Genomic DNA, 72,089 nt, shown 5'->3' on the forward strand with positions numbered 1-72,089 from the left:
ATGATGAGCTGGGGGATGTATTTGATGAGGGAAGTGGGTGGGGAGAGCTCAGAGGAGTGGCGTGCTTGTAATCTTTTTTTTTCCTAACTATATGTATGCAAATTTCAGCTAGCCAATCAGGGCACAGTGTCCAGACAATTTTAATGTTGTTGTACTGAGAGCTGTAAGATGAACAATTTGAAAAAGTGACTTGTACCTGAGAAGGATTTTGGATATTTTATTCTCTTCTTGTAGTAGCATATTGCAAGATATGTTTAAGCTATCCCTGCAGTCATATTTAATTTTATTGTTTTTATATCCTATATCCAATAGTGTGTTTCTAATGATGCAAATTTCATAAAGGAAACTTTCCTCACTTGAGCATACCCTTCTTACACTCATGAATTCACCTCTGGGAATGGCATGGATGGTGTGCCTGGGATGTGAGCTGGACGACAATAGGATTGTGTTACCTGAATTGGTTTTCTTGTATAAGGAGGTATCCACTTTATGTGTAAAGGCCCCGTCACACATAACGAGATCGCTAGCGAGATTGTTATTACGTCACGGTTTTGGGATCGCTGGAGAGTTGTTTCGTGATCGCTGGGGAGCTGTCAAACATGCAGAACTTCCCAACAATTTTGGCCGCTCCAGCGATCTAACTAACGATCTCGGCGGTCATTGGGACGCTTTCACACAGCAGCTATTTCAACGATCCACATCTTGATAGGGACTGTACTGTGTCACAAAGGCGTGCATAAAATTACGCAAAATCAGGACTCAGTCGAATGAACGGATATCAACAGCCCGGAGAATTCTGCTAGGATCTGCAATCCAGCACGAGGTCAGAAACAAAGGATGGAATCGCTATTCTGTTGCCTTCTTTATGCACGGCGGAAAATGAGAACGCTGTAGCGACCACCAATCGAGGACGAGGGGCACGGAAAAGTCCAATTTATGCACGCCTACGTGTCTCAGTTCTGAATCGCTAACGAGGTCATTGATAAGGTGTCAAATACAGCGATGCACACTGCCTAGCGGGAGCGCAACGACCCAGGAATGGTCCAGGAAGCTTTGTAACGATCAGCGATCTCACAGCAGGGGGTTAATCGTTGCTACCTGTCAGACATAACGAGATCGCTAGCAAGATCGCTATTGCGTCACAAAAAATGTGACGTATCAATGATCTCGCTAGCGATCTCGTTATGTGTGACGGGGCCTTTACATTATTGCCGCTTAATAGCACATCCAAAAATGGGACCTGCGCAGTTGGAATGCGGCATCTGAAACGCAGATTACAATTGTTGTTATTAATGAAGAGTGCAAAATCAGAGAAATAGGTCATATCCCCTTCCCAGATTAAGAGTATGTCGTGCACATACAGTATCTCCTATTCCAAACTAGGTATGGAGTGAATGGATTCTTGTCTGAAAAACCATAAATCTCCTCCCACCATGACATAAGAAGGATGGCTAAGGATGGGGAGAATTTTGAGCCCATCGGAGCACCCAGAGTCTGCAGAAAAAAAATATTTTGAAACATAAAAAATTATGATTGAGTAAGTAATACAGTGATGACAGAATAAATTGTTTTAATGGTGCAAAATAGCTACTGTTACTATCAAGGTGATATTTGATAGCTGTCATGGCTAGAGTATGAGGGATGCATGAATATAGATTTACGACATCGCACGTCACAAGAGCAACATTTTCTTGTCAACAAAATTTATCAAAGACTTTCAATACTGTAGTCATATCCTTCAAATATCCTGGGGCCTGGGAATTAAGGGCAGTAAATACTCATCAATTAGATGGCTGAGGTTCTCCTTGAGGGAATTCATTCTCGAGACTATTGGTCGTAGGGAAGGTGGGAAAGTATCTTTGTGAATATTGGGGAGATCATGGAAAATGGGGGTGACTGGAAAGTAAGGTAGTAACCATTTGTAGATCTTATTGCTGAAAACTCCTAATCTCAAACCCTCTTTTTAAACCATGGTCATGTCATGTCTGAAAGATAGAGTAGGATCAGATCTTAAAGGAATGTAGGTATTAGTGTCCCATATAATAGACCATATTAATTTACAATATAAGGTAGTGTCGACAATAACAATGCAGTCTCCTTTGTCAGACTGACATATTGTAAGGTCATGATTTGACCATATGTCTCTGATAGCCTGTAAGTGATCACAATCTAAATTGTGGCGGTGGATTGTGGATTGTATCTCCTCGTGCAATTTCTTCAAATCCGGCTCCACTAAAGTTTAAAAGAGATCTAGGCATGTAAACCTTGATTGAGAGGGTAGTATGTGGGGTTTGATGGAATCGCAAGTATGTCCTTGTCTCCAAATTTATCACTGCTGTCATGGCTATTTTAGAGAGTGTTTAAAGTAAGTAATGCACACTGTTCCATAAGGGAATAAGACGCATCGTTTTCAGTTATAAAGTGAGCTGGGTTCACTGATGTAGAATCAGTGATATTGCAGTTATCTAGCAAAAAAATGTCTCTTGTCTGTTTTAGTCTTTAATGGTGTTAAATAACTCAAAATTACTGGTGGGAACATAGTTCAATCCTTTGGCTAGCGTCTTGAGTACAGTATGTGTTAAAATGACAGGAGTTAGAATAATGACACACTGAAGGCTGTGATCTAAAGGTAATATCTGCGTCTCTTTTCTCTCACGGGATACTTTCTCCATTCTTCTTCTTCTGACCCTTCTGCTCTCCCTCTTCTTACTGCGTTTTTGACATGCTGATGGTACGAATATGTCTGTCGTCAGATCCAGAAAGGGAAGTGTCAGTGTCATAATCTGATGGATTACATTCCGATGAAGAAAAAGACACAGATTTATTGTATGCATGATCACGATGATGCCAGTGAGACCCATTTTTCAGTATAGGTTTTAGTGTTTCATTCATGCTCTTGTTGTTTCAAGAGTAGACTTTGTCATTTTTGTAGTTAAATCTCTGTTGAATTTAGATTTCTTGTTTCTAGAATAATGTTCTCCATCACGTTTAACTGATCAGTCATTCTTTTGGAGAATTTATTATAATCCGGTGAGTCAACATATCTGGCAAGATAATTGTTGATTTTATCAATGTCTTCTTTGCGTTGGTTCAGCCTAGTTTCTTCATGTGAAATGATTAGATTCATGATGTTTATTGAATATTGTGAAAGGATCGTATTCCATTCTGATGAAAACGTGTCAGAAAAAATATAGGTAGGAGATTTTTTCATACGTAAACCCCTCGGGATCATTTATTTCCACATATTTTTTAAGGGTATTGTGGTCCCACCAAATGCAAATTTTTTGGTTGGATAATTTCTACAATTTTACAAAAAGATTTTTCAGATCATTAGATGCTGTGACTGTATGTATGGCATCATCAAAAACCTGGGGCAATTTGGCCATACTCGAGTCCATGATTGTGAAGAGATCAGGGTTATGGTTGCACAATATATGAGAAATGTATTGGTATGCATATACACTGCTCAAAAAAATAAAGGGAACACTTAAACAACAGAATATAACTCCAAGTCAATAACACTTGTCCAGTTATGAAGCAACACTGATTGTGAATCAATTTCTCCTCCTGTTGTGCAAATGGAACAGACAACTGGTAGAAATGATAGGCAATTAGCAAGATACCCCCTATAAAGGAGTGGTTCTGTAGGTGGTGACCAAAGACCATATCTCTGTTCTCATCTTTTTTGGCTGTTCTTTTGGTCACTTTTTCATTTTGCCATTGCTCTCACCCTTAGAGGTACAGTAGCATGAGGCGGTGTCTACAGTACAACCCACAGAAGTTGCTCAGGTAGGGCAGTTCATCCAGGAGGGCACATCAGTGCGAGCTGTGGCAAGAAGGGTAGCTGTGTCTGTCAGCACAGTGTCCAGAGCATGGAGCAGATACCAGGAGATGTGGAGGGAGTCATAGGAGGGCAACAACCCAGCAGCAGGACCGTTACCTCTTCCTTTCTGCAAGGAGGAACAGGAGGAGCACTGCCAGAGCCCTGCAAAATTACCTCCAGCAGGCCACAAATGTGCATGTGTCTGCACAAACGGTTAGAAACCAACTCCATGAGGGTGGTATGAGGGCCCAACGTCCACAGATTGGGGTTGTGCTCACAGCCCAACACCGTGCAGGATGCTTGGCATTTGCCACAGAACACCAGGATTGGCAAAGTCGCCACTGGCGCCCTGTGCTCTTCACAGATGAAAGCATTTTCACACTGAGCACATGTGAGAGACCTGACAGAGTCTGGAGATGCCGTGGATGGCGATCTGCTGCCTGCAACATCCTTCAGCATGACCGATTTGGCAGTGGGTCAGTAATTGTGTGGGGTGGCATTTCTTTGGAGGGCCGCACAGCCCTCCATGTGCTCGCCAGAGGTAGCCTGACTGCCATTAGGTACTGAGATGAGATCGTCAGACCCCTTGTGAGACCATATGCTGGTGCGGTTGGCCCTGGGTTCCTCCTAATGCAGGACAATGCCAGACCTCATGTGGCTGGAGTGTGTCAGCAGTTCTTGCAAGATGAAGGCATTGAAGCTATGGACTGGCCCGCCTGTCCCCCAGACCTGAATGCGATTGAGCACATCTGGGACATCATGTCTCGCTCCACCAACGTCACGTTGCACCACAGATTGTCCAGGTGTTGGCGGATGCTTTAGTTCAGGGAGGAGATCCCACAGGAGACCATCCACAACCTCATCAGGAGCATGCCCGGGCGTTGTAGGGAGGTCATACAGGCACGTGGAGGCCACACACAAAACTGAGCCTCATTTTGACTTGATTTAAGGACATTACATCAAAGTTGGATTAGCCTGTAGTGTGTTTTTCCACTTTAATTTTCGGGGTGACTCCAAATCCAGGCCTCCATTGGTTAATAAATTTGATTTCCATTGATGATTTTTGTGTGATTTTGTTGTCAGCACGTTCAACTTTGTACAGAACAAAGTATTCAATGAGAATATTTCATTCATTCACATCTAGGATGTGTTATTTGAGTGTTCCCTTTATTTTTTTGAGCAGTGTACGTACATATACACATTGAATTGCACTTGCACAAATCCTGCTGTGTTCTCCAATTTGCAACTGGAAAATTAACAAAATATTCATGAAAAATGTTAACCGTCGTAGTGGAGTTTTAAAAATGCCAGTGGAGCTCACAAATCACAGTAGCAAATAGAGAGGAGGGGGTGGAGGTTGAAGCTGATCACTCCGAAAGCATGTGTGAAACTTCAATGCAGTCATAATACAGCTGGTGGGTGCTGTACCTGCTGGTGATTACAGCCAATGTAGAGAAGATGAAGAGGTGATTCCAGCAAAACCATCCAGGTGGTATATAATGCTTTCTTTATTCGAACATGGTTAAAACAGAGTAAAGATCTAATGCGTTTCTGGAGTACTTGGACGCCCTTATTCAAAGGATGTCATGCAGAGCTCCAAAGAAGGAAAAGTAGGAAAGATCTTTATATGTGATGTTGCACATTTTGCACACTATATGCAATATACTGTACAGCATGATCAGAGTCACAATTAATAAAATAATTTATTTGGTTTGTGATGTTGTGACTAGAGATGAGCGAACATGTTCGGAAAACGTTATTTTTTTTTATATCTTTATCACTTTTCCTTCTTTGGAGTTGAAAGGGATACCTATTCAGTGAGGGGTGGCAATTGGAAAAAACAGTTAGCACTCCTGGAGTCATTCTGAATCCTGACTAGAGATGAGCAAATATTTCAATATTCAGTTCGGATTATGAGCGTCAAATTTGCAACATTCACTGATTTATTCATCGAATATTCGCCAGACATAGCTGAACGCCATTGGGTTCAATGGGGAGCAAAACCAAACAGTAAAAACAGTTAGCACTCCGGGAGGCGTTCTGGATCCTGACTTTGGATATGAAGTATCCACATGGCATGAATTTCAGGAATGACCTTTTTTATATATACTAGTTTTGTCAGATTTCATGGTTTATATTAATTGCTGATGTACAAACTTTGCATTTATAAATTATATTATTATGTAGCATATATCTGTAGAGCTCCATTGCACAAACACAGCTGATGTTTTTTAATGTGGTTTCTCCTTTCGTGATGATTGGTTCCTCAGTGTTATATATACCTACCTATTTGTTCTGCATGACATCCTATGAATAAGGGCATCCAAGTATGCCAGAAACGCGTCAGGGGTTTTCTCTGTTTTTATGAACTTTTAACCATGTTCGAATAAAGAAAGCCTTTTGTCCTACCTGGATGGTTGTGCTGGAATCACCCCTTCATCTTCTCTACATTGATCATTGATAGACTCAGGACAATCACTTAGCATCAAAAATACATATAGTCATATGGCTGTGATGTATACGTGTATAAATAAACTCTACCTAGTTGTGTTACCCATTTACATTCAAAAGTCATATTCTGCAGAAAACCCACATTTTACTTGTTAATATTTGCAAATAAAGGAATACCACATTAGATTGCAGGAAGAATAATTTAATCTTGAAGAAGACAAATGTGCACAAATATCAAAGTATGTTGAATTAAAATGTCTTTCTATTAGTAATAGTTGTATTATATATCAGAAAGGTAAAATCTAGGTAAACCTAGATCTCTATATTGCTTTTAAGTTGCCAAGAATTATCATTATATTTATTCAATAGGTATTATTTAAGCCCTAAATAAAGTGCAATTTCATATGTTCTCTGTTAATTATTCATTAATTTTCTTATGGTGTAATTTCAAACACTTTGCAGAACCTGTTATTATAACAAACTTTACTTCACTTTACTATTATAATATATCATGTTGTATCATTATATATTACATTATCATATTAGCGATAGAAGAGGAGAACGGCTGACTCAATTATTTCTTTGCTGCTACTCCATCCGATATGTGTTCCATACCCATCACAGGCCATGGCAGCAAAATCTCCGCACTGTATGGGATTTGCTTCTGGGATAAAACCTCCTCCACCAATGCAGTGCTAGAAATATAAGAAGCAGAAATGAAAACCAAAATATATCTACTGGGTTATATGTGAAGTAAAATTATATGGTTGTTCCAGACAAGGTCACTTCAGCTTCGGGATTTGATGCCCTACCAACAGGTTCTGCAAGAACACATGAACTGTCGGCAGTGTATGGCCTAATGAATAGGACGATGAACAATACCTGCCTGTTGTGCACATGTTTTAGTAGATACCTGTCAGGAGTATGTCATCAATGCCTCTTCAACAAAAGGGTGGGCCATTAATATGGATACACCTAAGTTAAATGGGAATGGTTGGTGATATCAACTTCCTGTTTGTGGCACATTAGTATATGGGAGGGGGAAAACTTTTCCAGATGGGAGGTGACCATGGTGGCCATTTTGAAGTCGGCCATTTTGGATCCAACTTTATTTTTTTCAATGGGAAGAGGGTCATGTGACACATCAAACTTATTGAAAATTTCATAAGAAAAACAATGGTGTGCTTGGTTTTAACATAACTTTATTCTTTCATGAGTTTTTTTAACAAGTTTATGATCACTTATAAAATGTGTTCAAAGTGCTGCCTATTGTGTTGGATTGTCAATGCAACCCTCTTCTCCGACTCTTGACACACTGATAGCAACACCACAGAAGAAACGCTAGTACAGGCTTCCAGTATCCGTTGTTTCAGATGCTGCACATCTCGTATCTTGATGGTATGGTGTGGTATATGGGGTACAAAGATAGTGGGGGCATTCTTCATCAGTGGAAACCTCAATGCCACTGGATATCTGAAATTGCTACATGATGATGTGTTGCCCTCTTTATGCACTGAATATGGCACATTCCCTGAGTTTTTCCAACAAGATGGTGCACCACCACATTATGGGTGTCAGGTCCGAGCATTTCTACATGAACAGTTTCCTGGAAAGTGGATTGGTCATCGTGGGCGAGTTGAATGGCCACCAAGGTCTCCCGATCTGACCCCCTTAGACTTTTATCTTTGAGGTCATCTGAAGGCAATTGTCTATGCTGTAAAGATACGAGATGTGCAGCATCTGAAACAATGGATACTGGAAGCCTGTGCTAGCATTTCTTCTGCGGTGTTGCTATCAGTGTGTCAAGAGTGGAAGAAGAGGGTTGCATTGACAATCCAACACAATTTGCAGCACTTTGAACACATTTTATAAGTGGTCATAAACTTGTAAAAAACTCATGAAAGAATAAAGTTACGTTAAAACCAAGCACACCATTGTTTTTCTTATGAAATTCTCAATAAGTTTGATGTGTCACATGACCCTCTTCCCATTTAAAAAAATAAAGTTAGATTCAAAATGGCCAACTTCAAAATGCCCGCTATGGTCACCACCCATCTGGAAAAGTTTTCCCCCTCCTATATACTAATGTGCCACAAACAGGAAGTTGATATTACCAACCATTCCCATTTAATTTAGGTGTATACATATAAATGGCCCACCCTGTATATAATAAAGTAGAGAATTTTTTCGAAATAAAAGAAAAATTAAGCTCACAGTCATATTTCACTGTAGTTTGGAGCATGGACAGCATCTGTGCCTGGATGCAATGTAGACAAAACAAGGAGGAGATAACCCAGCTCCACGAAAGTGCAAACTTTTTTATTGGTAGGTAAGTACAAATTGGTGCCACACACCTGAAATGCGTAGATGTCTCTAGCCATGTTATAAACATGAAATGTTAACATTTATCATCCAATTTCTACTTACCTACGAATAAATAAGTTTTGCACCTTCGTGCAGACAGATTATCTCTTCCTTGTTTAGAGTATTTTTTCTACCTTAAATTCTAACCTAATGGCCAGCAAATTGGTAGGGTGAAGTGTTGATAGTTGCTTGCCTTAAATATTACCCATATTAGAAAGGTTAATATTGTATGTATTATATTTGGATTATTATACTCACAACTTCTGAATTGCACCCTGTCACCTTCACTCCTGGACATAAAGCCAGGGCAGCTTTTTCATAATTAAAAGCCCGGAACTGGACAAAGCCAGGAACAAGCTCTTCTGCAATCAGAAAAATAATTACTAGTTTTGTTCTTGAATTCATGTAGACTGCAATCATCTTACTGCACATTAAAAATGACCTTACTTTGTCCATTTGGTGAATAATATGCTTTCGTCTTTTCTGCACTTCCAAAATCATATACAACGGGAATGGCAGGTCCATTATTTTCTGGGCAGGTTCCACCATTGTACACCACTGGATATTTCTACGAGAGAATTATATAAACATTTGAGAGGTTAAAACATAGTTTAAAAGGGGTTGTCCAGTATGTTAATATTGATGGCCTATCCTTACAATAGGTCATCAATACCAGATCACATGGGGAGTAATACCCTGCACCCCCATGATCATCTGTTCAGGCCTCCTCTTAATCGCCTTCTCTCTGTTGTCACATTACAGAACTCATCTGACCTTGCAGAATGAGGCTAGAGAGGAGATGATGGAACTACACATACCTGCCAGGGAATGGGAAGTGTCTACAAGAGCTTGCCAAGAAGAGAAGTTAGAGCACCTCGCAGTGGAGGGAAAAGGGAGACGACAAAAGTGGCATTGGCCCATCTGGAATTTGCAACAATTGCCATATAGAGAGTACAGCCCTGGTTATAGATCTATTGATAAACTGTTTTCCCATGGCTGAAAGTCATTACTTTTTTAGTGATAGTGGTCTCTATTTCCTAAAATGTTATATTCTGTATTTATAGACATATGGTCTCCACATATTCTAAAAACAAATGTCCAGAATTATCCAACAGTGAAAATGCCATAGAAATGTTAAATGATAAACCCAATATAGGTCATAGCGACCAGGCTGATTACTTACATTATACAGATGGAAGAGGTTTCCACCCTCTTGGGTAAAGAAACCATTGTCTGTGCGATATCTTAGGATAGCGTCTTTTCTCCACTTAAACAAGGGTGTCTTGTTGGGTACATGCCATAAACTCAAGTCCTTAGAGACAATATCATAATATCCTGGATTCTAGAAACAAATTGGGATATAACATACATACATATTGATTCTTCCTTGAGACCACATTTAACAGGATTTGCATACAAAGTTATTATTTTTTTTACAACGTATTCAACATATGATGGTAACAAAAATATCTAGTTCCCGATAAAGTACTGGGATGTATTTCTACTGCGCCCCTTATTCATTGGGTAAAGTACAAAGTCTTTACGTGTCAATAATATTACATGCAAAGGCTTTCAAAAGCCCTTTAAAAATTAAAAAAATAAAAATCTATTTTTTATTAGCCCTTTTTTTCATTAACATAGGTGATTTAGGGCTTACACTTGCAGAATAAGTTATAGTTTTCAAAATCACCCTTAACATTGGGATTTATTATGCTGAAACATGGAAAATAAAATCTTTTTCGTGTGGAATTAACAAAAAAAAATCACTATTGTTGCATGGGCTTTGTTTTTATGGTGTTATGTGAAAAATGATTTTAGCATTTATTCTACAGGTCAGTAGAATTAATGCTTTACCAAATGTATATAATTTTCTTTACAATTTACTATTTAAAAAAAATAATAATAATGTTTTGTTTCACGGTGTTCTGAGACTTTTTTATTCTTCTGTTTAATAGGTTATGTTGGGGCTTGCTTTTGCAGGGCAAATTGTAGCTTTTGATTAGATCTATTTTGGGGTAACACATCTTTTTGATCACTTTTTATTCCATTTTTGGGGGGCAGCTGAATGCCATGCAGAATAGATTAGTCTTTTATGGACACCACAAGACTAAATATATTTATTTTTTAGATTTTTTGTTATTTTAATAATAGGAATTAGAGAGTATGTTATAGTTTTTTCCATGTAATTATTTTTGTTATATTAAATCTTTTGTCTTCCAGGAAACTGGAAACTTCAATCGCTTGATCACAGGTACGATACACATAAAAACCTCTACATTGCTGTGTATTGTAAATTTAGCAATGTCTTATGTTCCAGCCCATTTGTGTCTGATGACTTAGATACTACTTAACTTCTGACTACAGCATCAAAGAAGTTATCTCGCCATGTATGGAGCAGGCTCAGCTCTTGATCCAACTCCATGCTTCCTTAATGGCCACATGATGTATATGGACTTCTTTGGTCAGTAAGAAATGAATGGCTATATAGTGGGAGAGAATCACTCTGAAACTTTACATGGTCTTACAAAATGTAAATTCAATACAATTATGGTTGTCTACGTATTTAAAATAAGAACCTTATAATCATCACTTGTAGCTCCTTCAGGTTGTCCAAATGTGGCGTAGTTAGCCCAGTTGTCATCTCCCTTTGGGTTGTTGGCATTGTTTCCTGATTGGCTGGACCACCGATCTCCCACTGTACATTTACCATTCATATTATTTTCATGGACACTGGCCACCAATGTCCAACCTCCACCATTTGTAGTCATGTCACAGTAGGTCTGATACGATGTCCCAGCTTCAGTGGTTAGTGTGTATATTCCATCTAAATAATAGTTTAACTGGGTCATATACTTGAATGGCTTACAGAAACAGCAAATACATTTACACCAATCTGTTCTGATGTTAAAAACACCAACACCTGTGTGATGCTTGAACAGCTCTGACTCTTTGAAGTATGCAAGATATCTGATGCTAAGACATTAGCAACACATCTTTCCTGTAAGGCGGCTCCATGGATCAGTCTTATTTGCCCTGAAAATCTCACAATGATCAATTAGATTTAAATCAGGGGTAATTTGGAGGCAAGAATTCATGTTTCTTTGTCAAGTCCCTTAAACTATTCTTGAACATATTTTCAGTGTGAATCATTGTGCAATATCTTGTTAAAAAGTTATTATAATTACGGAGTACAGTTACTGTGGTCTAGTTCTGATGCCCAAATGACCAATGTAGAAACTTCTAGGGGTGGAAAGTGGTGAACATGGCACTATGACATATCTCTAGGTAAGCAGCTCCATTGGCAGCAAGCTGTGATGTCTTGTGTGTTATGAAACATTTTTATTAAGCCAGCGTTAACATTTTCAGTCATTTTTACTGCAATACATTTTCTGATAGGTCAGACAAGATCTCACATTCATCAATGCTCTATGCGCATCCATAACTAATTTTGCCAGGTACAATTCACTACATACCAGGAACACCCCACAAGAACTGCCAATACAGAAGTTAGAAACAGTTGTTCAGTCATCATAATTTGGTCTATGTCAAAGTCATTCAGATCCTTACACTTGCCCATTGTTTCTGCTTCCAACCCATCACCATTAAGGACTGACTCTTCACTTGCTGCCAAATATAGATAATTCTTTGATAGGTGTCAGAGCATTGTCACAAGTAATTTATGGTACTCACTTCACCTGTCAGTGGTTTTTATTCTATGATCGCTTATAAAAGGCTCAGTATCAGAAGTGGGCAATGGAAGAGTGGAAGAAGGTGGTCTGGTCTGACAACCTGCTTGGAAGCCTACTATACAGCTAAACATTATCATTGGAGACCTACAGTTCAAGGCAACTTTATGCTCTAATGGCAATGGACCCTGAGTTATTATGTGCTTTGCTACATTACAAAATTTTGTTCAGGTTTGATTTCTGTATTTGTGAGATGTGCTGAAAAAAAATAAGACCATGGACGCCTCACCTTACAACTTACAAATACCACAGAACACCTTCAAAGTTCATTATTGGATTGGTTAAAGGTATACTTGTGGCACAAGAGGGGAACCCAACAGATGACAGGTGTTTTTAGTATATGGCTGAATGAGTGCATAAGTAAGCAAATAGATTCATGAATAATGTTCTATTATAAGGTAGTGTGATGGATAGATCGAAGTTTGGTAGATATTAGAAAATACTCTCTACATAGTGTCCACTGTAACATTTGGTGGATAAAGGCCTATGATTTTGGATTGTCAGAATTTGGATCCTTATTTTTAGTGAAGTATAATGTTATTGCTGCAACATACAAAAGGAGGAATGTATTTCACCTCCTTTGTGGCCAATAGCTTAATGGTCGCTTTTTCCTATTCCAGTATGACGGAGCAAGGTTCTTAAAGGAAATCTGTCAGTAGGCTCAACCCTCCTAAACTGTTAAGGAAGCTGAATAAAATGATACCTTGATATCTGCAATCTGATGTCTTATTCCAGAGAAATAAATCCACATTTTTCTTATATGTAAATGAGCTTTTTGGGACTATGGGCCGGCCCATGATCTGCATGAGAATCTGCCCCCAGAGATTATTTTATATAAAAGGTGGAGTTACTAGTGTGAGACAAGTAACTAACACAGTACAGGAGAAATGAACTTTGTCTATTTACAAACACATTTACTGCAACTCTCACAGCTCTGCTGTATTGCAACACTGGCCTTATTCATAATGAACAAGGCATGACCTGCCAAAACCAGCCTTATTTTAACCATGACAGAATAAACGTTAAGTTTTAAGGGATTATCTCTGCATTGTTAGAAAGAGTCTAAGTTTGGTATAAACATCAATGTCCATCCTTATTAATGTTTTTATGGTTAAATGGTCACAAGTTACCAGAAATGCACTTCAAAATCTTGTGAATTGCCTTCCCCGAATAGTACTATATATCATATATATATATAAAATATCACCTTCAGCATATGTATATAAACTCTTAATCTCTTTGCAGCTCCTGTGTCCATAAACTGATTCTCCAGTGGGATTTGACGGGTAGCTATAATCAGGGTCTTTGCCCCAGCATGTCAACATATTCTGTATGCTTTGTTTCATCTCAGCTATAGAAGACTTCTCTAAGAAAACAGGAATATGTTACATTATGTACATTTTTTATTGTTTTATCATATACATATATATATACAGTACAGACCAAAAGTTTGGACACACCTTTTCATTTAAAGATTTTTCTGTATTTTCATGACTATGAAAATTGGACATTCACACTGAAGGCATCAAAACTATGAATTAACACATGTGGAATTATATACTTAACAAAAAAGTGTGAAACAACTGAAAATATGTCTTATATTCTAGGTTCTTCAAAGTAGCCACCTTTTGCTTTGATGACTGCTTTGCACACTCTTGGCATTCTCTTGATGAGCTTCAAGAGGTAGTCACCGGAAATGGTTTTCACTTCACAGGTGTGACCTGTCAGGTTTAATAAGTGGGATTTCTTGCCTTATAAATCGGGTTGGGACCATCAGTTGTGATGTGCAGAAATCAGGTGGCTACACAGCTGATAGTCCTACTGAATAGACTGTTAGAATTTGTATTATGACAAGAAAAAAGCAGCTAAGTAAAGAAAAACGAGTGGTCATCATTACTTTAAGAAATGAAGGTCAGTCACTCCGAAAAATTGGGTAAACTTTGAAAGTGTTACCAAGTGCACTTGCAAAAACCATCAAGCACTACAGAGAAACTGGCTCACATGAAGACTGCCCCAGGAAAGGAAGACCAAGAGTCACCTCTGCTTCTGAGGATAAGTTTATCCGAGTCACCAGCCTCAGAAATCGCAGGTTAACAGCAGCTCAGATTAGAGACCAGGTCAATGCCACACAGAGTTCTAGCAGCAGACACATCTCTACAACAACTGTTGAGAGGAGACTTTGTGCAGCAGACCTTCATGGTAAAATAGCTGCTAGAAAACCACTGCTAAGGACAGGCAACAAGCAGAAGATACTTGTTTGGGCTAAAGAACACAAGGAATGGACATTAGACCAGTGGAAATCTGTGCTTTGGTCTGATGAGTCCAAATTTGAGATCTTTGGTTCCAACCACCGTGTCTTTGTGCGACGCAGAAAAGGTGAACGGATGGACTCTACATGCCTGGTTCCCACCATGAAGCATGGAGGAGGAGGTGTGATGGTGTGGGGGTGCTTTGCTGGTGACACTGTTGGGGATTTATTCAAAACTGAAGGCATACTGAACCAGCATGGCTACCACAGCATCTTGCAGCGGCATCTATTCCATCCGGTTTGCATTTAGTTGGACCATCATTTATTTTTCAACATTACAATGACCCCAAACACACTTCCAGGCTGTGTAAGGGCTATTTGACAAAGAAGGAGAGTGATGGGGAGCTACGCTAGATGACCTGGCCTCCACAGTCACCAGACCTGAACCCAATCGAGCTGGACCGCAGAGTGAAGGCAAAAGGGCCAACAAGTGCTAAGCATCTCTGGGAACTCCTTCAAAATTGTTGGAAGACCATTTCCGGTGACTACCTCTTGTAACTCATCAAGAGAATGCCAAGAGTGTGCAAAGCAGTCATCAAATCAAAAAGTGGCTACTTTGAAGAGCCTAGAATATAAGACATATTTTCAGTTGTTTCACACTTTTTTGTTAAGTATATAATTCCACATGTGTTAATTCATAGTTTTGATGCCTTCAGTGTGAATGCACAATTTTCATAGCCATGAAAATACAGAAAAATCTTTAAATGAGGTGTGTCCAAACTTTTGGTCTGTACTGTATATACACACACACAGAAGGTGAAATAAGTATTGAACCGGTCACCAATTTTCTCATTTTAAATTCTTAATTTATGAACATCTATGGTGATTTCTTTGCCTGAGTGGATTGGATGGGCTGTTACCGACATCTGGTGAGAATTTCACGTCAATAGTACCTGGAAATATATATACTTAGAAAACTAGTGATCAATACTTATTTCACCTGCTGCATATATAATGTGGTTTATTTTTAATAACGAAATAGCCAATAGTGAACGGATCTGAACAGCACAGTTCAGTGTAATACACTGCTCAAAAAAATAAAGGGATCTCTCAAATAACACATCCTAGATCTGAATGAATAAAATATTCTCATTGAATACTTTGCTCTGTACAAAGTTGAATGTGCTGACAACAAAATCACACAAAAATCATCAATGGAAATCAAATTTATTAACCAATAGAGGCTTGGATTTGGAGTCACCCCCAAAATTAAAGTGGAAAACACACTACAGGCTCATCCAACTTTGATGTTATGTCCTTAAAACAAGTCAAAATGAGGCTCAGTATTGTGTGTGGCCTCCGCGTGCCTGTATGACCTCCCTGCAATGCCTGGGCATGCTCCTGATGAGGTTGTGGATGGTCTCCTGTGGGATCTCCTCCCAGACCTGGACTAAAGCATCCGCCAACTCCTGGACAGTCTGTGGTGCAACGTGACGTTGGTGGATGGAGCGAGACATGATGTCCCAGATGTGCCCAATCGGATTCAGGTCTGGGGAACGCGGGGACCAGTCCATAGCTTCAATGCCTTCATCTTGTAGGAACTGCTGACATACTCCAGCTACATGAGGTCTGGCATTGTCCTGCATTAGGAGGAACCCAGGGCCAACCGCACCAGAATATGGTCTCACAAGGGGTCTGAGGATCTCATCTCAGTACCTAATGGCAGTCAGGCTACCTCTGGTGAGCACATGGAGGGCTGTGCGGCCCTCCAAAGAAATGCCACCCCACACCATTACTGACCCACTGCCAAACCAGTCATGCTGAAGGATGTTGCAGGCAGCAGATCGCTCTCCACTGCGTCTCCAGACTCTGTCACATCTGTCACACATGCTCAGTGTGAACCTGCTTTCATCTGTGAAGAGCACAGGGCGCCAGTGGCAACTTTGCTAATCCTGGTGTTCAGTGGCAAATGGCAAGCGTCCTGCACGGTGTTGGGCTGTGAGCACAACCCCCATCTGTGGACGTCGGGCCCTCATACCACCCTCATGGAGTCAGTTTCTAACTGTTTGTACAGACACATGAACATTTGTGGCCTGCTGGAGATCATTTTGAAGGGCTCTGGCAGTGTTCCTCCTGTTCCTCCTTGCACAAAGGTTGAGGTAGCGGTCCTGCTGCTGGGTTGTTGCCCTCCTACGGCCCCCTCCACGTCTCCTGGTGTACTGGCCTGTCTCCTGGTAGCGCCACCAGCCTCTGGACACTACGCTGACAGACACAGCAAACCTTCTTGACACAGCTCGCATTGATGTGCCATCCTGGATGAGAAGCACTACCTGTGCAACTTCGGTGGGTTGTAGAGTCAGTCTCATTCTACCACGAGTGTGAAAGCACAACCAACATTCAAAAGTGACCAAAACATCAGCAAGAAAGCATTGTTACTGAGATGTGGTCTGTGGTCCCCACCTGCAGAACCACTCCTTTATTGAGTGTGTCTTGATAATTGCCAATAATTTCCATCTATTGTCTATTCCATTTGCACAACAGCATGTGAAATTGATTGTCAATCAGTGTTGCTTCCTAAGTGGACAGTTTGATTTAACAGAAGTTTGATTTTTTGGAGTTACTGTATATTCTGTTGTTTAAGTGTTCCCTTTATTTTTTGAGCAATGTATATAGCAGCCATTACCATGTACTGCAGATCAGCTACTATTCAGATGAAAAGGAGTTGGTCTCCAGTTCTCGGGAGCAGCTGCTACGCATTGAATGGAGCTGTGCTATTCAGCTCTGTTTAATGTTTACATCTGGCCAACTCCGGAATTAATAGCAGCTGATGGGTGGGGTGGGGGTCTGATATTGATGACCCATTCAGGCTATAGGTCATCAATATGTTATGCCTGGACAATCCTTTTAAAGGGAACCTGTCATGTCATTTCAAGCATCTACACTGTCCCCATTGCGTTGTTAGTGATGCCATGTCTATCACTAACACGTTTTTTTTCCAGAAAATCGGTGGTCTAGTCGCAAAAGCACTTTATATACTTATATCGTACCCATGACTGAACGAAAATTAAGCACACCCCTATGACTAAACAAGCAGGTACAATATAAGTACATAGAGTGCTTTTGGGTTATGATTAGACTGCCAATTTTGATGTAAATAACGTGTTAATGATGCACATTGCATCACTAAAAATGCACTGGGGACAGATTAGATTCTTGAACTGACATGACAGGTTCCCTTTAAATGTTCAGATCTATGGTCGAATTAATAAACAACTCATACTTGCGCAAAAAAATTGTGACTTAAGGCATTTTTAGGATTTTCCTGAAAAGTTCTGACAACTTTTCAGAAAGTGGGCAGAACTTAGCCTAGTGGAGGCATGACCAAGCATGGATGGAACATTCATCATAATTCACACAACAAATTTACATGACTAGAGTACACTTCTTGGGGTGGTTCGCAGCACCACAGGCTAGGGTCATACATAGAGTTTGGCGCATATGTAGCACATTAAGAGGCACACAACTCTAATGAATCAGGAGCATCTGTGCAATTCTCTACAAATCTGACAAGCTGTGGCGCTACGCCATCATCTTGCCTTTGTTCCCCACATTTGGGAGAAGCTTGGTGAAACTGTCATGAAAACGGCAAAGGTTGTTGAAATGTTGCAAATCTCGGCTTAGCGTAACCATTTTGCAACTGTTCAAAGCGATATACACCAAATTTCTGGCATAATCACTTTGATGAATTGGGCCTAAGTGATTTCCTTATTTTGTCAAAAGTTTGTATCACTAAACATTTTGACACTGTCCAATCGGTGCTGACTATGGTGGGACACACCTTGGTGACAAGGGACACAGTAACACCGATCTGGCAATTTATTATCACCCAACTTAGTGTTTTAAGAAAAGATGTTCAAGAGAGCTGTCAGATCATCTAAAATTAACCATAAATGAGGATTTACAATGTAAATTTTTCACCTAAATTATTATTGAACTGTTAATGTTACTGTGGGATATTCAGACAGTATCTTCATGTCCAATTACTAAATTTTTTTGTCTTTTTTATATTTTCCCCACACCGACAATACATCTTACAAATATTTGATTACATTTGTGTGAATAATACTCACTACATATGTCACAGTTTCCTCCAGCTAGTGCCAAAGAGATAATCATGACGCTGTGCAGTAACATTTTTTCAAACTAGAATAAAAATATAAGCACAGAAAACAATGAATATTATATAACACATTTATCACAACACATACCTACAATAACCATGTAGACTTTTCATTGAGTATTATCAATATTGGTATAATGAACACAATTTGATTCTACTATATGGCAACCATACAGAAATCACAAAAAAATAGAGGTCCTTTCTTGTTCTTGCACAGGACCAGGGTCGGCGTTGAGGAGAAGCTTCTTGGGAAATTGTCAACGACTCGCACTCCTCCAGGGGTCCCCAATGTCTATAGAAAAATGAGATTGATAATAGCTCTGCATTATCAATCTAATTTCTGATGTTGAGACTGCTTAAGGACCTTCGGTGACATTACAGTCATGTGACCATGAAGTCACTTCAGGCACTGTAGTGGACGGGAGTTTAGAAGAGCTGAAAGATACTTGAATATTGCTGGTTGCGCTCGTTTAACAGCCTGAACTCAGCTCATGTAAATGCAACCAAAATGCTTCTTTGTGATCGTGCAATATGTTAGCATTTGGGGCCCCACTTTAAACTTTTGCCAAGGGTCCCATATTGTCTTAATCCCGCCCTACATAGGGGCCTCTTTTTTTAGTGTTGGCCCCTGATCACTACTATTCTAGAACCTCTAGACAAATTATGTTCATGAAAAAAACAATTTAAAGGGGTTGTCCACTAGATGTTTTTTTCATTTAGGACAGTGTTTCCCAAACCCCGTCCTCACGGACCCCAACGCATCGTGTTTTCAGGATCTCCTTAGTATTACACAGGTGAGAGAACCTGTGGCAGTTTCTGATGCCTTAATAATAATTCTATCACCTGGGCAATACTAAGGAAATCCTGAAAACATGACGTGTGGGGGGCCGTGAGGACTGGAGTTTGGGAAACACTGATCTAGGGCAACAATGGTAAGCTCCAATTTGCTTAAAGGGATTGTCCGCTACTAGGACAACCCCTTCTTGAACTAAATGTTCATAAAAAACCTATATACACCTCCCGTGCCTGCGCCGTTACCGCAGTGTCAGCACTCATGGTCCCGTGGCTGTGATGCGGTGTTATGACATGTGATGCTCAGTGCCCAATCAGCGCTGGCGTCACTGTCTCTGCCTTCATATGAATTGAACACGAAGAGGAAATCAGAGATCAGCTGCCACCCGGACTTCGTCTTCATTCGATTGGGTGCCGGGCACCATATGTCATTCCACCACATGGGAGCCCTGGGACTGCGAGTGGCAACACCGTGGGAACAGCGCCGGCATAGGAGGTGAGTATAGGCTTTTTTATTTCAGGGCCAAACATTTAGTTTAAGAAGGTGTTGTCTTAGTAGAGGACAACCCCTTTAAGCAAACTGGAACTTACCATTGTAGTCCTAGATAAAAAAAAAAAAACTAAACAGAAGAGCCAGCCCACTTGTTGGTATAAGTGTAATGTGTAGCTGCACATTCACGCTGTGGCCTATACGGGCTGCATTTCTGACAGTTTTTTGGGTGAGCACTCAGCACCTCTCAATTAGTGACTTTGTGATTTGAAACAAATTCATCAAATGATTTGCGCCTTTTTCAAGTTGTCTTATAGTTTAGTTAATTTTTGATTTCTTAGCAATTATTGCTTTCTCAGATGTTTTAGACAGATTCATGAATTCTGACTTTTTAAAAAAGATGCAAAATTTGGCGCAGCTCTATTCTAGTTCCATCTATGAATGTTTTTATTTATGTTAGATGAAAAGTCGCATTTTGTGAGACATTTTACAAAATTTGTGACTTTTTGCACTATAAAGTTGCAAAACTGGTTGACGGAAGCTGCGCATGGGTCGTACTTGGATGTTCCAACATGACAATGATCCAAAACACAAGGCCAAGTCGACCTGTCATTGGCTACAGCAGAACAAAGTGAAGGTTCTGGAGTGGCCATCTCAGTCTCCTGACCTCAATATCATTGAGCCACTCTGAGGAGATGTCAAGCGCGCAGTTCATGCTAGACAGCCCAGGAATTTACAGGAACTGGAGACTTTTTGCCAAGAAGAATGGACAGCTTTATCTGAGAAAATAAAGAACCTCATCCACATCTACCACAAAAGACTTCAAGCTGTCATTGATGTTAGAGGGGGCAATACACGTTATTAAGAACTGGGGTATGTGAACTTTTGATCAGGGTCATTTGGATGTTTTTGGCTGTCATTAAGATTTAAAAAGAGAAAACACAGCAGTTTGAGAATAAATGGTTTCACCCAACCAATAACCATGAGTGGAGAAAAGTTTTTTTGTTATCATTCATATTCTCTAACACAAGGCCAAGATAGTAAAATTCTGCCGGGGTATGTAAACTTTTGAGCACAACTGTATTTTGTACAACACCCGGATATAGCACATGGCCTTGTCAATCTTTGAAGCTAAAGTTTTGGTATTTTAATAACATGATAATATTGCCTGTCTGGTGTGGCCCCACATTTCACTGCCTATTGAAAATTAGATGAATTAGGTGAGAGCTTGTTGGAAATTTCCCTTGGGATTTACTGGGAATATTGTGGGGGATTTAGTGCACACACATGGATATGTTGTTGGATAAAAAAGATGTTTTATCTTGACCATCTTTTTTATTTCTTCTGTCAACAGCCATAAGAGTGCTTGTTTTTTGCAGCAAAAGTTGTAATTTTGATTGACACTATTCACTTCATAATATAATCTACTTAAACACTGAAAAAAATTCAAATGAGGTTAAATAGTATAAAAAAATGCAATTACCACCATTGTTCTTGAGTTTCATTTTAATAGGATTCATTAGAGCGGGAAAAATAACCTATGAAAATGATTCTCAAGGTCAGTACAATTATGATTATACCAAACCTGTATAGCCTCTTTTATTTATTGTAGTGGCATAAAAAATTCTGACTTTTACTTTGTTAAAATAAAAATGTGCGTTATGTCACCATTTTCCAAAATCCATAACTTTGTTTATTTTTCCATTTATGAAGCTTGTTTTTTTACATGGGAAGCCATGTTTGGGTATATACAATTACTTGGTCTTTTTTGTTGCATTTTTTGTTGCTTTTTACCATTTGGGTACATTTTTGATAACTCAGACTTTGATAGACAGACTTTGGTTGTTTGTTTTTCAGTTCTTTATTTTTGGATATGGAAAAGGAGGTTATTCGAATTTTAACATTAAAATACGTTTTAAAAAAAAGGAACATATGCAAGTAATTTTGACATTGTTATACATATGTTCATCATTTTTAATGTTTATTGAGCAAAAAGACGCCGTGTGCACATACTCTAAAGCACACATGGAATATTCCTAAAAACTAAAGAACCAATTGAAAAAATATTAGGGCATATTTATCAATACTGTCTAATAGTGATGAGCAAGCACTAAAATGCTCGGATACTCGTTGCTCGGGTCGAGCCCGATGTAAGTCTATGGGAAACTCGAGTATTTTCCAGGCGGTCTGCAGAGGGCCTAAAAATTGCCCAAATCGATGGGAACAGTGCTCAAATGACATGGGAGCAGCATGGGGAAGACCCCTGGAAGCATTTATGACTCCCAGGTCACTGCTGTCAACAACGTTGTCAGAGTATTACGCCACTTTTACAGACTCACAATAAAACATACAAAAACTAAACCAAAATGGATTTTCCTGGGAAATATGTTAAGGAACATCCTTTCCAGGTAATGACTTGTTTATAGGGTAAAATAAATAACAAAAACCAAAAATACTCCTCCACACCTTGGGCTATGTTCAAACGTAGCGTTTTTGATGCGTTTTTGCACTTTTGTATTGCTTTCAACCAAGACAAATGCATTCACTGGGAAATGTCATTTTAACATTTTACAACCTTATCTGGCCATGTGGTGTGTGAGATATCATCAGACACATGCATACAGTGCTGAAAAGACATGGGAACAGCATGGGGAAGACCTCTGGAAGCATTTCTGACTCCCAGGTCACTGCCCTGCAACAATCACTGTCCACGTCCTTGTCCCAGTGCAGCATTCAGTTGTCCCTACCCCATTCCTTGGAATGCAAGCGCAAGTATGCAGCCAGCGACCTACCGACCCACAGGCTGCAATACTATACTGCCAAATTTTTGACAGCTTCTTGCACATGAAATGTGGCCTTTAGGCTCGTGGAGGCGGAAGCTGTCCACAATCTTATGGCGGCGACCGGGTATCCATACTGGGAAGGACCACCTACCCACAAACACGTGGACAGGTGAATGTGGCTAGGGATGGTACGGAGCCAGTCCACAGTTTTTTTGCTGAGAGTTATATTTAGCTCGGTGAAAGGACTGGCATAGAGGGAAACCGTATCTACTCTGGGTGTCATTTCTCCCAGGAAGTCCTCTAAAACTGCTTTCATTTGAAATGTGCCCTTTTAGGCTCATGGAGGCAGAAGCTTTTCATAACGTCATGCCGGCAACAGCCAGGTGTCTGTACTCGGTCCCCAGCCGCCACTATTTCTCCCGGTATTGTCTCTGCCTTCCACAAGCACGGGTCTCCCCAGTGCACTTACTGGGAAGGGCCGCCTAACCACAAACACGTGGACAGGTGAATGTGGCCAGGGACGGTATTGAGCCAGTCCACACCTTTTTTTGTTGAGAGTTGTATTTCACCACAGCCATATTCTTTAGCTCGGTGAAAGGACTGGCATAGAGGGAAACCATATCTACTCTGGGTGTCATTTCTCCCTGGAAGTCGTCTAATGCAGCTTGTTGCAGAAGCAATGGCAGCCCGTCCAACAGCAGCTCGCACTTGTCAGTGGTGCTTTGACACACAAACATCTTTCTTTGCGCATTTAGTTTCATGACTACAGAGTTGGGCAATGGCCTGATCTGCAATGCAGTTTGAGATATAACATGCATAAGCACGTCCGATCCACAATTAAAAAGCAGCCATAGAGTGTCCGGGAACCTTCCCCCACACTTTTCTTAGCCAGGGCTGGACAGACCCATCAGAAAACCGGAGACTCCTCTTGCGGGCACTGGCTTCTCATCCAGGCGAGTTTATAGTGCCGAGATGAGGCCATGGTGATGATAGAGATCACCATCTGCTTAGTTTTCTGTTACTTGGAATGCAAGCGCAAGTATGCAGCCAGCCACACACCCACAGGCTGCAATACTAAACTGCCAGATTTCTGGGCAGCTGCTTGCACTTGAAATGTGGCCTTTTAGGCACGTGGAGGCGGAAGTTTTTCACAACCTCATGCCTCGTGTCCATGCTCGGTCCCCAGCCGTCACTATTTCTCCCGGTGTTGTCTCCGCCTTCTACAAGCGCGGGTCCCTGAACATTACTGCTAGTACTTTTCTGTGGGAATTTGCTTTCCTCCTACCAGCCTGGAATATTTCCAGTAAACTATGGTACGACTCCATGGTATTAGCACTGTCCCCAGTACCAGTAGCGAAGCCATCCTCAATTTCCTTCTCAGGAATTTTATTTGGTAGACTGAGTGGCTGCCCAAATACATTAGTTTCTCACTAAGGAGCTGAAGATAGAGTGGCAGTAGGTGCAAGTTTCTCCAGCCTGTTAGATATCAGAGGGTGAACAGCAGCACATTGGATCAGTGGTTAGCACTGAAGCCTTGCAGCGCTGGGATCCTGGGTTCAAATCCCAGCAAGGACAATATCTGCAAGGACTTTGTGTGTTTCCTCCTCAGTAAAAAAGCAGCCATAGAGTGTCCGGGAACCTACCCACACACTTTTCTTAGCCAGGACTGCTTCTTGGCAGGGTTGGACGGTCTCACCAGAGAATCCTCTGGTGTGCCCTGGCTTCTACCTCAGGAGAGTTCATGATAGCGCTAACTTTGCAGCTGCTATGGGGCTCTTGAGTGGGGGGGGGATGAGCCATCAGAATCAAATCCTCTGGTTGGCACAATGTTTTTCAATATGAAAGAGCTTCGCAGTGGGAGTTGTATTTCACCACAGTCATATTCTTTAGCTCGGTGAAAGGACTGGCATAGAGGGAAACCGTATCTTCTCCGCTGTCATTTCTTCGTCACCAGGGTCCGCCCATTGTCACACATGACCATGCCTGGCTGTATGTTCAGTGATGAGGTTGCTGTGCCCCTTGGCCAAGGCAGTGCTACAGAGCTGTCAGCTTGTGACTGATGTAGTCATTTAGGAGATGGAGGAGGAGGTGCAGGAGCTGAACAATGTGATTATATTGAGGTTAAATTGGCGACGCTGTTTTTATACTAAAGAAAGATCCTAATATTTTGGGGTTTTTTACGTTATTATTTAAGACAAATGCATTCAGCGGGAAATGTAATTTTAACATTTTACAACTTTATCTGGCAATGTGGTATTTGACACATCATCAGACACATCCTGTCTCATTTATGATGGAGGGACTCTGAAAGCCTATTTTTATAGGGCCATCAGAATGCCCTTACTATTCTTAAAAGGCCAGCAGTCTGCCCTCGTTATTGTTAGAGAGCCATCAGCTGGCTATGCTTTGTTGTTCCTATTATTAACAAGTGGGTCTCCTATACTGTTATTGCGTGTGCACTGACTGCAAGGGCTGCCAAAAATTTGGACGCAACCCAATACCCCTTTGAAGAGACATAGAGGAGGGTCTCAGTAAAAAAAATGTTCCCATTATAAAGGAGCTGGTCTCCTATAGTGGTAATGCCCATGCTGTGACTGCAAGGGCTGCCAAAATTTGGGAAAAACCCCACTAAGAATTTAAAGACACATAGAGCAGGGCCACAGTAACGATAAATTCCCATTAGAAAGGAGAAAGTCTGCTATACAGTTATAGGGTATTCATGCCCCATGTATGTTTATCTCCTTACAGGAGGTTATTACTTATATACATATTGATCAGTTGATCATATTTTATTGGATGTAGGGATCTTATACAGTGGGGCATGTCATGCAGTTACTATGATCTGTCGTAGTATCGAATGGCCATGACAATGGGTTGATGGGTCACTTTGCACATTGCATTTCAATTAAAACTATTAGGTACATACACGTGACCGTTTAGCCTCAATTGTTGAGGTCATTTGATCTATGACATACAGATATAGTGATTGAATGTGGAACTTAGACAGATATTCTATATGACATGGGGAACCAGAATAGAGTCCTGCAAATTACTTTCTGACTTGATTGCTTCTCGCCCTATGTCCTCTTGTTTTTGTCGTGAACTGTTGCTGATACCTTAGTAACAAAAAGGAATTTTCCTTATATGCCAATGTTAATAAGCATGGTGAATTTTTAAATGTATGTCCATTAGTGCAAGTTTGTTATTCAATAAAATTATGAATTTATTTGATTGTTATGAGTTATTCTCCGGTCTCTAATTGGTGCTTTGTAGGGTTTAACAGTTATAGGGTATGCAGTGAGTCTGACGGCTGACCAAATTTAGGAAAAACACCACTAAGAATTTAAAGACACATGGAGCAGGGCCACAGTAACCAGTACGACATGTTCCCATTAGAAAGGAGAGGGTCAACTATACAGTTATAGGGTATGCAGTGAGTCCAACGACTGACCAAATTTAGGAAAAACCCCACTAAGAATTTAAAGACACATAGAGCAGGGCCACAATAATGACAAATTCCCAATAGAAAGCAAAGGGTCTCCCATAGTGTTGGCCTATGAAGTGAATCCAAGGGCTGCCAAAAATTGGGAGGCACTCCAATGCCCCTTGGAAGAGACTTAGAGGGCCTCATAAAAAAATGTTCCCATTAGAAAGGAGCGGAACTCCTATACTTGTACTGCTCATGCACGAAGTGTATGAGCTGACAAACATTTACCCCTGGGGGGTATGCATGAACATACACTCCCTGACAGAAGTTATGTTGCTTATCCATGTTATGTAAATAAAATCTCATAACCTGATGTTAAATTCATCCATTGGTTTTATAAAGTACTCTTTTGAAAGCTGAAACCCTCCCAAATTTGGTTTAAGTTAAGAATATAAATTGGCTTCAATGCTGAAATATTGATCATTTAATGAACACAGAATGGTCAGATTTTGGCAAGACAAAAGTTTTGTCGCCTGGTGATATAATGTACCCAATCCTAGTTTACATCCTCACCAGTGCTCAGTAAATGATCGGTTAATTAGTGGGTGTGTATAAAAAGAAACCCAGCACCCCAGACCTTCACTTTAACTGCAACTTGAGCTCTGACAACATGCCAAAAATCCACCCTGCAACCAAAGCCTTCTTTATCAAGAGGCTGAAGACCAGATCCACTGCAGAGGTGGCTGGCACCTTTAATGTGTCTTAGCTTCAAGTACAAAGAATTAAAAAAAGATTTGAAGAGACTGGAGATGTGTTTGACAAGCCCAGGTCCAGCAGACCCGGCAAGACAACTGCTCAGGAGGAACGTTTGTTGGTTAGAAAATCCAAAGCAAGCCCCTCTTCCACTGCAGCAGAGCTCCAACAAGCCTGGTCACCTCAAGTCCCTGTGTCAACTAGAACAGTTTGTAGGATTCTGTCTCGAAATGGCCTCCATGGTCGAATCAGTGCCCTGAAGCCAACACTAAACAAAAGGCAAATAAAAAGCATTTGCAAAGTCCCACAGCCTGCTAAACAGATGGACGCTGGAAAAGTGGCAGAAGGTGGATTTCTCTGATGAATCTTCAGTAGAATTACACCACAGCCGCTGCAAATACTGCAGGAGACCTACTGGAGCCCATATGGATCCAAAATACACCCAGAAAAAAGTAACATTTGTTGGTGGAAAGGTCATGGTCTGGGGTTACATTCAGTATGGGGGTGTGCGAAACATTTGCAAGGTGGAAGGCAATATCAATAGCCTAAAATATCAAGAAGTATTAGCTACCTCTTACATTCCAAATCATAAAAGGGGTCAAATTCTGCAGCAGGATGGTGCTCCATCTCATACATCCATCTCTACAACAAAGTTTCTCCAGGCAAAAAAGATCAAGGCGCTCAAGGACTGTCCAGCCCTGTCACCAGACATGAACATCATTCAGCATGTTTGGGGTAGGATGAAAGAGGAAGCTTGGAAGACAAAACCAAAGAATCTAGATGAACTCTGCGAGGCATGTAAGACAGCATTCTCTGCTATTCCCATTCATTAATAAATTGTATGAATCATTGTTGAACCGCATGGATGCAGTTCTTCAAGCTCATGGAAGTCACACAAAATATTAAATAAGACTCTAATAGCACCACAACTTCATTCACCGATGTTATGCAACATATATTTGTATTTTAAGATAATTATTTGTTTGAATATCACATTACTTTCTGTGGGCGACAAAACTTTTGTCTTGCCAAAATCTGACCATTATGTGTTCATGAAATGATCAATATTTCAGCATTGATGCCAAATTATTTTCTTAACCCAAACCAAATTTGGGAGTGTTTCAGCTTTCAAAAGAGTAATTTATAATACCAATGGATGAATTTAACGTCAGGTTATAAGCTTTTATTTACATAACATGGATAAGCGACATAACTTCTGTCAGGGACTGTAATGTATAAAAACATTTTTTTACGGGCATCATAAACACCCTTTAAAAAAATTATGTGGGTGTTGCATCATGGACCACGGTCATTCTGGTGATATGGTGGTGGAGGATGAGGAGAAGCAGGAGGACAAGAGCAAATAGCCAAAATCAGAAAGTGTATACCCATGTGTGGGTGTGAAGAGGTGCATGGAAATACACCTCCCAAAAAAAGACACTGGATTTGAGTTTATGTTACGCTGCTATCATTCGGTGGTGTTGAGAAGTTTGGCCCAATCCAGCCCTTGTTCATTTTTATAAGAGTCAGCCTGTCAGCATTTTCAGTTGACAGGCAGATGCATTTATCAGTTATAATTCCACCAGCAGCACTAAAAACCCGCTCGGATAAAACGCTAGCGGCAGGGCAGCCCAGGACCTCCAAGGCGTAGAGAGCAAGTTCACTCCACGTATCCATCTTGGATACCCAATAATTAAAAGGCACAGAGGAATTACGGAGGACGTTAGTACGGTCGGCAAGGTACTCTCTCAGCATCTTCCCAAACTTTGCACTCCTTGTGAGAGTACCCCGCACCTCAGGGCCTGTGCGATGGGAGGGTCTGAGAAAACTGTCCCAGAACTGACAATGTTCCGCTGCTTCGGCTGGATTGCATTTGTGTCTCTCTCACCTGTACTCCTTGGTTGTCCAACGAACTGTGACCTCGGCCGCCAGCGTTTTCAGATGGGAATCCGCAACAAGGGCCTTCTAGTACTGTCCCATTTTTGTAGACCTGTCCGCCTCAGGAATAAGCGATATAAAGTTCTTCTTGTAGCAAGGTCTAGAAGTGTCACCAACCAATAATGACTGTCACCCAAAATTTTGAGAACGCAAGGGTCATGGGAAAGGCAGCGTAACATAAACTGAGCCATGCGTGCCAGACTGCTCACAGACAAGACTTCCGTGTCCTCACCAAGAAGATGACTGACCATGCTCTCCTCCTCCTCTCTGTCCTCTGGCCATCCACGCTGAACAGATGGTATGACAGTTGTGCAGGTAGTACCGTCTACAGCGCATGAAACTAGCTCCTGCTCTTCCTCCTCCTCCTCCTCTTCCTCATTGTCACCCAATCCAAATTGGGATGAGATGAGGCTGGGCTGTGTGTAATCACCCTGTATGGTTCCTTGCTCCATCTCATCGTGCTCTGCCTGCAATGCATCCTCTTTGATTGTGAGCAAAGAGCGTTTCAGAAGACAGAGAAGCGGGATGGTGACGCTAATTATGGCGTCATCACGGCTCACCATTTTGGTGGAATCCTCAAAGTTTTGGAGGATGGTACATATGTCTGACATCCATGTCCACTCCTGTGGTCTTATGTGTGGAGTCTGAACTGAATACCAACAACCTTGTTGATGCTGGTACTCATCAACTGCCCTCTTCTGCTCACAAATCCACCCAACATCTGCAGTGTAGAGTTCCAATGCGTGGGGACATCACAAACCAGTCTGTGAGCCAGAAGCTGCAAACGCTGCTGAAACACGGCAAGGACGGCAGAAACTGTAGGTGACTTTCTAAAATGGGCACCCAGGTGGCCTACTTTAACAGGCAGATCTGGCAGCTCCAGATAGGATTTGAGAAACCGCTGAACCATGAGGTTAAGCACATGGGCCAGGCATGGCATGTGTGTGAGTTCACCTCGCCTCAGAGCCACCACCAGGTTTTGGCCATTGTCACACATGATCATGCCTGGCTGTAGGTTCAGCGGTGTGAGCCACAGATCTGCCTGCTCTTTCAGAGCTGTCCACAACTCTTCAGCATTGTGCGGTTTGTCACCTAAGCATATTAGCTTCAGCACAGCCTGTTGCCGCTTGGCCGAGGCAGTGCTGCAGTGCTTCCAGGTTGTGACTGATGTGGTCATTTCAGAGATGGAGGCTGCTGAAGAGGAGGAGGAGGCTGAGGAGGATGAGGTGCAGGAGCTGTAGACTGTGGGGGCAACCCTGATTGACCTAAGGCCCGCAATCCTTGACGAGGAGGACGGGTTCTGTCCCAAGGTCTGACTGGGTCCCGGCTTCCACTATGTTAACCCAGTGTGTCGTCAGCGAGATGTACCGTCCCTGCCCACAAGCACTTGTCCACGTGTCCGTGGTTAGGTGGACTTTCCCGGTAACTGCGTTGTTGAGGGTACAGCTAATGTTTTGTGATACGAGCTTGTGTAATGCGGGGACGGCACACCGGGAGAAATAGTGGCGGCTGGGGACCGAATACTGAGGGACGGCCGCCGCCATCAGGTTGCGGAATGCTTCCATCTCCACGAGCCTAAAAGGCAACATTTCGAGCGCAAGCAGTCGTGAAATGTGGTAATTTAGTACTGAGGCCTGTAGGGCATTGGATGCGTATTTGCGCTTGTGTTCCAAGGACTGGGGTATGGACAACTGAACGCTGCGCCGGGACAAGGACGTGGACGTGCTTCATGATGCTGCTACTTGAGAGTGTGCAACGACAGGGGCAGGGCAGGAGGCATCTTCGCATGCACCATGGATAGGGGATTGGCTTGCATACACAACAGCAGAAGAAGCAATGGTGCCACCTGCTGGACCCTGGGTTCGGCCCACAAAGTCGGGTGCTTTGCTGCTATGTGCCTAGCAGTTGTACTGGCAACTTCCTTTGTGTTGGTGTTACGGGGAACGGTTGCCTACCTTCTTTCTGCGGCCACCACACTGCTTCTTCCTGCCTGTTGGGGTGCTCTGACTCCCTCCCCCTGTGTGCTTCTCTCCTCGCTCTGCATGTCCTCCTGCCAGGCTGGGTCAGTTGATATATCATCCACCACCTCGTCTTCCATTTCCGCACTCTGTCCTCCTCCTGACTTTCTGGCAATTGTGTCTCATCATCGTCCACCTCTTGTGACACTTTCCCACCGTCGCCTTTGTGTGACCGTGGCTGCTCAAATATTTGGGCATTGCTACATGCGATCTACTCTTGCCCCGCTTCAAGTGGACCGGGCGAGAGACCAGAATATATAAATGAGAAAGTGAACAGCTCTTCGGAGTGTCCAAGTGTGGGATCAGTTGTCTCTGGGCACTCGGCATGGTGGGAGGAAGGAGGTTCAGGGTGAGGAATATGCGGTCCAGACTCACAGCTACTGAGACTTGACCGTGTGGAAGGCAGGGTGGTGGTGGTGGTGGCTAAGTGACTGGAAGCATTATCTGCTATCCAACCAATAACTTTTTCATACTGCTCTGTGTTCAATAGTGGTGTTCTGCGGTCCCCTATTAATTGGGACAGGAAGGTCCATAAAGAAGATGTGGTTGTTTGTTGTGGCACAATTTCAGCTTGCCCAGGGCCTCAGCCTCTGCATGCATCATCACCATCACGTCCAGTTCCCCGTCCCTTGCCACGTACCTTGCCCATTTTAAATGGAGGACAATATCTTCCACGCTCACAACAAATGACTGAATTTGGAGCGAACTTATATGTGATCCGTGTAACGAATAAACTACAGTTTTAAATACCTGGCCTGTAGGTAACTATTTTGAACAGCAAACTGGTGTCAATTCCTTCACTGACACACTGAAACAAATTTTTAATGGAGGCCAGAAATGGCAGTATTTTCTGAAAACGTATATGTGATCCGTGAGACGGACAAACCCCAGTTTTAAATACCTGGCCTGTAGGTAACTATTTTGAACAACAATCTGGTGTCAATTGCTTCACTGGCACACTGAAACAAATTTTTAATGGAGGTCAGAAATGGTAGTATTTTCAGTGCAATTATACGTAATCCTTGTGACGGACAAATCACAGTTTTAAATATCTGGATTTATTAGCGCTGTAATATGGGAAGGACCTGGCTGTATTCTGCAGTGACAACAAGCAAATGGCACAGAAAAACTGTGTTCTCTGGATTGCTTTTTAAGCAAATAATGAGGATTAAGATCCAAAAAAAATTATTCCTGGCCCCTGAGACCTGGGCCTATTTCTAGAAATATCTAACAGCAGCAGACAAAACTGGAATGGAGCCTCTTGTGCTATGTGCACTGCAGTCTGCTATATACCCTGTCTGTCTGTCTATATACACTGCCTGCCTGATATCTCTGCAGATGGATTAGTCCTCAGAAGGACTGTTTGTTGAGATGGATATGTGTCTCTAATATAGTTTGGTACACCAACACTAACTAGAAACAAGCAAATCTCTCCCTAGCTCAGTAGCACCTATCCCTACACTGTCTGATTCCGGAGTGACTGTGACGAGCATGGCGGCGCCAGGTCTGATATAGACCTGATGACGCTGTGCAACCAGCCAATCACTGTAATGCCACAACCAACATGGCTGCGGCATTACAGTGAGTGGCAGGCAATCCCTGCATGTTCATTGGCTCTGTAAAGAGCGCCAAACATGCAGGGAGGAGACGCGAGCTCTCGCCGAGCAACCCCAGAAATACTCGTGAGATAGTCGGGCGAGCACCGAGCAGTAGCGTTCATCCTCGCTCATCACTACTGTCTAATTCTTAGACAGTGCAACCTTAGACTAGAAAGTTTTAAAATTATTCATTCTGTTTGATAAATCTGTTAGTTTACATCACCTATTAGTTTGCTTACTTTGATCCAGAAACTTGGGCTAAAATTTTGGAGCATTTTCTGGTGCACAGTATTGCACATTAGGCCTTTCCCCTTTTCTGGTAAATTATGCCCTTTTTCAATGAGTAACTCCTCTTTTCAGTCATGGCACAGAAAGTGTCTAAAACACATTATAAATAAATCAGATTTTCTGGAATAGTGCATTCCAGAAAACTCGTGCAGCATGAGAGAAGTCTAGCAGATGGAAGTGGAAGGTTAGATTTGGAGAATGTTAGTCTTAGATCAGTTGCAAAACTGACAACACGGATAGAGTGATAGACAGATATGAGTGAGGAAATGTATGGTGGTGCAGAACTGTAGAGACCTTTGTGGGTGAGAGTAATACGTTTATATTGTACTCTAAATAGCCAAAGTGTATCACGGGCACTCATTAATAAACAATGAACCCAATAGCAAAAAAGCCCAAGTAAAATATTACAAACTTTATTGGTACTTAAACATGAGATCTGAGCGGTTTGTGGGAGAGAGAGAGAAATTTATATTGTACGCTAAATGCCTACACTTTGGCCATTTATAGGTATTTATAGCAAAATATAAACTTCTCTCTCTCACCCACAAAGCTCTCAGATCTCATGTTTGATTAAGTACCAATAAAATTTGTATTTTTTTACTTTTTTCTTTCTGTTTCCATTTCTGCTAATGGATTCATTGTTTATTGGGGAGTGCCCGTGATATGCTTTGGCTATTTATATCAAGGGTATTCCCTAATAAACAATGAACCCAACAGCAGACAGGGAATCAGAATAGCCCAAATGAAAATTTACAAACTTTATTGGTGCTTAATCAAACATGACCAAGCACATAAGAAAATAGTTTAAAAAGAGTGTAAAGCCCCCGTCTCACATAGCGATCTCGCTAGCGAGATCGCTGCTGAGTCACGGTTTTGGTGACTCACCAGCGACCTCACCAGCGATGTCGCTATGTGTGACACTTTGCAACGATCAGGCCCCTGCTGTGAGGTCGCTGATCGCTGCAAAGTGTCCTGGACCATTTTTTGGTCGTTGGCCTCCCGCTGGCCAGCACACATCGCTGTGTGTGACCAGCGGGACCAACGATCTGGCTGGTAACCATGGTAAATATCGGGTTACTAGGGGCACGCGCGCACTTAGTAACCCACTGTTTACCATGGATACCACTCTGCTACGGTGCGAGGAGGCTCCCGCGCACTGTAGCAGAGTGGTATCCATGGTAAACAGCGGGTTACTAGGGGCACACGCGCACTTAGTAACCCGATGTTTACCATAGTTACCAGCCTGCTCCTGCTTAAGCAGCAGGCTGGTAACGGGAGCAGGACATCGTGGAACGATTCTTTCCACGATATTGCTGCTCCCCTGATCGCTGGTGAGCCTGCCTGTTTGACAGCTCACCAGCGATGTATTAGCGATGCAGCAACGATCCCTGACAGGTCGTATCATTGTCGGGATCGCTGCTGCATCGCTTAGTGTGACGGGGCCTTAAGGCACGAAAGCTCCAAGCCATCCAGGAAGCCAATTGTTAAGCAGATAATATAGGTCATAAATAAAGCATGAATAAACAGCCAGTGAATAGGAGGCATACTAGTTCCTAGACTGTGCCATATATACTGCACCCGTTTTTTTCGTATTATAAGACATACTTTTTTCCCAAAAATTTGGGAGGAAAATGGAGGTGCGTCTTATATTTCGAATGTAACTTACCGACTTCGGTGGAGTAAGGTCACAGGAGGCAGGGTTGCTGCTGCAGGAGGCCAGCGGAGGTGGCAGGAGTGGGGCAATGTTGCAGGCCCCGGACTGGGAGGTAGGGGTTGTAACATACCTGGCGGCGTCCTTGCATAGTGGTCCATTTCCCACTGTGCAGGAGCGCGCACTTGATCTCCTGTCCGGAATGTCTCTCTGGCTTCCCTCCATGCTGTCTGTTTGTGTCTGTCTCTGCTGCTTAAGGGCGGCGCCCGATCACTTCCTGCTTTTTGTACCTGCTGTGGGTCACACCCCTTGTGCGTCCTCAGCCTATTGCTGTCTGACACTTGGTATATAGCTCAGCAGCTCCCTTCTATCCCGGCCTGAGCAAAGTGTTTCCTTCAGTGTGTGCTTGCACTCTGAAGGTGCCAGGTCCCGTCTTTGTTTCCTTGTCTGCCTTTCCTGGAGGCTGTATTTCCAGGCCTGTCTGAACTTAGTCCTGTATGTCTCCTGCTTTGCGGTATTAGTTCCCGTGTCTGAACTAAGTCCTGTATGTCTCCTGCTTTGCGGTATTAGTTCCCGTGTCTGAACTAAGTCCTGTATGTCTCCTGCTTTGCGGTATTAGTTCCCGTGTCTGAACTGATTCCTTTCTGTGTATCTTGTCTGTCCTGTCTGAACACGCTCCTAGCCTGTTCCCCCCGCCTTCTAGGGGCCGATTACCTAGACCCGCTCCTGTCTCTTGTCAGTCCTGTCTGAACACGCTCCTAGCCTGTTCCTCCTGCCTTCTAGGGGCCGATTACCTAGACCCGTTCCTGTATCTTGTCTGACCTGTCTGAACTCGCTCCTAGCCTGTTCCTCTCGCCTTCTAGTGGCCGTTTTCCTAGACCCGCTCCTGTGTCTGGTCTGTCCTGTCTGAACACGCTCCTTGCCTGTTCGTTCCGCCTCTCTGGGGGGCCGTATTCCCAGACCCGCTCCTGTATCCCTCTGCAGTGTCGGTCTCCTCCGTACACTCAGTTCCAGTCTGAACTCTCTCCTGTCCTTTACCTGTTTTGCCTCTATGTCCGTTCCCTTCCTTTTTCTGCAGAGTCTGAACTCGTACCTAACTCCTGCTTGTTGTCTCTGCAAGTACTGTGTGAGTATCTGGCTCTGTCTTTCCCTTCCTGTCTGTTCCGTGTGAACAGAGCCCTGTCCTCCCTGCTCAGCCTTGTCGGCACTCTAGCTGTGCTTGCCTGTAACCCTCTGCCTGTATTGTTCCTGAGTCCCGGTGTGTACTGGGTCCTATCCCGCCTGTGTTCCTACCTGCTAGTGCCTCCCTGTCTGCACTCTAGCTGTGCTTGCCTTTACCCCCCTGCCTGCATACCCGCCTGCCTGCATTCCAGTCGTGCCTGCCTATACCCTCCAGTCTGTGTGCCAGCCTACCAGCCTGTTCCTGTATTCCCCTGTGTGGGTCAACAGCCGTGTCCGGGGTCTGTCCTGGAGTAGCACCTGGTCCCTCTGCTCGGTTCCTCCTTGGTGCACTGGCGTCGTATGCCGTCGTGCGACCCTGGTCGGATCGGGTGAATACTTAGTCACGCCCCTCCAGGCATTCACTCTCCGGCACGGTCCAGTGGAATCACTATCAATCCCACGCACACGCCGCTTAGCCCGGGCGTGTGCATAACAGGGGTGTACCAGCAGTGCGAGACTGTGATCATTGGACTGTCATAAAATGCTGGCAGTGAGCAGAGTCCCCTTCCCATTTACCAAAGCCCCGAGCAGGCAAATCAATGGGAAAGGGACTCCACTCTCTCCTGACATTTTATGAAAGCCCAGTACCCTAAGCCTCGCACCGCCGGGACAAGCCCTCCTCCCAGCATGGGGCCTGCATCATCGCCCCACTTTTGCTGTCGCCGGCCTCATGCAGCAACGACCCTGCCTCCTGTGACCCCACTCCACCGCAGCTGTTCCACCCCCTCGTTTCCCCAGTAACCTACGGTAAAATAGGACTAGAAAACGCACCACCATTTTATTTAAAAACATTTTTTCCTATTTTTCTTTTGGGGTGCATCTTATGGTCCGGTGCGTCTTAGGCTGCGTGTCCACAATGAGTTTTTCAAGAGTTTTTGCCATGGAATTTCCTCAGCGAAAACGCTTAAAAAACGCTTGATAATAAGTGCCCCATGGTCCCCAATGATAATCCGCAGCATGTCCATTAATTTTGCGGACACGCAGTGTAATTGCCGCCATTGACTTGCATTGAATCGCTTAATATCTGCATGACTACATGTGCACATGCGGATATTAAGCGATTCAATGTGCGGATAGTACCCGGGTCTGGAGAAGAAGAGACTCTCCTCCAGACCCGGGTACCATAGTACCTATAGTACCTGTTAAAAAAGAGAATTTAAAATAAAAAATATACATAATACTCACCTTCCAATGTCCCCTGGTCTCCTCTATGGTGCGTCCTAGCTCCCCGATGGCTCGCGATGGTGTAAAAGGACCTTGCATGATGTCATTTAGTCATGTGACAGGTCACGCAATCACTGACGTCCGCGGTCGCGTGACCTGTCAAATGACTAAATTACATCATAGAAGGTCCTTTTACACCACCGCGAGCCATACAAGAGACCCGATGCACCGGAGAGAAGACCGCAGGCCATCAGAAGGTGAGTATAATGTTTTGTTGTCTTTTTTTTTTACCATTTTTATTCTTTTTTAACTATTAACTTCGTCACACTATATAAATCCATGCCGGTTGCATGGATTTATATAGTGTGACTAAGTTGTCAAGCACTTTTCCAAGTGATGCTAAAATCGCTTGGAAAAGCGCTTGACAACCCACATGCACAAATGCATGCAAAAATGCTTGATAATCGCCTATACCTGGCAGGAAAAACGCATATAAAATCAGCACGCGTTTTTCCTGCCAGGGAGATGCAGAAAAAATCGGCAGCATTTCTGCATCGTGGGCACTTAGCCTTATAGTTTGCAAAATATGGTACATCAATTGTTATTCAATGATATCACAGTGAAATCACATGACAGTAATCACCAAGCATGGCAGAGGGTAAATCAGGCAAAATAATGAATCATACTACACATCTCTGTAATGAGGAGGGGTGTTGACTAATGACATCAACACCCTATATAAGGTGTGCTTAATTATTAGGCAACTCCCTTTCCTTTGGCAAAATGGGTCAGAAGAGAGATTTGAAGGGCTCTGAAAAGTCCAAAATTGTGAGATGTCTTGCATAGGGATGCAGCAGTCTTGAAATTTCCAAACTTTTGAAGTGTGATCACCGAACAATCAAGCGTTTCATGGCAAATAGCCAACAGGGTCGCAAGAAGCGTGTTGGCCAAAAAAGGCGTGAAATAACTGCCCATGAATTGAGGAAAATCAAGCGTGAAGCTGCCAAGATGCCATTTGCCACCAGTTTTGCCATATTTCAGAGCGGCAACGTTACTGGAGTATCAAAAAGCACAAGGTGTGCGATACTCAGGGACATGGCCAAGGTAAGGAAGGCTGAAAAACGACCACCTTTGCACAAGAAACATAAGATAAAACGTCAAGAATGGGCCAAGAAATATCTTAAGACTGATTTTTCAAAGGTTTTATGGACTGATGAAATGAGCGTGACTCTTGATGGGCCAGATGGATGGGCCAGAGGCTGGATCAGTAAAGGGCAGAGAGCTCCACTCCGACTCAGACGCCAGCAAGGTGGAGGTGGGGTACTCGTATGGGCTGGTATCATCAAAGATAAACTTGTGGGACCTTTTCGGGTTGAGGATGGAGTGAAGCTCAACTCCCAGACCTACTGCCAGTTTCTGGAAGACAACTTCTTCAAGCAGTGGTACAGGAAGAAGTTGGTATCATTCAAGAAAAACATGATTTTCATGCAGGACAATGCTCCATCACATGCATCCAACTACTCCACAGCGTGGCTGGCCAGTAAAGGTCTAAAAGAAGAAAAAATAATGACATGGCCCTCTTGTTCACCTGATCTGAAACCCATAGAGAACCTGTGGTCCATCATAAAATGTGAGATCTACAGGGAGGGAAAACAGTACACCTCTCGGAACAGTGTCTGGGAGGCTGTGGTGGCTGCTGCACGCAATGTTGATTGAAAACAGATCAAGCAACTGACAGAATCTATGGATGGAAGGCTGTTGAGTGTCATCATAAAGAAAGGTGACTATATTGATCACTAATTTTTTTTGTTTTTGTTTTTGCATGTCAGAAATGTTTATTTCTAAATTTTGTGCACTGATATTGGTTTACCTGGTGAAAATAAACAAGTGAGATGGGACTAGATTTGGTTTTTATTAAGTTGCCTAATAATTCTGCACAGTAATAGTTACCTGCACAAACAGATATCCTCCTAAGATAGCCAAATCGAAAAAAAGCCCACTCCAACTTCCAAAAATATTAAGTTTGGATATTTATGAGTCTTTTGGGTTAATTGAGAACATAGTTGTTGATCAATAATAAAAATAATCCTCTAAAATACAACTTGCCTAATAATTCTGCACACAATGTAGTAATAGATCCAAAAAAAGGAGATCTGGACCAAAACCTCTGATTACTATGATTCATTATATTGCCTCATTTGCACTCTGCCATGGTTGGTGTTTACTGTGATGAGGTTTCACTGTGATTTTATTCAGACTCTGTGTCATGATTTTTTTTTTCCTCTGTTTATTTTTGTTCTCTATATGTAGCACCCTGAGGATTCGGCTGCTACAGGGGTATTGCACCTCAACCCAGAGGTGTGATATTCCACTCCCGGGTAAGGATGGAGTGTGGAACTGAGCTAGTAGGCTGCATGCACTACACACATCCCATTTCCGGGGAACAGACCGATGGTACTCCCACTAGAGAAATGTGCAGGTACGACAGTGTCTGTTCCTGGCTGGAGTGGGAGGGGGGTGGAACATCCCAGTAGTGTAGGGGCAGATAGGGGGAGCAGCCTGGGTAAAGCTAGGAGCTCATTGGGTGCTGGTCACCTGAGCTCACACATAGAGGGAGTATTTAAGGTGGGAACCATCTTAGATCAGGGTCAGTCTGTGAGACGTCAGTCAGTTGTCAGTCAGTCAGTCTGAGAACCTGAGAAGCAGAGCAGAGGAGAAGAGAGAGAGACCCAGAGGCGCAGAGGGGACCCCAAGAGCCCATAAGAGAGCAAATAGGGTGAAGGGTCGGCAACAGGGTACCGGATCCCAAGCTGGCAGAGGCTACAGCACACCTTAGCCAGGAACCGGAGGTCGTGGGCAGGATCTGCCACGATCACCCACTAAATCCACCCGGAAGGCAGACCAAGAATAGGGTCAGGGAGCCCAGAGGAGGCTTGACCAACAAGAGGCCCGAGGGAGCCGGACTTAGGTGGATCCCTGGTGGGAACGGCCAGAAGAAGGGAGAGACAGAAAGGAGCTCAGGACCACACTCCGGAGTTGCCTGGGAGTTGACCGAGTCCAGGACCTGGTGGACGCAGCACGGCTTGGGTGGTCACTGCTGTACACAGTGACCCGAGCAACACCAGTAAGTAAAACCCTGGAACTGCATTTTATGCCTCTGAGTCTCCTTGCTGCACCTTCACAACCACCATCCTCCACGGCTGACCCCCTGAGGCTATACCCCTCCCGTTGGGGGTTATACTACCTAAGCTGCACTCACATCATCAGCCTCAGTGGACTCTGCTGCAGCGGCGGCCGTATTGACCGCAAATCAACGGGTGGCGTAGTCGACACAAAAGAACATCTAGTAACATCATAAGGACTGCCACACACTGAGCTTGACACCCTGGGCACGGACCGGGTCACAGCCACTCGGAGACTACAACCCCCATCTGATCCGGCTCCGGGTATCCCCAACAACACTGGCCCAGGGGGCGCGTCAACTTTGGCGTAGTCGGCAGGATAACGTGCCCGCAACAACCGGGTACTGCGTGCCTGAAGAAAAGTTCATCGTTACCTTAAAAAGAAGTCTCCTGCCGGTTCCGGAGGGTCCCCACCATCGGGCCCCATCACAGGTCGTTTCCCGCCGGTTGTCCGCCATTTGCAGCTTTTTCCCGCCATCCATGGAGTTTCCCGCCACTGGGAGACGATTCCCGCCATTTCCAAAGATTTCCCGCCTTGGAAGAGCGGACGCCATTATGGGCGTGCCAGAGGGTGGCAAGAGGCCACCTCCCATCGTGGGCCAGGTCGAAGAATGGCGCCAAAAGCGGAAACCGCGCCCACCAACAGAGACTGTGATGCTGGAAGTGTCCATCAGCGTAAGAGAACTGCCCCTGGAACTGACAATCACAAAGTTGCCCCGGGACCACCCTCAATGTGGGCGGAGACAGAAGAAGAGAACAAAGATGGGTGTCGCCTGGAGGAGTCTGGAGAGAGCGCACCCGGAGACAAGACGTCTGGAAGAGAGTCCAGAGAGAGCCTACCCGGAGATGGAGGGAGAGTCAGGCAGCACCGACCCGAGCAACACCAGTAAGTAAAACCCTGGAACTGCATTTTATGCCTCTGAGTCTCCTTGCTGCACCTTCACAACCACCATCCTCCACGGCTGACCCCCTGAGGCTATACCCCTCCCGTTGGGGGTTATACTACCTAAGCTGCACTCACATCATCAGCCTCAGTGGACTCTGCTGCAGCGGCGGCCGTATTGACCGCAAATCAACGGGTGGCGTAGTCGACACAAAAGAACATCTAGTAACATCATAAGGACTGCCACACACTGAGCTTGACACCCTGGGCACGGACCGGGTCACAGCCACTCGGAGACTACAACCCCCATCTGATCCGGCTCCGGGTATCCCCAACAACACTGGCCCAGGGGGCGCGTCATATAATTACCGTAGTTTATGCTCCGTCACTACCCTCTTGCTTTAATTCTCTAAACACTTTCATTTTGTCATTTATTTTGCCCCTTACAACTCTATTTAGCCATAGGGGTTTCCTTCTATATCTAGCCTGTTTATTTCCATAGGGTACATATTGTGCACAGGTCCTATTCAGGATGCTTATAAAAGTGTCCCACTTGCTTGGTGTACATTGATTTTCAAGGACGTTGTCCCAGTTTATGGCACTGAGCTTATGCCATAGCTATTGGAAATTCGCTTTCATGAAATTTAGGCCTCGCTCCCACTTGCTTTTAAATTGGTCTAATGCAATGCGAGAAAAAAAATCGCATTACACTTGCACCAATGTTATAAAATGAGGCAGTGCTCATCTGCAATTTTTTTCTCAACTTTAATCGTACTGAGGAAAAAATGACAGCATACTGCGATTGACTGCGTATATCAGATGGCACTCGCCAATGCAAGTCTATGGGTGCGAGAAAAAAATCTCAAAAAAGACCCAACATTTCATAAGCCTAGTACAGTAAATTCACAGTCAGAACCGTCAGAATAGATAGATAGCTAGATGGCACTAAAGGGTGTTTAGCCTTATTTAAACTATTAAACTATTTAACTATTAAATAAATTAATTAATTAAAAACATATTTTGGCTTCCCCCCTATTTTCGAGAACCAGCAAAGGTAAAGCAGACAGCTATGGGCTTATATTATCAGGCTGGGAAGGTCTCTGTTATTGGGCCCTTGTCAGTCTAAAAATACAAGCCCGCAGCCACCGCAAAATTGGCGCATCACATTAGATGCGCCAATTATGGTGCCTTGCCCAGCTATTCCCGAATGACCTGATGTGGTGGCCATCAGGTAATGGTAGTTGGGGTGTTTATCAGACACCCCCATTACTAACCCGGTAATAAAAAATAAAAACACACAGAAAAAAATACTTTACTTGAATAAAGACTCCCCCACTCTATCCCTCATTCACCAATTTATTGAAAAAAAAAAACCTATGCAGGTTCGCCGTTGTTCATCAAGTCCGATGTAGTCCAGAAATGGATAGCTGAAAAACATAAAAAGACAGAAACAAAAACAAGAGACAGTCCCTCATTTACCAACTTATAACCCAAAATGTTTCCACGAAGCTCCGATGTAGTCCACGTTTCTCGAATCTGGTTCCGGTCAGTGTTAATAGAAAGTCCTGCTTTTCACAGTAGCTGAGAATTGACATCAACGCTCATCATCGACCTCGCAGTGCACAGAGAGACCCAGTGACTCTGATGAGCGTTGTAGTCACTAGTGATGAGCGAGTATGATTTGTTAACCCTTTCGCCGAGTATGCTCGGGCGAGCACCGAGTAGTTACAGCTGCTCGGTGTTCCTGTGTGCATGATTTGCGACTGTTTGACAGCTTTAATACATGTTAGGAATGTCTATTTCTTACACAGGGTCTTGAAGTGGAAGACGAGGTGGTGGATGATATAGTAACTGACCCAACCTGGCAGGAGGACATGCAGAGCGAGGACAGCAGCACACAGGGGGAGGGAGGCAGAGCTCCCCAACAGGCAGGAAGAAGCAGTGTGGGGGCCGCAGACAGAAGGAGGGCATCCATTCCCCGTAACACCAACCTGACGGAAGTTACCAGTACAAATGTTAGGTCTTCCCGAGTCTGGTTGTTTTTTAAAGACTCTGCCTATAACCCCAAAAAGGCCATTTGCACCACTTGCCAGGCCAGCATCAGCAGGGGTAGCAAAACTACCAGCCTGACCACCACCACCATGATCAGGCACATGGCAGCAAAGCACCCGACTTTGTGGGCCGAACCCCAGGGTCCAGGAACAGTGTCTGCGGGTGACACCACTTCTTCCACTGTTGTGCTAATCCCGTCCATAGTTCATGCAAAGATGCCTCCGGCCCGCACCTGTCGTTGCACACTCTCAAGTAGCACCATCAGCAAGCATGTCCTTGTCCCAGAGCAGCGTTCAGTTGTCCATACCTTAGTCCTTGGAATGCAAGCGCAAATACGCAGCCAATGCCCCACAGGCCACACTACTAAATTCACACATTTCGCGACTGCTTTAGCTCGAAATGTTGCCTTTTAGGCTTGTGGAGATGGAAGCTTTCCGCAACCTGATGGCGGTGGCCGTCCCTCGGTACTCGGTCCCCAGCCGACAATATTTCTCCCAGTGTGCCGTCCCCGCATTACACAAGCACATGTCCCACAATATTAGCTGTGCCCTCAACAATGCAGTTATAGGGAAAGTCCACCTAAACATGGACATGTGGACAAGTGCTTGTAGGAAAGGACAGTATATCTCGCTGATGGCACACTGGGTTAACATAGTGGAAGCCAGGACACAGTCGGACCTTGGGATGGAACACATCCTCCTGACGCCGAGGATTGCGGGCCCTAGGTCAATCAGGGTTGCCCCCACAGTCTACAGCTCCTGCACTTCATCCTCCTCAGCCTCCTCCTCCTCTTCAGGCTCCATCTCCGAAATTACCACATCAATCATCAGCTAGAAGCACTGCAGCACTGCCTCGGCCAAGCGGCAACAAGCTGTGCTGAAGCTAATATGCTTAGGTGACAAACTGCACAATGCTAAAGAGTTGTGGACAGCTCTGAAAGAGCAGGCAGATCTGTGGCTGACACTGCGGAACATACAGCCAGGCATGGTCGTGTGTGACAATGGCCGGAACCTGGTGGTGGCTCTGAGGCGAGGTGAGCTCACACATGTACCATGCCTGGCCCATGTGCTTAACCTCGTGGTTCAGCGATTTCTCAAAAATCTGCTTGTTAAAGTATGCCACCTGGGTGCCCATTTTAGAAAGTCAGCCCTTGCCGTACTTCAGCAGCGTTTGCTGCTTCCGGGTCACCGACTGGTGTGTGATGTCCCCACGCATTGGGACTCTACACTGCAGATGTTGGGAAGGATTTGTGAGCAGAAGAGGGCAGTTGTTGACTACCAGCATCAACAAGGTCATTGGTATTCAGTTTAAACTCCATACATAAGACCTCAGGAGTAGACATGGATGTCAGACATCTGTACCATCCTCCAAAACTTTGAGGACTCCACCAAAATGATGAGAGGCGATGACGCCATAATTAGCATCACCATCCTGCTTCTCTGTCTTCTGAAACGCTCTCCGCTCACAATCAAAGAGGATGCATTGCAGGCGAAGCATGATGAGATGGAGCAAGGAAACATACAGGGTTATTATACATAGCCCAGTCTCATCTCATCCCAACATGGATTGGGTGACAATAAGGAAGAGGAGGAGGAGGAAGAACACAAGCTAGTTTCATGCACTATAGACGGTACTACACAACTGTCCAAGGGGCATTGGAGTGCCTCCCAATTTTTGGCAGCCCTTGCATTCACTGCATAGGCCAACACTATGGGAGACCCACGTCCTAATAATGGGAACATTTTTTCATGAGGCCCTCTACGCCTCTTTCAAGGGGCATTGAAGTGCCTCACAATTTCTGGCAGTCTTTGCATTCACTGCATAGGCCAACACTATGGGAGACCCACTTCCTAATAATGGGAACATTTTATCATGAGGCCCTCTACGTCTCTTCCAAGGGGCATTGGAGTCCTTCCAAATTTTTGGCAACCCTTGCATTCACTGCATAGGCAAACACAATGGGAGACCCACTTCCTAATAATGGGAACATTGTTTTCAGGAGGCCCTCTGACCTCCACGTCTCTTCCAAGGGGTATTGGAGTGCCTCCAAATTTTTGGCAACCCTTGCATTCACTGTATAGGCAAACATAATGGGAGACCAACTTCTTAATAATTGGAACTTTTTTTTTCAGGAGGCCCTCCTCTACGTCTCTTCCAAGGGGCATTGGAGTAGGTCCAAATTTTTGGCAGCGCTTGCATTCACTGCATAGGCAAACAGTATGAGAGACCCACTTCTTAATACTGGGAACATTATTTTCAGGAGGCCCTCCTCTAAGTCTCTTCAAAGGGGTATTGGGGTGCATCCAAATATTCAAACTGGTATTGGGGTGCCTTCAAATTTTGGGCAGCCCTGTCACTCACTGCATACTCAATAACAGTATAGGAGACCCACTCTTTAGTAATGGGAACAACAAAGCATAGTTGGCTGATGGCTCTCTAACAATAGTGAGGGCCCTTTAAGAATAGTAAAGGCCGCCTGATGGCCCTATAAAAATAGGCTTTGTGACTTTCAGAGTCCCTCCTTCATAAATGAAACAGGATGTGTCTGATCATGTCTTACACACCACATGGCCAGATAAGTTTGTAAAATGATAAAATTACATTTCCCGGTGAATGCATTTGTCACAATTGAAAGCAATGCAAAAATGCAAAAACACATCAAAAACGCTATATGTGAACATAGCCCAAGGTGTGGAGGAGTGTTTTTGATTTTGGTTATTTATTTTGCCTTTTATACAAGTCATATGTGGGGAAAATCCATTGTTTGGGCGCACGGCAGGGTTCAGAAGGAAAGGAGCACTGGTGACATGCCCGAGTCCCCGCCCCGCATGTTTCATGGTTGTTAGACACCCAAAAAAAAACATGTGAGCATTGCTCGTGCATGGCAGGCAATCCCCGTGAGGTTTTGGCTGTATAACAGCCTCGAAACATATGGGACGGAGACTCAAGCATGTCACAAAAGCACCGGCGATACTCGGTGCTTATCCGAGTACCCGATGCAAACTCAAGTAGCGAGCACTTGGGCTCATCACTAGTCGCCATATCGTCATCATTTTTTTTCTTTACTTTTGAAAAAATCCCAACCCCAACACAACCCTAACCCCAACCTTAGCATATCCCCACCCCCAGCACAACTCCAACCCTAGCACAACCCTAACCCTAGAGTTTATTTTTTACGCCGTTCCTCGTGCGGTATAAGTGATTAGACGACTTAATTCTTCAGGTTTTTATGTTTGGCAGCTGTCACACTCTAAAAAACGCTTTTTTTTGCAAAGACTAGTTTTTGCAATCATTTTTCCATATTTCGGCCGACAGAGTCATATAAGGGCTTGTTTTTTGCAGGACAAATTGACGTTTTTATTTTTTATGATTTTTGGCAAATGACATTTTTTGATCGCTTTCTATTCCGATTTTTGGAAGGAGAATAAACAAAAATCAACAATTCAGGAATTTTTTTTTTTTTTAATGCCTTTTCGCGTGTGGTAAAATTGACAAGGTAGCTTTATTCTTCAGGTCACTACGTTTACAGCGATACCACATTTATATTGTTTTTTTATGTTTTGGTGCTTTTACACAATAAAAACTGTTTTATAGAAAAATATTTTTTTTGTATCACTTTATTCTGAGAGCTATAACTTTTTTATGTTTCCGCTGACGGAGCTGTATAGCGGCTTGTTTTTTGCGGGACAAGATGATTTTTTGTTTGGCGGTATGATGATAAAGCATCGTTTTTTGCCTTGTTTTTCATTTATTTCTTTTACCGTGTTCACTAAAGGGGTTAACTAGTGGGACAGTTTTATAGGTCAGGTTGTTCCGGACATGGAGATACCAAATATGTGTACTTTTATTGTTTTTGTTTTTTTGTTTTTCATAATAATATTTATTTAGGGGTACAGTATATTTTTATTTTTTTGGATTCTTTTTTCATTTTTATATTTTTCCACTTTCTGCAGCAGCATCTATTGTATATGCTATGCAGGCTGTCAGCCCTGCATAGACACAGGTTACTTTTGATCATGCACTGCGCATAATCAAAGTAACTTCCTGATGCCTGGTGACCCGGATGTCATCATGACGACATCCGGGTCACCATGGCAACGATCGGGACCCTGTGCTCACAGTGCAGAGTCCCGATTCATAGTAAGAGGGGCGCGCTTACCTCCCCTTGCTCCCGGAATGCTGCGATCAACTTTGATCGCAGCATTTTGGGGGGTTAATGTGCCGGGAGTGGTGCGGCACCGCTCCTGGCACATAGTACCGGGTGTCAGCTGTGAGAATCAGCTGACACCCTGCAACGATCGCCCCGCACAGCTTCTGTGCGGGCGCTATCACATTGTGCGTAATAGTACGTACCTGGTCCAATAGGCCCAGGGCAGAGAGACGTACTATTACTGACAATTAAATTCTTTTCTTTCTGCTGCAGATCTACCAGTTCTCTGAGCACTGAGCTCTGTTTAATCCCACACACCACTGATTGGCAGCTTTCTGTGTGCATTGTGTGTGCATAAGCAGAAAGCTGCTATTCAGTGGGTGGGCAGGGTTGGACTATCTAGCAGCAGGTTTACTAGTCCTCTAGGGATCATTTCTGTGATTTTATTAAAACTACAGCAAGCAGCCCAGTAAATGATACATCACTGTAATCATTGTCTCTGCTCTTATATTTTGCTGCTCTTATAGTTAGTAAAAACCTGGTGACAGATTCCCTTTAGCATACTATAGACCAACAGACAAGTTTCACAATAGAAATAAATAGAAAAAGTATTTCAAGCATTTTTAAGCAATGTGTCATGCATTTTTTAAGTGAACCCACTCCAAAAACACTTCAAAAGAAACTCAAAGTGCACTTACCCTAACGTTAAGTACCCACAATGAATTTTTGGTGAATTTTTGATGCTGCATATTTTCAATTTCTCTTACAAGTACACTGAGTTTTCAGTGATGATCTTCCCTATAGAATTGAATTAGATTTAAAAAATCCACATGCGGTAAAAAACGCACGTTTCCCCTGAAGATACGTACCAAAAAGCAAGTAATCCACACAAGACTGTATGAGTAAAGTTTAGTCAGAGCCAAATACCCAGAAGTGTAAAAAACAAAGCAGCTGTCACGCAAGGTGTGGGAAAGACTTAGTGCAACACAAAGGGAAGAGGGAAAGGGAGCCCAGACCCTAGGGAAAGGGGGAAAGTGGAGAGGTCCTAGGTTGATCTAGCATCACCCTGTCTCCCCTAACGTCCCTGTATTGGCTTTTCACCAATCGCCGCACGCATGCCTCACCCTGTCTTTACCTGGCGTATGGCTAAGGCTAGAGAAGGGAGGAGATGAGCGCTAGTCGATCTCCACTAAACACTATAGACAACAAGGATGGACAAACAGAGGGAAATTGCTTAGCTTTAGACGAATCCAGACAAATGCGCACACGTCCTCAAGCTCCAGAGAGGACGAAGTACTGCTCTTGCTAAAGCCTTCACGTGTATTAATGAATATCGCCGGCACATCCCTCTGAAACACAGCAGCTATTTATACACCCAGGCAGGGTGTTAATTAGCCAGAGGGAGGTAGCCGTTGGGTCCGAGCTTCTAAGAAGATGTCTGTAATGCCAAACGTAGCGCTCTCCAGCAACCAACTGCAGGACGACTGTCACCTCTGACACACCCGTGACAGCAGCTTAATTTGAAACATGGATCCAGTTGGATGAAACACGTTAGGTGGGCTGCACTGCTGGAATAAATTGACTCTTCAACAATGATGATGATAATAAGGTTTTTTATCATAACGCGTTTCAATGCCGTACCGATGTCTTTATCAAGTGAAAAAAACAAATGTTACATTTGTTTATTTTCACTTGAATAGGAGAAATGACAAAGGGGTTGGTAGGTAGTCAATAGACCTGCAGCAAATTGGGACAAATACCACTATTTGTCTAAAGATATCCCCCATCAAGGTATCGGTAAAGCATAAATCTAAAAGTAATTTGCGCTGGACTAAAGGACAAAATGAGTCTTGAATTAAAAGTAATAAACAACAATTTATTTAAAAGATTTGTTTAAAATTCCAATATAAGTTAAAATTGTGAGGCTAAAATAGGTAATAGATTGAGGTAGGTGAAATCCTGATTTGCGTGAACGGGGTGCTGTTAATTTACATGCTGGCCGTAGGTAGCGGAGTATCCCAGTAAAACTTGGCCTGAGGATCTTCCCTTAGGGAAAAAGGAAAAAGGAGATAGTGAGGTTTCTTAAATAGGGATATAGGTTTGTGAATAAAATAAAATAAAACAAATAAATACTGCTAAGTTTAAATGAATGGTAGTAGGGGTCAATTCAATATACCTGGGTAGGCCTACAGTCTAGAGTATAAGTAGAGGTGTAATCTGGTTCTGGAGAAGTATATAGTTAGGATGGCTGTTGAGAAAATTAATAATAAATATACTTAATAAGATGAAATGACATAAAGGTAGGGGCAGACAGTAATCGGAGTATAAAGTCAATGACTGGGGCTGATTACCTGAACTGGGGTATCTGATGTGTATTGATACTCATAGTTGGAGGAGGATATAGGGGTCCAGTAGTGTGACCCAGCGGGTATCTCTTGGTTGGACTATTTAGTTGGACCTCAGACTGTAAGGTTACTTCTGGAGGCAGAAATAGGTATGTGAGGTATATAGCTCAAATACACACGTGGTCAAAATTGTTGGTACCCCTCGTTTAATGAAAGAAAAACCCACAATGGTCACAGAAATAACTTGAATCTGACAAAAGGAATAATAAATTAAAATTCTTTGAAAATGAATAAATGAAAGTCAGACATTGCATTTTAACCCTGCTTCCACAGAATTTTTTAAAAAATTAAACTCATGAAATAGGCCTGGACAGAAATGATGATTCTTCTTAACTTAATATTTTGTTGAACAACCTTTTGAGACAATCACTGCAATCAAACGATTCCTGTAACTGTCAATGAGACTTCTGCACCTCTCGACAGGTATTTTGGCTCACTCCTCATGAGCAAACTGCTCCAGTTGTCTCGTGTTTGAAGGTTGCCTTTTCCAGACGGCATGTTTCAGCTCTTTCCAAAGATGCTCAATAGGATTTAGGTCATGGCTCATAGAAGGCCACTTCAGACTAGTCCAATGTTTTCCTCTTAGCCATTGTTGGGTGTGTTTAGCTGTGAGTTTTGGGTCATTATCCTGTTGCAAGACCCATGAGTTGCGACTGAGACCAAGCTTTCTGACACTGGGCAGCACATTTCTCTCTAGAATCCCTTGATAGTCTTGAGATTTCATTGTACCCTGCACAGATTCAAGACACCCTGTGCCAGATGCAGCAAAGCAGCCCCAGAACATAACAGAGCCTCCTCTATTTTTCACAGTAGGGACATTTTTCTTGATATGCTTCATTTTTCTTTCTGTGAACATACAGCTAATATGCCTTGCGAAAAACTTCCATTTTTGTTTCATCTGTCCATAGGACATTTTCCTAGAAGCTTTGTGGCTAGTCAACATATAGTTTGGCAAATTCCAGTCTGGCTTTTTTATGATTTTTTTTTAACAATGGTGTTCTCCTTGGTTGTCTCCCATGAAGTCCACTTTGGATCAAACAATTGCGGATGGTGTGATCTGACACTGATGTTCCTTGAAGTTCACCTTTAATCTCTTTAGAAGTTATCGTATTATCCGCCTCTTGATTTGTCATCAATTTTCCTCCTGCTGTCATGTCCAGGGAGGTTGGCTACAGTCCCATGGATCTTAAATTTCGGAATAATATGTGCAAATGTAGTCACAGGAACATCAAGCTGCTTGGAGATGGTCTTATAACCTTTACCTTTAACATGCTTGACAATAATTTTCTTTCTAATCTCCTGAGACAACTCTTTCCTTTGCTTCCTCTGGTCCATGTTGAGTGTGGTACACACCATGTCACCAAACAGCACAGTTAGTATATGTAGTCCTATATACAGGCCCACTGACTAATTACAAGGTTGTAGACACCTGTGATGCTAATTAATGGACACAACTTGATTTAACATGTCCCTTTTGTCACATTATTTTCAGGGGTACCATCATTTCTGTCCAGGCCTATTTCATGAGTTTAATTTTTTTTTTAATTTTGTGGAAGCAGGGTTGAAAAGCAATGACTGACTTTTATTTGTTCATTTTCATAGATTTTAAATTTATTATTACTTTTGTCAGATTCAAGTTATTTCTGTGACCATTGTGGGTTTTTCTTTCATTAATCGAGGGGTACCAACAATTTTGACCACGTGTGTATAGCCTGCTAATAAATAGAGTTAGTAACAAGGGTGCGCATAAATAAGGTAGCTGCTAATGACGGATGCAATGCCTCTTTAAACTAATGCTTATCAAGGCTTAAGTTTAAATTAATTGCCACCCATGGTGGTGGAGAGGGTCCGGTGTGATGAACCAGGGGGAACCTTTTAGTGGCCAAGGCGCAGATTCTTATGAGACTGCCAATACGAACCCAGTAAACTGTTGGTGGGAGCGTAGTAGACTGCTAGGGGAAGCACAGTGAACTAAGTGATCACTGGGGAGAAAGAAGAAGATTAGTGAATAGGTAGCTAGGGTGAGCTACAGCAATGTAAACCTGCAGGCAGAGTGCTATTCAACTTATGGCAAAAGGCAACCATTTTAGTAAAGGTAGATTTCAGATGTCCCCTCAGGGTTTTTGCCTTTACTGGTGTGTAGCAGGCATGCGGCGCTCCTGCAGGGGATTGCGGGTTTTCAGTGCAGATGCTGCATATGCCGGTATAAGTGCAGGCAATTTCAGGGTCCTCTAGGTGGAGGACTTTTATCTCTTCTTAGTAGATGTGTGCAAAGGGTAGGCGGTCTCCTACAGGGAGGGCACTGGAGCGGTGTCAGCGTGGTCCGACAGGGAATCCCTGATGAAGAAAACCGCCGTTGGATTGATTGGCCCTCCTACTGATCCTTACCAAGCTAGTCACGTGATCCGCATGTGACTGTGACGTCACGGAAGGTCCTGCCAGCAACTGCGCAAAGACCTTTAGGAGCACGAGTCACCGGCCGGGACTTTGCTCCACCACCGTACCACGCTGACACGTAAACTAAACAGCACCCCGTTCACCCAAATCAGGATTTTACCTACCTCAATGTATTACCTGCCTATTTTAGCCTCACAATTTTAACTTATATCGGAATTTAAAAAAAAAACTTTTAAATAAATTGTTGTTTATTATTTTTAATTCAAGACTCATTTTGTCCTTTAGTCCAGCGTAAATTACTGTGATAAAAAACCTTATTATCATCATAGTTGTTGAAGAATCAATTTACTCCAGCAGTGCAGCCCACCTAACGTGTTTCCCCCAAGTGGATCGATTATTTCCTGCATGATTTATCCACCAGCCACGGAGCAGTAGCAGCTGTTTGTCTTCATGTCTACATAGGGGTTGTGCCTATGACAACTCCACCAGGTGAGTGTAACCAGTGTTAGGCCATGGCCCCACTATCAGTATTTGGTCAGTATTCGGTCAGTAATTTTACTCAGGAGTGGAAGCCTGATAGTGGGGCCATGGCCTAACTCTCCTACTCTCCCTCCATAGAGTATGACACTATTGTTCCCCACATCTAGAGTTATTAATTTAAAACAAGACACATCAAAAAGAGAAAAGCCTCAGCATCTAAAAATGCGATAAAAACACATGGAAAAAAAGAAATGAAAAAATGAAAGAAATCTACCATAACTTGAAAAATAGGTGCAGAATTGATGCAGAAAATCTGCAACATCAAAACTTCAACAAAAACTCATTGAGTGAACGTACCCTAAAAGCTAATTGTAGTGTAAGGCCACAGCAGTGCAAGTGAACTGAGTTTTGAGGTTATTTGGGAGAGAGACAAGGCAGCTACGAGATGTAAATTCACAATGGCTCTCACTGTTCTCAGCTTACAGGTATTTGACTTATTCTACGGCTGTCACTCATATGTGATTACAGGTATTTCAAATATGCAGCGCCAGCAGAAAATCATGTAAGTTGCCACTTTGTGTTTTAACCTTTAACCTAATGGTTATTTTACCCTAAATAGTGGAGTTCATTTTTGATGATATAGTCAGAACTCAGGACTGATAAGATAGTTAATAATAATGCAAACCATAATAATGCTCAGGGCGCCGAAAAGACACATAAAATAATTGCTTGCTTAACCACTTAGCAAAACAGCCAGCATACATGTATGGCGGCCGTGCACTCTCACTATATGTGGTGTTGATGTCACATTGACAGCACTGCTGTCAATCATTGAGCTCATGACTTATGCCATCTACATCGTTTGAGACACTTAGCTCAGTGATAGGATGCAACTCTGTCTTCATGACATCACCGCTGCAGCCAATCAAAATGGACTGGTGGACTAATGTAGTGGTAAAGAAGCAGCACAAAAGTCAGGGAGGTTAAGTAAAGATCAGCTTGTTATTTTACACATTGCTGAGCCTGTGGGCTAAAGATAGTTAGAAAAGGACAACCGCTTTACTAGGTTAATAAGGATAACTATATATTGATGTAAATGATGATATACTGAACATATACTCCTGCCTCCTGAGCAAAAAAGGTCATATTTTTTCTGATTCTCAATTCTCTGAAAGATATGCGTCACAGTGCAGGCTGAAATGAGGGGTAAAAAATAGTTTTTTATGGTTTTGTTTCTTTTTCATTTTTAGGGTACATGAAGACAACTTTGGGCTGCTGAACACACATCACATTCAGTTTCCTCTCCTGCCTCGCACTGATAAGAGAAATACAGTAAATGTCAAGAAGCGAAAGAGAAGTTATAAACTGCTTCAAATTTCTCTCCATGACAGCCAGCTGAACATGCTGTGATCAAACACGATGGGCACAAAGCTTTATGAATGCTGAGACTGATTATTAATATAGCAGTCATGTTGGTCTGACACTGCCTTGCCCTCTAAGTTTGGACTATAAGTTGTCGTTTAGCAAGATTTTTATTACAGGCCAAAAAATACTGTAAGTTGCAAAGTGAAGAAACATTATAGAATAGAGCAGAAAACACATAATTAATATGGCCATTTTTTTTCTACAGTCTGGGTGTCATGAATTCAGGGCTGAGTGTCTAAATCCATTCTACAGTGTCTGTCCCAAAACAGATACCGGCTACCAGGAATTCAAGAATCATAGTACTACAAACTAATGCTTATACAACTCTGTACATGGCAAAGGACCAATATTTCTAAATTTGAACAAAATAGTTGAAAGCAGTACATGAGAATGTAAGGGCGAGTTCACACGTGGCAGATTTGTTGAAGAAGTTAAACTGAAAAACCTATTATATTTTGAATTGGGTTGCTTCTGTGAATAGAGTGTGAATGGGATGGGATAGAAGCAGAAATTATGCAGCAAATCTACCACTTGTGACCTCACCCTAAGAAGTCCATCTTACCAGCTCAGAGGTTCTTGCAGCACAGAATGTCTCTTCTCCAAGTGTCAAATGAACCAAAATTTATAGTGCCTTTAAATTCCAGTGAAGTGATCTCTAATCTAAACTCTCCAATCAGATGCCTGTATAATCATAAGGTATGTGGGTTACAACAATACAAAACACTAATATTTATCTTGCTGCCAAGATGATGTATTGTAATCTGAGATTAATTTACTGGGAAAAAGCCAAGTGCAGCCCCTTAGGGAATGAATGGATCAGTGGTTGAGTCATACATGCCGCTCCTTACTAATGGGGATAAAGCTCCACATTCTGCAGATCGGTGCAGGTCCCAGCAGTCGTCCCCCACCAATCAATAATTTATCACTTATCCTTTAGTCACGTTCACACATTCAGTATTTGGTCAATATTTTACATCAGTACGTGTAAGCCAAAACCAGGAGTGGAACAATTAGAGGAAAAGTATAATAGAAACACATCATCACTTCTGCATTTATCACCCACTCCTGGTTTTGGCTTACAAATACTGATGTGAAATACTGACCAGATACTGAATGTGTGAACATTGCCTTAGGATAGGATACTTGTTTTCACTGTAGAATACCTATAAGTGCATACTTGCTACTGTGTAATAGTCACAGGATAAGGCGGGGTTAAACATCCAAGTATTTCATCTCTATTGGAAATCAAGAATCTTCCCCTTATTGATATCAAAGAGAACAAATGGCCGCCATAAACAGCACAATCCACTATACCAAGACCAATACCACATTCAAGGGAGAAATACCACCACACCGTGACTGGACTACATCTTACCACCACATAGTGACCGAATAATACCATAGACAAGGAACAAATACTGCCACACCATGACCAGATCACATATTACCACCATATAGTGCTCTCTCATTATTCTGGCATTTGGCAGATATTAAAAATTATGGTAATCCTAATTGACCTTGTCAGGGAAATATTGAGGAATATTGAAAGTCTGACATAGATATTGAGCATTTCTCACAAGCCTCTCTTCACCCCCTCACGTATCCATCTTTTGAGAGCTGACAGTCCAGAGCCGACAATCTACAGTGTCTTCCTGCAAATTATCACCCACAGCCAAAATAGCTTACACAAACAAATGCCAGCCGAGAAGTGTTATAACTTAGTTGAACTCTGGCCCTGGCAGACACAGGGGGTAATAAGTGGCAGAATTGCAGTAATTTGCGTGTAACTGTGGGAGCTTGCTTCCAGAGCTTCAAAAAGAAAATCTCCAGACACTTCGACTCCGATATGAAATATGGAATAACTGATGTTGCATAATTCTGATGATAATGGGACCCATATTTTTAGGGATAGGACCAGCTAGGGAATGATAGGGATATTTTTCTGTTGCTGAAAAACGCTACATAGAGTTGTAGCGCAAAAACACCAGAATAGCAGGCTGCAACTATGCGATGTGTGGTCTCTAAATGAAGGTAAAATTATAATAGAAAATATATCACTTTTGGGCTTCTGTGTTCAACGCGCGATGAGTTATCCCAAAAAACAGGTTTTAATACAAATCTGAAGGGTGGAGCCCAGCCCCTGTGATCACAGGGGGGTGTCTCCCTTCAGCATAAAATAGTGTGTTGAGACTGGAGCTGTGTTCTCTGTCCGGGAGTATATGTCTATCATAGCGGAGGACCCTGTTTGATAACAGTAAGCGGAGCGTCTCCCCTCCACCTATATTGTTTCGTCGCAACAAACTTTATAGTGTAAGTTTCTCTTTTTAATCCTGCTTATTTTATGTAACTGCTTATGTATTTTAATGTCTCCTTTGTAACATCCTTGTATATATTTTTCCTAAACACTGCCTCCCTTTTGGATTAAATATAAAATGTAATAGTTCTGTTTCTTTTGTCCTGTAATTGTTCCCTTACCAGAAGCCATGTACGCTACCAGAATGCAGGCATCCACCCAGGCCTGTATTATATTTCAATTCTGGATCGGGCTATCGTGAAGCTGACAGTGACAGTACGGGGTCGTAAACATGTATTCCATGCATTGGAATCCCGAGGTGTGACGCCATACTCTCACTGATCCCTTGCCTATACCTTAAGATCATGTGCTCGCGATTCCAGACAAAATACTGACAGCGTGACGGCAATGGCGAGATATTGTGTGATCTCCCCGGTGTCGTCGCTGTGGAGTTCTTGACCAACCTAAAACGGGAAAGGTTTATTCTGATTTCATGTCAGATATTGAGAAAAACATGCATACGTGTCTTTTTATATAGTGTGTGTAAACTTCTGGTTTCAACTGTATGCTCCATGCAGTATATAATGGCCCCATATATTGCTCCATATGGTATAATGGGCCCCATATAATGCTCCATTCAGTATAATGGACCCTGCACAGTGCACCATACAGTGTAATGGGCCCCACACAGTGCACTTTACAGTGTAATGTGCCCCACACGGTGCACCATACTGTGTAATGGGCCCCACATAGTGCACCATACAGTGTAATTGGCCCTACACGGTGCACCATACTGTGTAATGAGCCCCACACAGTGCACCAAACAGTGTAATTGGCCCCACACAATGCACCATACAGTGTAATGGGCCCCACATAGTGCTCCATACAGTGTATTGGGCCCCATATATTGCTCCATACATTATAATGGCCCCACACAGTGCTACATACAGTATGACAATCATATTATGCACCATACAAAATAATGAACCCCATATATTGCATCATACAGTATATAATGGGCCCCATGTAATGCTGCTTACAGTATATAATGGGGCCTATATGATGCTCCATTCAGTATATAATGGGCCCCATATAATGCTCCATACAGTATATAATGGGCCCCATATAATGCTCCATATAGTATATAATTGGCCTTGTATAATGCTCCATACAGAATATAATGGACCCCATATAATGATCCATATAGTATATAATTGGCCCACATAATGCTGCATACAAAATATAATGTTCTCAATATAATACTCCATACAGTATAATGGAGCCATATATTGCTCCATACAGAATATAATGCACCCCATATAATGCTCCATACAGTATATAATGGGCCCAGTATAATGATACATGCAGAATATAATGGGCCCCATATAATGCTCCATACAGTATATAATGGACCCCATATAATGCTGCATACAGAATATAATGCACCCCATATAATGCTCCATACAGTATATAATGGGCCCAGTATAATGATACATGCAGAATATAATGGGCCCCATATAATGCTCCATACAGTATATAATGGGCCCCTTATAATGCTGCATACAGTATAATGGATCCATATATACTGCTCCATACAGAATATAATGGGCCCCATATAATTCTGCATACAGAATATAATGGGCCCCATATAATGCTCCATACAGTATATAATGGGCCCCATATAATGCTGCAAACAGTATAATGGACCCATATATTGCTCCATACAGAATATAATGGGCCTCATATAATGCTCCATACTATATATAATGGGCCCCATATAATGCTGCATACAGTATAATGGACCCATATATTGCTGAATATAGAAAATATTGGCCCCCATATAATGCTGCATAAAAAAATCAAATACTCACTTCTCCTGTTCCCCACAGGTCCAGTATACTCAGCGCGCCTTCCGACTCTGCAGTGCTCATGACAGTGGGCGCCCGGTAGTGACGCCATCGCGCACTGTGCCCTGAGACGTCAAAATCAGAGGACGCTGACGACACTGGAGCTGTGGGGAACTAGGAAAGGTGAGTATTGGAGGAAGGGGGGCTCTGCACATCCCCCGACCCCGACTCAAGGGCCCCATAGCTTGCCGGTGTCCTCCCCCCACTGGCGCCCCAGAACTTGCGTTGGTGCACAGGGTGGTGACGCCTGCAATGGTCGTCGCGGGTCAGGTCTGCATACAATGAGCTGGGTGCGACCCCACCTCCTGCACTTTTAAAGGGCCCATGCCCCTAAAAAATATTTTTTTTCTCTTCTTCTCCTTCTTTCTTTTTCCGCTCTGTGACCGCTCTATTTAGCAGCCGGCACTACACTGACGCTCAGTGCCGGTAATGTGGCCGTTTTATTCATGGGATCGTTGTGGGACCCTCAATATTTAGACTATGGCGGACAGGTAAGGATGAGGTTGCTTTATTATTTTAACTTTATTATAGGTGATCTTGGGCTTCGGGATTAGGTGTGAGGTGAGTATATGGTGTTTTTTTATTTTTTGAAGGGGCGGAGAACATCAGGGACAAGGTGTAGGTGAGAATAATGTGTTTTAATTTTATTTGAATATTTTGATGGTGGTAGTAGTACCATCAGCCGGCACCTATGACCCGCGGTAAGCTATTTACCACGGGTCACTGTCACAGCTGTGGGATCATGCCCGCACCTGTCAGCAATGATCTCACAGCGCTCTGACTGCGGTAATGCTACTACCGCCGATCAAAGCCTGTGCTTCCTGCGCTGTCACGCAAGTAGGTGTTCGGTACGGACCTCAAACTTTACTGTTTGGGTTCGCCCATCATTAGTTGTCAGCAGTGTTGCAAAGTTGACTCAGAAATAGCACAGCTGAGTTTGTTACAGGGTCCAATGCAGAGCTGGCAGCGAGCAGTACAGCAAAGTTGACTCACCAATAGCAGAGCCAAGCTTGTTACAAGAACAATACAGTACTATGGGAAACATTCTGCAGTACTAGCAAACCCTTACTAATTGAATTTTCAGACGGCATCTCAGGTACATATTAAGCTGATGTAGCTGTCCAGCATATAGTGGTGCAGAGTAATGATGAGCTAGCACTAAAATGCTAGGGTGCTTGTTGCTCGGATTGAGCAAATCGTAATGCTCGGGTGCTCAAGCCTAATGTAAGGCAATGAGAAACTCGAGCATTTTTCTGGGGGTTTCCCCCCCAGAGGTCTGCAGGGGGTCTAAAAATTGCCCAAATCGACGGGAACAGTGCTGAAATAACATGGGAACAGCATGGGGAAGACCCCTGGAAGCATCTCTGACTCCCAGGTCACTGCTGTCAACAATGCTGTCAGAGTATTACGCCACTTTTATGGACTCACAATAAAACATTTTTACAATAAATACCCATTAAAAAATAACCTTTAATATTGCCGTTTAAAACTATTAAGAGTCTCACAGCAAATACTAAGTAACAAGAAAAAGACCTAAAATATAGGCATGTGATCCAAACCTGTTTATATAAATCACCCCAATCTAATATTTACTCTGTGAGGGTGTCTTCAAAATCCATTAATACAACCCAGAAACACCTAATAACTGAAGATTGGACGTATCCAGACAGGATCACCATAGCACAATATATAAAGGGAATAGTACACTTTTGTCCACAGAGCATAGAAAAAGACACTCTATAATAACAATGGGGTACCATAGATCCACTAATTAGGTTGATACATCCACCTCACTAAGAGGAATTAATAATCCTAATTTTAAAGGATATATCTCCAGGACACAGCATATAGGGCCTCACAGGCCTCCCCAATTTGGGGGCCTGACAATATAAAGTGCATTGCAAATTCCCTTATAGCAGCATTTTATCACGGTTTTAGGAAGTGGCCTTACAGATGTTGTATTGGTCAGCGACCAAGTGTGAAAAGGATGAACAACACCCAAGTGGTAGACTTTAAATGGAGTGTAATATGTGGCTCGCTCCAAAAACTGTCACGATTATTACGCCAGTAATATCATATCACGTCTGATGACCACGGTGTTAGGAAGTGGCCTTATAGCATAGGCGGATTATAATGAGGGCAATCTGGGCTACCGCCCGGGGCCCACGACCAGATTATCCTCATTATAATGTGTGCAGCACACATATCCCAGCAGGCAGAGGCGGGGGCCCCCAGACCGCTCCCCCAGCAGCTGCGCAGGGCCACTGCTTCTCCTTCGGCCAGACCAGCACTGCACCTGTAAACTTGCTTGTGTGCTGTGTCCATGTCACAGCTAGGAGACACGGCCCTGTGAGCGGCAGTGTCTGCTAGCATGACGTCATGCAGTGCGCCCTGCATTGCTACTTACCACCGGAGAGGAGCTGGACGACGGGAGCTGAGCAGAGGGGTGGTGAGTGACACTGTGCTTCACAGTGTGTCTGTGTGTGCAGATATCATTGTGTGATGTCTGTTTATATATATTTTTGTGTTTCAAATGTGTTTATGCGTGTATGTGATGCGCCCCCTGGGCCGTGTGTGCGATACCCGGAGCCAGGTCTTTGGGGGTTGTAGTCTCCGTGGCGGCGACCCAGTCCCGTGGCTCAGGATGGTCAAACTAGTGGCAGTCTTTTATAGGTTTTAGGTTAATTGTCCGACTACGCCACCCGTGGATTGCGGTCAGGGTTTTACCGCTGCTGCGAGGCAGACTGCTGAGGCTGGTGTTGTATGCGCAGCAGAGAATGGGATGACTCCCCACGGGAGGAGTATAGCCTCAGGGCAGTGAGTGTGGATGATGGGAGTGATGCTGCACGAGCGCAGCAGGAACGACTCAGAGTCTTTGCAGTGCAGTTCAGGGTCTTTACTTGTGATAATAAGGCAGACCCTCCCGGGAGTACTGGCTAGCATAAGAGGCCTGGTCAGTCTGTGAGCAAACAGGAGTTCCCCTGGCCAGGTGGAGTTGTAGGCCTCCCCGTCTGTCTGCACTCTTCCTGGCTACCTTGCTGTAAGCGAGTGGAAGTAGCCCACGTCCCTGAGTGTACCGTGTAGTGCTCACCCGTATGGCTGGTGACTTGGGACCTTCTGATAGCCTCTGCTCCTCGATGGCGGTGCTGGTCCCTTGCTCGTGACTGAGCCTCCGGGCTTCTATGGCCAGAGGACCTGGAATCCCCTGCTGGCTGGTTTCTGCTGCTGGACTTAAAGATCCTTGCAGCCTCGGACTCCGGTGTCCGGTTCTTAGATTCTTCTGCCAGGGCGAGCTCTGCTTAGCTCCAGCCCCTGGTCTTCAGCTCCTGCTCCTGCAGAGCTCCTTGCTGTTACTTTCCCTGTGTCTGGAACTAACTCCAGGCTCTGACTGTCTAACCTAACTCCGCCCCAGACCCAGTTTATAAGGGCAGATTCCTCCCCTCCCAGGACTGGGCAGGAGGTGTTGCATGCTTAAGGGCTCCTGACCAGGAAACCTCCCTCTTGCTCTCAGACGTAATATTTCTATTACTGTGGTAACCAGACCCCTGGGGTGCCACATTCCCCCCTAGTAAATTTTAGTACTCTGGGACTAAACACATTTTTAAGAAAACACAAATACAGGGTATAACAATAGCATAACATATGTACAAGGACATTTTGTCTTGATGGTCACGGCATTTCCGTAACCAGGTGTCCATATCACCCAAGGTGAAGTTTTTAAGCAGAGTAGGGGACCTGTCCAAAGCAAACCCCAAACGTTGGCCCTGGGCGTGGCTGCAAGGCGGAGCGAACTACTTTGGACCACACGGGACCACGCCAGACAGGTTTTTCTTCCGTGGCCATTTTCGCAAGAGGCACCAAGTGCAACTATTTATAATGTAGATCCGGTTACTCAGCGTCCATAACCTGTCAGTCCAAATAAACCTGAAGGGTAACTGGAGAAACATAATTAATAAACAGGCAACAAACATAAACCATTTTCAACATTTGTAGTTTACAGGTAAATTCACATTACAGTTTAGATTCTCCAGCGAGCGGGCATCTGTCCTCTAGCGCTCCTGGTGGACCTACGTAACCCACTATCTGGTTCTGCACTACAGGGTGTAGGAGGTGTTGCGGGTAGGCCTGGCAGCTTTCTGCGCACTCTTTGGCTTACTAGGGGCACGGCAGGCTCACTACTAGCAGAGGGTTGATTCTCCTGTGCTGCTGGTATGGATTCTTCTGCCTCCTGGGCCGGCTGCTCTTCCGACACTCCCTGTTCTTCTGTAGGCCCGTGAGGGGCTGGCTGGAGAAAGGTGAGGACGGGTACCACGACCGCGTTGTTAATTTGAGTCCAGGACTGGGGAAAGTCTCCGAGTACGGTACTGATCATTTCTTCCCTTTCCTCTGCGGGTTGAGGGTTCTCTTGATCTTCGTCAGTGCTTTGCAGCTGCTCGGGACACTTTTTCAGGTGGTTTCTGGAAACAATGGCTGTGGTTTCTCCTCCATCCTTACTGATTATGCAGACTTTTGGATTATCATGGCTTGAGGGCAGTACTGTGTACGGGTCCTTCTCCCACTGGTCGTCCAACTTGTGGAGCTGCCTCTTTCTCTTCAAGACCTGCTCTCCAGGTACCAGGGGAACAGCGGGAGCATGCTGGTTATAAGTCTTCTCTTGCCTTTCTCTTGCTTGAGACAGACTTCTCTCGACGCTCTCCTGTACTTTCCGATACTGCTGCTGCCGTTCTGTATCCCAGTCTGCCTCTGGCGAGATGTCCTCAGGTGTCAGGACTCCCATATCCAGGTCAATAGGCAGCTTACCAGGTCTTGCTCTCATTAGGTAAGCCGGGGTACAGTTGGTGGAACCTACCGGGATGTGATTATACAAGTCCACCAGATCAAGCAGTTTTTCAGGCCACAGACTGCGTTCTTCCAGGGGCAACGTTTTTAGCAAGTCTATCACCACCTGGTTCATTTTCTCACATAGTCCGTTGGTCTGAGGGTGATAGGGCGTTGTTCTTATCTTCCTGCAGCCATACAGATTGCAGAACTCTTGGAAGACCTCCGCTTCGAAGGCTGGCCCTTGGTCAGTCAACACTTGCTCCGGATACCTGTGTGGACAGCAGAAGTGCTGCTGGAAGGCTCTAGCTGCTGTTTGAGCCGTTAAGTCCTTGACAGGGACCACCACCAGTAACCGGGAGTAGTGATCTACGATAGTGAGGGCGTAGACGTACCCAGATTTGCTTGGAGCCAGTTTCACATGGTCCAGGGCTACCAGTTCCAGTGGCTGCCGGGTGATGATAGGCTGCAGGGGAGTCTTCTGGCTGGCACGGTCCTTCCTCCTTAGGTTGCACGGGCCACAGTCTCTACACCACCTCTCGATGGCTCCTCTCATGCCTACCCAGTAGAACCATCCACACAACAGGAACTCCAGCTTCTTCCATCCGAAGTGTCCTGCTCCGTCGTGGTATGCCTCCAGAACCATAGCCGCGTCTCGTCTTGGGACCACTACCTGCCAGGTCAGCTCATGTGTTCGAGAGTTGACCATTCTTCAACACAGCTTCTCCTTGTAAAGAAACAGTTTACTTTTCTCCTTCCACAGTTGCTTGGTCTCCTCCGGAGCGTCTGGGTCAAGACGGGCATAAGCCTGTGTCAGCATTTCCTTCACCAGACGGACTGCGGGATCACTGTCTTGTGTCTCCGCCCAGCTGTAGTGGGGTAAGGGATTGAACGTAGCAGAGCGCCTGTCCCCTACACGGTGGGAATACAGGGTAATCCCATGACGGTGGAACGCAAGGAGATCGACTTCTTCCAGTTCTTCTGGATCTTCCCCTACATCCAGTAAGTTTGGCATTCTGGACAGGGAATCCACGTTGGCATTTGAGCGTCCCGCCCGGTATTTGATGGTGAATTCATAGTTGGACAGGCGGGCCATCCATCTCTGCTCCAGGGCACCAAGTCTTGCAGTGTCCAGGTGTGTCAACGGGTTTTTATCCATGTACACGGTGAACTTGGAAGAGGCAAGGTAATGCTTGAAACGTTCGGTCACTGCCCACACTACTGCCAGGAACGCTAGCTTGAATGAGCTATAATTCTCAGGGTTTCTCTCTGTGGGCCATAGTTTTCGGCTGGCGTAAGCGATTACCCGTTCTTTCCCCTGCGGATCTGGGACAGTACGGCTCCTAGCCCGATGTTGCTCGCGTCCGTGTGGAGGATAAAGGGCTGGCCGTAGTCAGGGTACGCCAGGATTTCATCCCCCCGTGAGGACCATCTTCAGCTGGCGGAAGGACTCCTCTTCCAGCTTTTCCCACCTGAAGGACGGCTTCTGGTTTTTGGCCTTCCTGGATTGACCTATCAGGAGGTCCTGCATAGGAGCTGCCATTTTGGTTAAACCGGGAATGAATCTTCGGTAGTAGCCTACCAACCCGAGAAACTGCCGCACTTCCTTCATGCTGGAGGGTCTTGGCCAGTCTTTAATCATGGTGATCTTATCGCGGTCGGGAGCCACTCCGTCAGCACTCACCACGTGTCCCAGGTACTGCACCTTTGGTTTCAGCAGGTAACACTTGGAGGGTTTCACCTTTAGGCCGTAGCTTGCCAGGGCGTCAAACACTTCTGCCAGGTGTTTCAGATGGTCCTCGTAGGTTTTGGAATAAACGATGACATCATCCAGGTATAACAGGACTGTCTCGAAATTCCGGTGTCCCAGACAGCATTCCATCAACCGTTGGAAGGTTCCTGGTGCGTTGCAGAGCCCGAACGGCATACAGTTGAATTCGCTGAGACCCATCGGGGTGGTGAATGCAGTCTTCTCCTTGTCTGCCTCTGCTACAGGAACCTGCCAGTACCCGCTAGTAAGATCCAAAGTGGAGAAGAAGTTAGCAGATTTTAATGCAGCTCAAGATTCTTCTATTCTAGGTAACGGGTACGCATCTTTGTGTGTGATACGGTTGACCTTTCTGTAGTCTACATACATTCTCATTGTGTTGTCCTTCTTTTTCACTAGAACTTGTGGAGCTGCTCAGGGGCTACAGCTGTCCCTGATTACCCCAGCCTCCTTCATGTCCCGCAACATCCGCTTTGCATGCTGATAGTGTGTAAGGGGTACAGGTCGGTATCTTTCCTTTATGGGTGGATGGTCTCCTGTGGGATGTGATGTTCTACCCCCTTTACTCGCCCGAAGTCTAGCGAGTGTTTACTAAAGACTCTTTCGTACTCCTGATCCACCCGGTAGACTCCTTGTTTTTGGTGTGAGGGAGTGGAGTCAGTACTCAAATGCAGTTGCTGACACCAGTCCTCCATTTGTTTCTTAGAGCCATTACCTTCCCATGGTTGAGATGGAGGCAAGGGTTCCACGGCCCTTACAGAATTTTGGTTTATGGTGAACAATTTGGCAAGCGTGGCATACCGGGGCAGGTATACTTCTCTCTCCCCGATATTTATGATGCGGACAGGTACCCTCCCATGGCGTACATCGACCACCCCCCGTGCTGTCAAAATGGTGGACCTACTGTCTGAGTAGACGGGCTCTACCATTGCTTGGTAGTCTCTACCTCTTAGACCAATAGCTGCCCGGCACCAGATCATCATCTCACTTTTCGGGGGCATGGCAATAGGGAACGGGTCAAACATTCTCACGCTAGCAATCTCACCACCAGATAGTTCCACTTGTTGCCGTTTCATCAGTGCCCGGATCTCTTTTTGGAGAACACGCTGCTGGCTGGAACTAGCGTTCTTGGCAACCTGCTGTAAAATGAGAATTATCTCTGCAAGACAATTTTCAATCACGTTAGTTCCCAAGGTTATTTTAGGTGACTCTCATGACGGTCAATGTCCACAATGATCAGTCCTTGTGCCGCCAGTTCGACTTTACCGATTTTAATGGTCACCTCTTTGAATCCCACCTGCGGCACGGGCTGACCATTGCTGGCGATGATACTCAGGTCGTCATCTGGGTAGCGGGTTATGTCCGAGTCATTCCAGTACCGCTTAAAGAGCACATAAGGGATGGTAGTTACCTGTGACCCGGTGTCTAGTAGGGCACTCATTGGAATGCCATCCAGTACCACAGGCAAGACTGGACGTCCCCCTACGTATTTATCATGCCAGTTTGAGGGGCCTGATGATCTTATGCCTGGAGGTTGGCCCTCTGCCCCAGGTTGTGCCCGTTTAAATGACAGTACCTTGCCATATGTCCGGGTTGATTGCAGCGGCGGCAGATGGGTTGTCCATCCTCGTTGTATCTGTCGCTGGGTCTTCCTCTGGACGATGGGATCCTCCTCTGTCGGCGCCACGGGATGTCCTCCGGTCCGGATGCCAGCTGGATCTTTCCTGGAGGAGAGACCTGTAAAGACTGCACAGTTCTGGTTAGCGCGGCTATGCTTTTAGTCAGCTCTTGGACCTGATGGTGCAGGTCTGTAGCCGAGTTGTTGTCCAAAGCCTGCGCACCAGCTCCTACAGGCTCTGCAGACAAGGGCGCCGCCTCCTGGTGATAGGTAATAGCAGGGCGCCGGTGGGTTACAGCGCTACCCGGTGCCGGTTCTTGGAGCACCCGGATGGCCCTGTCTTTGAACTTTGCAAAGTCTAAACCAGGGTTCTGCAAGGCCATTGCACGTAATTGGGTTCGGTGGGCGTTGGACAGCAGACCCTTAATGAATTGCTCAGTTAACAGTTCATCTGCATTCCGCACACTGTCAGGGTCTGCCTGTTTAATGGCTTCCAGGGCCTCTTGCAAACTCAAAGCATAGTCTCTTATACTGTCTTGGGCCCGCTGCTTGCACCCATAAAATCTCATTTTGATCTCAGCTGAGGTGCGGGTATCAAAAGTGTCATTCAGACGGGCCAAGATCTCTTTTACGGTCTCCTTGTCCCGGACTGACCAGGACTTAACTTCGCGTTGGGCTGCGCCGATTAGCTGGCCTATCCATATGCTCACTTTCTGGCCCTCCGTCAGGGGGTATACCTTAAATAGGCTGTACAGTCTCTCTTTAAAGTCGCTTAGGGTATGCGACTCCCCTGAGTATTGGGGCAGCCAGGCCGCTCCGGGGATGTAGGGCATTGTGAACGGCATTACTGCGGCAGCGGCCGCGCTGGTGGTAGAGGGTCCCTCCGTGTCCGACATCTTCCTCCCCCCTAGTTAAGTGTGGCCTACCTTCCGTCGATCCTCTTCTGTAGGCCGCGGCTCCGCTGGTGCTGCTCCGGGCGAGGACCTTGCGTCGCGTCCTGGTAACGTCAGCGTCGCTCTCTCTCCTTCCAGGACCTTGCGCAGCGGCGGTGCGTAGGGCGGGGCTTCAGGTCTCGCGTGGTTTGGACATCCACGGCCCTCTTCTTCCCGCGCGGCGTCCAGAAGATGGCGTCCGATGGCGGGAAAACGGCTGAAGACGGCGGGAAACGACTGAAGATGGCGGGAGACGACTGAAGATGGCGGGAAACGACTCCGGATGGCGGGAAACTTCACTCAGGTAAGTGCAAAGTCTTTTTCAGGCACTCAATACCCGTTTGTGGCGGGTTGGTCACAATCCTGCTGACTACGCCAAAGTTGACGCGCCCCCTGGGCCGTGTGTGCACGTGTGTGGGATACCTGGAGCCGGGTCTCTGGGGGTTGTAGTCTCCGTGGCGGCGACCCGGTCCCGTGGCTCAGGGTGGTCAAACCAGTGTGCAGCACAGAATGGGATGACTCCCCACGGGAGGAGTATAGCCTCAGGGCAGTGAGTATGGATGATGGGAGTGATACTGTACGAGCGCAGCAGGAACGACTCAGAGTCTTTGCAGTGCAGTTCAGGGTCATTACTGGTGATAATAAGGCAGACCCTCCCGGGAGTACTGGCTAGCATAAGAGGCCTGGTCAGTCTGTGAGCAAACAGGAGTTCCCCTGGCCAGGTGGAGTTGTAGGCCTCCCCGTCTGTCTGCACTCTTCCTGGCTACCTTGCTGTAAGCGAGTGGAAGTAGCCCACGTCCCTTAGTGTACCGTGTAGTGCTCACCCGTATGGCTGGTGACTTGGGGCCTTCTGATAGCCTCCGCTCCTCGATGGCGGTGCTGGTCCCTAGCTCGTGACTGAGCCTCCGGGCTTCTATGGCCAGAGGACCTGGAATCCCCTGCCGGCTGGTTTCTGCTGCTGGACTTAAAGATCCTTGCAGCCTCGGACTCCGGTGTCCGGTTCTTAGATTCTTCTGCCAGGGCGAGCTCTGCTTAGCTCCAGCCCCTGGTCTTCAGCTCCTGCTCCTACAGAGCTCCTTGCTGTTACTTTCCCTGTGTCTGGAACTAACTCCAGGCTCTGACTGTCTAACCTAACCCCGCCCCAGACCCAGTTTATAAGGGCAGATTCCTCCCCTCCTAGGACTTGCTCTCAGACGTAATATTTCTATTACTGTGGTAACCAGACCCCTGGGGTGCCACATATGTACTGTATATGTCTTTGTATATGTCTGTATATGTTTGCGTGTGTGTGTGCGTGACTGCGTGCGGCCTCCCACTATATCTAGGGGGCGCAGTGCAGCCTCCTGCTGTATCTGGGGGGCGCCATGCGGCCTCCCGCTGGATCTTGGGGGCGCCGTGCAGCCTCCCGCTCGATCTGGGGGGCATCGTGCTGCCTCTCGCTGGATCTAGGGGTTGCCGTGCGGCCTCCCGCTGTATATAGATGGTGCCCTGCGGCCTCCCACCGTATATAAATGGTACTGTGTGGCCTCCCGCTGTGCATAGATGGCGCTGTGTGGTTTCCCGCTGTGTATAGATGGCGTCGTGCAGCCTCCCGCTGTGTATCTGGGGGGCGCCGTGCGGACTCCCGCTGGATCTTGGGAATGCCGTGCGGCCTCCCACTGGATCTGGGGGGCGCTGTGCGGCCTCCTGCTGTATCTGGGGGGCCCCGTGCGGCCTCCCGCTGTGAATAGATGGCGCTGTGCGACCTCCTGCTGTTTATAGATAGCGCCGTGCGGACTCCTGCTGTATCTGGGGGGCGCCATGCGGCCTCCTGCTGTGTATAGATAGCGCTGTGCGGCCTCCTGCTTTATGGGGGGGCGCCGTGTGGCCTCCTGCTGTGTATAGATGGCGCTGTGCGGCGTAATGCTGTGTATAGATGGGTACATGCGGCCTCCAGCTGTGTATAGATGGCGCCGTGCGGCCTCCTGCTGTGTATAGATGGCTACATGCGGCCTCCTGCTGTGTATAGATGGCTACGTGCGGCCTCCTGCTGTGTATAGATAGCTACGTGCGGCCTCCTGCTGTGTATAGATGGCACCGTGCGGCCTCCTGCTGTGTATAGATGGCGCCGTGCGGCCTCCTCCTGTGTATAGATGGCTACGTGCGGCCTCCTGCTGTGTATAGACGGCTACGTGCGGCCTCCTGGTGTGTATAGATGGCTACGTGTGGCCACCTGCTGTGTATAGGAGGATTATATGGCAGCTCATATTGTATGTAGGGTCTCATACTGTATCTAGGGGGAATGTTAGCATACTTAATTGTGCTCAATATTAAGTCATACAATTAAAAAAATAAATATAATTAATATATTAATATTGTGCAGAATTAATTTCACATGAACCATCAAAGGGGGATCATGTGACATGTCACGTGATACATCAGGTGTGTGAGTGGGGGGCCCACGCCTTCTAAACTGCCCGGGGCCCTTGCTACTCTTAATCCACCCCTGCCTTATAGATATGATATTGGTCAGCGACCAAGCATGAATAGGATGAAAAACACCCAAGTGGCTGACTTTAAATGGAGTGTGTAATTTTTGGCCTGCTCTAAAAAATTTCACAATTATTACCATAGTAATATGGGATCACGTCTGATGATGGAAAAGTTTCTCTGCTTCCACAATACAGCAATGCAAATAAAATAAAAAAGTCTGGCTGTATTCTGCTATCAAGCAAATGGTGAAGTAAAATGGTGTACTGTATTGCTTTTTAAGCAAATAATCAGCATTAAGAGCAAAAAAAAAAAAATAAGCCCTCATATCTAGGGCTATGGATATCTGTAACAGCACCAGCAGACAGAACGTGCAATGGACCCTATTCTGCTGTATTCGGTGTCCACAAACTCTGCCTGCCTAACTCCTGCTATCACCAGTAATATATGCAGCTAGATTAGTCCTTAGAAGGACTGCTAGTTCAGATGGATATACAGTTATATGAAAAAGTTTGGGCACCCCTATTAATCTTAAGCTTATTGTTTTATAAAAATTGGTGTTTTTGCAACAGCTATTTCAGTTTGATATATGTAATAACTGTTGGACACAGTAATGTTTCTGCCTTGAAATGAGGTTTATTGTACTAACAGAAAATGTGCAATCTGCATTCAAACAAAATTTGACAGGTGCATAAGTATGGGCACCTCACCAGAAAAGTGACATTAATATTTAGTAGATCCTCCTTTTGCAAAAATCACAGCCTCTAGTCGCTTCCTGTAGCTTTTAATGAGTTCCTGGATCCTGGATGAAGGTATTTTTGACCATTCCTCTTTACAAAACAATTCCAGTTCAGTTAAGTTTGATGGTCGCCGAGCATGGACAGCCCTCTTCAAATGATCCCACAGATGTTCAATGATATTCAGGTCTGGCGACTGGGATGGCCATTCCAGAACATTGTAATTGTTCCTCTGCGTGAATGCCTGATTAGATTTGGAGCGGTGTTTTGGTGTCTTGTTGAAAGATCCATCCCCTGCGTAACTTCAACTTTATCACTGATTCTTGAACATTATTGTCAAGAATCTGCTGATACTGAGTGGAATCCATGCTTCCCTCAACTTTAACAAGATTCCCGGGGCCGGCATTGGCCACACAGCCCCAAAGCATGATGGAACCTCCACCAAATTTTACTGTGGGTAGCAAGTGTTTTTCTTGGAATGCTGTGTTTTTTTGCCACCATGCATAACGCCTTTTTGTATGACCAAACAACTCAATCTTGGTTTCATCAGTCCACAGGACCTTCTTCCAAAAAGAATTTGGCTTCTCCAAATGTGCTTTTGCATACCTCAGCCGACTCTGTTTGTGGCGTGCTTGCAGAAACGGCTTCTTTCGCATCACTCTCCCATACAGCTTCTCCTTGTGCAAAGTGCGTTGTATAGCTGACCGATGCACAGTGACACCATCTGCAGCAAGTTGATGCTGCAGCTCTCTGAAGGTGGTCTGAGGATTGTCCTTGACTGATCTCACCATTCTTCTTCTCTGCCTTTCTGATGTTTTTCTTGGCCTGCCACTTCTGGCCTTAACAAGAACTGTCCCTGTGTTCTTCCATTTCCTTACTATGTTCATCACAGTGGAAACTGACAGATTAAATCTCTGAGACAGCTTTTTGTATCCTTCCCCTGAACAACTATGTTGAAAAATCTTTGTTTTCAGATCATTTGACAGTTGTTTTGAGGAGCCCATGATGCCACTCTTCAGAGGAGATTCAAACAGGAGAACAACTTGCAAGTGGCCACTTTAAGTAGCATTTCTCATGATTGCATACACCTGGCTCTGAAGTTCAAAGCTCAATGAGGTTACAAAACCAAAAAAAGTGCTTTCGTAAGTCAGTAAAAAGTAGGTAGGAGTATTTAAAGCAAGAAAATGATAAGGGTGCCCATACTTATGCACCTGTCAAATTTTGTTTGAATGCAGATTGCACATTTTCTGTTAGTACAATAAACCTCATTTCAAGGCAGAAACATTACTGTGTCCAACAGTTATTACATATATCAAACTGAAATAGCTGTTGCAAAAACACCAATTTTTATAAAACATTAAGCTTAAGATTAATAGGGGTGCCCAAACTTTTTCATATAACTGTGTATCTTGCTGTGGAATACCTATACCTAACTAATAAACCGCCAATTCTGTCCCTCACTCAACAGCACCTCTCCCTACTCTGCCTATTTCCGGGGTAGACTGTGATGAGCATAGGGTCACCAGGTTTTATGCAGACCCGATGACACTATGCGGCTAGCCAATCACTGTATTGCCGCAACCAACATGGCTACGGCATTACAGTGAGTGGCAGGCAATCCCTGCATGTTAATTGGCT

The 72,089-nt window shown here is 44.3% G+C and overlaps 1 protein-coding gene across 1 annotated transcript; it reads right to left on the minus strand.

The window, feature by feature from the left end:
- Positions 1 to 6,460: 6,460 nt before the first annotated feature.
- On the minus strand, positions 6,461 to 54,609 carry LOC141273548 (intelectin-1-like). The gene is made up of 8 exons (XM_073685543.1): positions 54,472 to 54,609; positions 18,763 to 18,835; positions 13,592 to 13,750; positions 11,215 to 11,462; positions 9,822 to 9,980; positions 9,086 to 9,206; positions 8,897 to 9,000; positions 6,461 to 6,969 (listed from the first exon to the last, which is right to left on the minus strand). The coding sequence occupies exons 2-8, from the start codon at positions 18,824 to 18,826 to the stop codon at positions 6,817 to 6,819; spliced, it is 1,008 nt and encodes a 335-aa protein (XP_073541644.1). The 5' UTR covers positions 18,827 to 18,835; positions 54,472 to 54,609; the 3' UTR covers positions 6,461 to 6,816.
- Positions 54,610 to 72,089: the final 17,480 nt, after the last annotated feature.

The sequence above is a fragment of the Phyllobates terribilis genome, unplaced genomic scaffold, assembly GCF_046119375.1.
Source record: "Phyllobates terribilis strain yellow unplaced genomic scaffold, ASM4611937v1 Scaffold_5__5_contigs__length_657084704, whole genome shotgun sequence".
Lineage (NCBI taxonomy): Eukaryota > Metazoa > Chordata > Amphibia > Anura > Dendrobatidae > Phyllobates > Phyllobates terribilis.

Coding starts and splice junctions, on each gene's coding strand:
- LOC141273548 (XM_073685543.1), bottom strand. CDS start 18,826: ATGTTACTGCACAGCGTCATGATTATCTCTTTGGCACTAGCTGGAGGA. Junction 13,751..18,762: donor AGGAAACTGTGACATATGTA/GTGAGTATTATT, acceptor CTGTTTTCTTAG/AGAAGTCTTCTATAGCTGAG. Junction 11,463..13,591: donor TTTATATACATATGCTGAAG/GTGATATTTTAT, acceptor ACTATTATTTAG/ATGGAATATACACACTAACC.